The following is a 72,089-nucleotide window of genomic DNA, read 5'->3' as shown; positions in this document are numbered from 1 at the left end:
GTATTGGTGCTCCACCATATGAGTTGTTGTATGGACAGAGATGTCGCACCATAGTCTGTTGGGGTGAGATCGGTCACTGGGTAATGGGACGGACAGAGGTTGTTCTTTAGACTATAGAGAGGATTCAGCAGATCAGACAATGGCTGAAGACCGCTCAGAGTTGACAGAAGAGTTACGCTAACAAATGTCGATCTGAGTTGGAGTTCCAGGTGGGCGACATGGTACTCATGCAGGTCTCACCCTGGAAGGGTGTGATTCGTTTTAGGAAGAGGGGGAAATTGGGTCCCTGATACATCGGGCCATTCAGGATCATTGCCAGGGTTGTCAAGGTGATGTATAGTATGGACCTCCCAAAGGAGCTCAATCAGATTCACTGCACTTTTCAAGTTTCGCAGTTGCAAAAGTACATACTGGATGAGGAGGCGGTAGTGTCGTTAGATGATATTCAGGTCGATGAGCATCTAAATTACGTGGAGAGACCAGTGGCCGTTCTTTAGAGGAAGGTAAAGGTTTTAAATTATGTCAAGTCACCGCTCCCAACTCCAGATCAAGAGTAGGGTATCGCGTCTCGTGCGGCTTCAACTGCTGTGACGCATAGGCTATCATCCGTCCTCTCTACATGAGGATCGCTCCCAGTCCTGTGATGGATGCATCATGAAATACTACAAAATTCTCAACTCCCGGAGCCTCACAAAGTCACTGTTTGAGGGTCTCAAACGCCCTCTGTTGCTCGGGGCCCCACCGGAAATCCACCCCCTTCCTCGTCAGACGAGTGATGGGTACTGCAATCTTTGAGAAATCATGTATGAATCTCCGGTAGTACCCAGCCAATCACAAGAAGCTCTTGATATCTGAGGGAGATTTTGGAACCTCCCACTGCATAACCGCCTCGATTTTGGCCGGATCGACCAAAATCTCCTCCTAGTTAACGAGATGTCCAAGGAACTAAACTTCTCGTAACCAAAACTCACACTTCGAGAACTTGGCATACAGCCATTCCCGCCTCAAGACTCCCAATAGCTCCCGAAGATGCTCCTCATGTTGCTCTTGATGGGTTTTGGTCATAAGACATCCTATGTGCTCATACAAACCCTAATGCTTGGATCTAGGTTTCTCTATTGTACATACTTTGAATCCAAGACTATAAACCCTAATTCTAGCATATGGAAATCAGAATTCACATGTAAATAGGTTTAAGAACATACCTTGATTGTTATATAGCAATAACAATCCAATTCCTCCTTGAATTGACCTTGGAAAGCTGAGAGTCACAAGTGTCACTCCTCTAATGGCTTACAAACACCATAAGCAAGTGGAGAAGGTATATAGAGAGAGGAGGGAGGTTAGAATTCGTCCTTAGGACCTCTTGGGAAGGGGTGGACGAATTCCTATGCCTTAGGGGGTTTATATAGGTGTTAAGATTAGGGTTTTAGTCCTTATCCTTATCTAGTTGCTTGTCCACCAAGCAACCATAAGATAAGTCCTAGAAATCCTTATCCTAGTCGAATTCTAAGTGATTATCACTTCAAATTCGTTCACCATACTTATAAGATAATTCTTACCTTATTTTGTAACTATCACATAATTACAATTCAGCCCCTCTAGTTTAATTAATTACACTTGATCACAAAATTAATTCTCAATTAATTATTGACCAATATTAATTAAACAAATATGATTTCTCCTTTAATATATTATCCTTATAACATATTAATAAATCATATTATCCTCTCTTTCTATTTATTTCTCCAATCAAGTTGCTTTGGTGAAGGCAACCCAAAAGGACCATGCACTATCGGGTCAAGTACATACCAAAATAGTTATGGACTTAGACACTAATCCAATAGTCTCCCACTTGGATAAGTCTAATAACTATTCTGCGTATGACTTCGGATCCCGATCTGCAATCGTAGCTTTCCAAAGCCGCTGTCAACTCTGATCATATCAAATACGCGTGTCCTTAGATAAGGGATCATATATTCCTCCATTCTAGATATCATATGATATATGATTTCAAATCATTCTCTTTGTACTACTTCTCGATTTCTGATTTATGACGACAGACTAATTGAACAAATCAAATTAGCCCTAGCCCGGCCGAGCATTTACGTTTGTCATCACTAAACCATCGAGGGGCCCAAAGATATCACTTTTATCCTACTTTGGATAAAAGGAACGGATAAACTTTGATACAATGCTTGCTTGTACTCACGCACCGAATCACACACAACAATATGTTTTATAACACCAAGTTACTGGTGCGTTTACATATTATCAATGTGCAACCGATTCGCAAGATACAACTCACACATCTCGGTTTCAAGAATATAAGATGTTATCGTCTCACCAATCACTCGTGATACAATCCATGGAGTGATCCAAGTGAGCGTGGGTCTAATCCAATGCTCAAATCACATTCATAAGCACTCATGAACGTTGCAACAAACATTTGCTTATGTCTAATACTTTTCTAGACATTCCACACACCAATTCACGACAGTCTTCATTCATATCTACTTCCAACATATGAACGACTGTGGCCCGTTTGAATAATTCGATTATTCTTAATAACCTCAATTATTCTGGAAGTCAAAACATGCAAATGTGAAACACAAGAATAATACTAATCCCATATGGCCTCAAACCTTTGAGTATTGATAATACACCTTTTATTTATCACCATATCGATTACTCATTATTTGTCGTTTCGGGTAATCAACTTCTTACTTGAATTCCAACACTTGTCCCATGCTCCTGGCATGCACACAATGTTTACCTATGGTTCTTACTTTGTGAAATAGATCACATTGAACACATTTCCAATCCTTCTCATTTCACAACTCCAAATCCATTTTCCATAAGTTAAAGAATATCAAATTCTTGTTACTTATAGAATATGCTAGATTCTAACATTCTATGTAACTTATCCTTTCGTAATGTCACTGCACCAAAGTCACAAAGACTATTGCCAATGATATTACAAAGTCCTCTATTGGAGATTGTTACAAGACAATTCCATAGACGTGATGTCTCTCACTCAAAGTACATTCTTTGAACATCCTTTTGCATAGAAGTTTCTAATCTAATCATAGATTTCTCAATATTCAATTCCCAATATGGACACACTTCCATATGTTCCTTATGACAACTCAATCTTATCTATTCGTAATGATGTCGATATAGTCCATCCAATATGGAAACATTTCCATATTTTCCAATACTATACTTCCAACTACTCACAAGCGACCAATCATCGTCGAACTTGGATTGTCCTTTGATAGTTGTTTAATTATTTTAGTCAAAACCAATTCTAGTCCCTTTTCCCTCTAAATGCGCTCGACATTTGGAAAATTTTAGAATGGTCAAACATTAAAGCATTTGCAATCGATCCTATACCCGAAGCGTATGGGACACGACGCATAATGTTTTATTTGCTACGTTCTCAAAATTCGAATTGTGAAGAGGGATGCCGTAATCATAATCGAAATTTTAAGAACACACTTTGTACCTTTGACTAAATTTTATTAACATTTCTCAACCTAAACCTTTAGATTTGAAATGAAGCATAATATTCTCTCCCTTAATTATAGCAAAACAACTCTTCAACTATTGCGACTTTGCAAAGTATGACTCTTGTTTTCTATAATTAATATTGCTAACCTTGCAATACTTTCCTTAATAATCATACAATCATAACTTTTATGCTCCCACTATCATGATGATTATTATAAAACATAACACTTATGCTCCCACTAGCTTCGACATGTATTCATAAACATCTTAACTTTCAGAAAACAATACTTATTGAATTTCTTAAGTTCATGTTTCTAATACTTAGTGCTTTGATAATCCTTTATCAATGCTTCTTGAACTTATACACCTTTGCCTTCGATAGTTCATATGTGTGTCTAAACAATTAAGACTAATTGCCAAACCTCACAATTCAAATTATGGAAAGGGATGTCGTAACCATGATTGAATTTGAGAATGCAATTTTACAATCACTATCTTCTTAAAATCTCTCTTAGTGAAAGCATTTCTTCACAATCATTTTCATGAAGGAGGAAATCTTATGTCACTTAGATTTGAGCGGTGTATGTGTTCCTATCCATGTGAATTTGTTAAAACCAAAGTTTATGACAAATTCAAACTCATATGGACCGAGCTTTCTTAATCTTGATTTCTTGCCTTATGGTAGCACAGCTGCCCACCATGTCTTCCAAGTAGTTAAGCGGCTCACCTTTTCTTATCAATGTACCTTTCATTGATTAAGGTGCTTTGCCTTTTATGCGTTCAAAATGAGAACTCATAGAACTCTCATGCATAATTAACTCGATTGGATTGGCACAGAATCAAAATAATGTCAACACGATAGGTTGTAAACCTCAACTCGTGTGCTAGTGATGATCGATAAGGTTTATTTGATTTGTTCTTGAAACCTTTCAAGACAATTAAGACTCCCGCTGACTCCTTGACATATAAGGTTCTCTTGTCAATAACCATTTCTTGACAAACGAATATTCAAGAGTTAGTGTAGCTTTTATCAAAACTCTTCATAAATTGGTCCTAGTTGGTCTTTGTCTTATCCAAGACATCACAACTTTCCACATTTAATGAAAGTTACAAACCTTCTTAATACCTTCACTCAATGTCACAATCTTAACTTTAAGACTTGTTATTGGAACGCAGTATGATTGACTTCTTGATTTGACCATTTCTTCAATCTTTGATTCCTCTTCTTGGACATACAATTGTACCAAGACTCACTTAGAGGATCAATTGAGATATGGTTCTCAATCATTAAGACTTATCATAAAGCATAAAAGGTACTCTCCCTTCTTCTTAGAATGGAGAAACTTTTATCTTTCTGCCTACTTGATTCTTGTTATTCGTTCTACTATTGATTTAAACCTTTTCAATCAATTCAGAATTACACTTAATCTTATAAGTATAATCATATTTACTAAACCTTTAGTAAATCATGACGAATATCTCGTTACTCTTATGGTGGACTTTGATCACACAACTTTGTGTACTCGATCTCCTAGTCCTTCACTTGACACTTTGTCAATGAATTAGTCTAATTTCCAAATACGAAATTTCTCATTCATCGTGCATCCACGTTGCATGATTCCAAGTTTCTGTCCAATTGAAACTTGGGCGATGAGAAACTCTCCCTATTTGGTAATTTCTCGACTTTCCATAAATAACTTAATAAGAACCAAATCCATTATTGCTAATAATAGAAACATTTTAACATCAATTTTTCATACACGCCATTGCAAGGATAAATAAATAAAATTTAAAATCAAAAATTTATTTTATTGCGGAAAAATTTGTCCTTACAATGCAACTCATTGAAAAACTTATGCTAATACATCTTTCTTAGCAATCTAATTCTAACTCTAAGTAGTAGCTCAAAAATCTAATCTTCGAGAAATGCGATCGAAATCCATTCCTTCACGGTTAGATTCTGCTCACTTCTTCCTTTAAGCTTCCTTTCTTTTCTTCGATCCTACAAAACATCAACTGTAATCTTATTACATTATGTATTAAGAATCTAGAATAGAAGCTTAAAAGAGTTAGTAAATGGATTTTACCTATATTAGAGCCATACGTTTCGACTCTCCCATCTCTTAAATCTCTTAGGTAAATGTGGCAGCTTCGTCTCCAATGCCCCTTCTCTTGGCAATAAAAGCAAAATGACTCTTTCGGAACAACACCTGGAACTACTTTAGACATCGCCTTTCTCTTATGATCAAACTTTTCGATCATTGCATGTCTTTCATTGCCATTGTCTATATCCATAGAGGTCTTGAAGGCAGATTCACCAATCAATTTTGCTTTTCTATTGCGCCAAATCATTGCAGATTCAGCAGCAATAAGCATATAGGTGAGATCTATAAGGGTCACGTCGTAGTTCATCATATAGTACTCTCTTACGAACTCACTATATGAGTTGGGAAGTGACTGAAGAACCCAATCAACAGCCATTTCCTCTCAAACAACGGATCCCAACATTCTTAACTTATCAATGTGTGACTTCATCCCTAGGACGTGTGCACACACGGAGTTTCCTTCTTTATGTTTACTTGCCAAAAGGGCTTGAGTGATCTTGAACTTTTCAAGCCTGTGAATTTGTGGGTTAGGGAGAAAAATAGGAGGAGGAGGAGGAAGTGAAGCATGATTTCTCGTTCCTCGATTGAATCGTGGAATATCATCTTCATGTGGAATGCTTGTTCCACGGGATTTGGGAAAACCATAGTTGTCGAACTTTGACATCTACAATACGGGAGAAAACGAATTCAAGTTAGTTGATAGATTGAGTCCTTGGTAGATCACTCAAATGAAATTCCAAGGCTAGGACCCAACACAATACGCTACAACCTAGAAAAGGGATGTCGTAATCTAGTTGCAGAATATTTGAAGGTAAGTGAATGACGATTCACTAATTTCCACCATGAAAAACGAAAAAGAAATTTAAGTTTTAAATCTATGAAAACTCCTAGATCCTTTGAGATACATTGAACTTTCAATGGCATGTTTATATCTCGATATGCCCCTCTTGTTTGTGACTGGGATGCCGAGGATCACAAAGCGGGTGTGAATAACCATGCAAACTTACATGGTGCCCTCACATGTTACAGTCACCTATTCGATGTGCCGGTAAACCACACACGCTCCACCGAACTATGACAAACATTGAGTCACCCTTTGCTACCTTTGCTTAGACCCATTTAGTGTGCCGGTAAACCACACACGCTCCACTAACGTCTTCGCAAGGGCACAAAGTGTAATTTCATGGAATTGCATCAATTCACTTTTGCCTAAGTAACTAAGATTGGGAATTTTATGAAAACATTTAGTTTCTTTTATACTTCATTATACTTATAAAGGAAGGTTTCGTCCTATCCTACCCGTTCGGCTAACGACTCTCCACTAGTCAAGAGTGCGGTGGGTAAGAGTGGATACCCATTCAATCGTCATTTTATAGGCAATTTCCTTAAACACCCCTTATAGACCAGCTTCGTGAATGAGGCCTACTAACGGTAAGACTGACTTTTAGTTATACATATATATAATGTTAGACTTTTAATGTTATACATAGTATAGGGTGTATTTTATAACTTTTAAAATACTATGTGGTTAACTTTAACAATTACACTTTTAATTCTATTAAATGGTTAACCTAAACTTTTATGGATTTATTAAACCTCTTTTAATTATACACCTTAATTAATTAATAAAACCATAAGGGTGTGATTTGAACTTTTTCAAAACAATACTAGAGTTTTAGAATTTAACATTTCTAATTAAACTTTTAATCAACCTTTAAATTCCAAAACTTGAGGGTAAGTTTTGAAACATTTCAAACCAAAGGGTTTAGAATTTAAATATGCATCAAAATTAAACTATTTAATTAAAATTTAGATTCCAAAACTTGAGGGCAAGTTTTGAAACCTTTTTCAGAACATTAGGGTTTCAACTATTTAAATTTCAAAACAACAAAACTTTTGGGGTTCAAATTTAAACTATAAAACCTAAAGGGCCAAATATGAAACTTTTCACAACAACAAGGATCAAATAACAAATAATTCAAATTAACATTTAATCACATAATTATCCATATTTGATGATTTCTTGCAAAATAATTTATCAATTTACTTAAAATAATTAATCAATTATCATATAAGGAAACAATTATCCTATTAATTGATAAATATCTTCAATTAGATTAAAATTATAGTCAAATATATCATATAATCGGATTAATATTAATCTAACATGATAAGGTAATTATCCCAATGCAAAAACAGCAAGAAATCCCGAGATAAGCACTGTCTGACGCACCGACTCGCCGAGTCACCCTCTGGAACTCGCCGAGTAAGGCTGACTCGCCGAGTCCAAGAGTGACTCGCCGAGTCAGATCGAACAGTGAGGCCAAAACACGATTTTCAGTTACATCAAGCATCAATACAATAGAAACCAATCATGGCTCTGATACCACTGATGGGTTTTGGTCATAAGACATCCTATGTGCTCATACAAACCCTAATGCTTGGATCTAGGTTTCTCTATTGTACATGCTTTGAATCCAAGACTATAAACCCTAATTCTAGCATATGGAAATCAGAATTCACATGTAAATAGGTTTAAGAACATACCTTGATTGTTATATAGCAATAACAATCCAATTCCTCCTTGAATTGACCTTGGAAAGCTGAGAGTCACAAGTGTCACTCCTCTAATGGCTTACAAACACCATAAGCAAGTGGAGAAGGTATATAGAGAGAGGAGGGAGGTTAGAATTCGTCCTTAGGACCTCTTGGGAAGGGGTGGACGAATTCCTATGCCTTAGGGGGTTTATATAGGTGTTAAGATTAGGGTTTTAGTCCTTATCCTTATCTAGTTGCTTGTCCACCAAGCAACCATAAGATAAGTCCTAGAAATCCTTATCCTAGTCGAATTCTAAGTGATTATCACTTCAAATTCGTTCACCATACTTATAAGATAATTCTTACCTTATTTTGTAACTATCACATAATTACAATTCAGCCCCTCTAGTTTAATTAATTACACTTGATCACAAAATTAATTCTCAATTAATTATTGACCAATATTAATTAAACAAATATGATTTCTCCTTTAATATATTATCCTTATAACATATTAATAAATCATATTATCCTCTCTTTCTATTTATTTCTCCAATCAAGTTGCTTTGGTGAAGGCAACCCAAAAGGACCATGCACTATCGGGTCAAGTACATACCAAAATAGTTATGGACTTAGACACTAATCCAACAGCTCTCTGGTCTTGGAATACACCAAGATATACCTATGTATACGATGACCGAACGATCAAGCATCGGTCTGCAGACCCGATTCATCAGGTCCATAAACACCGATGGCGCATTGGTGAGCCCAAACGACATTACCACGAACTCATAATGTTCATAACAAGTCCGGAACGTGGTCTTCTCCACGTCTTTATCCCTAGCCCTGACCTAATGGTACCCCGACCTCAGGTCTATCTTGGAGAACCAAGATGCTCTCTGCAACTGATAGGAAAGATCATCTATCCTCGGGAGTGGATAACGGTTCTTCACTGTCAACTTGTTCAACTCCTGGTAGTCAATGCACATCCAGTGTCAACCATCAGTCTTCCTAACAAAGAGAATCGACGCTTCCTATGGCGAACTGCTCAGACGAATGAATTGCTTGCCTAGCAGTTCTTGCAGCTATGATGACAACTCCTGCATCTTTGTTGGTGTCAACCGGTACGGCACCTTGGCGATTGGGGCCACACCTGGCACTAGGTCGATCCTAAACTCGACCTGCCTCTCCAGAGGTACTCTAGGTAACTCTTCCGGGAACAGGTCAGCGAACTCCTTGACTACTAGAACCTCTAAAACCGTGGTCTGATCCCTGACCCGCGTATCCACCACATACGCTAGATAACTCGCACACTCGTGTTGAATGTACTAATGAGCCCTGGAAGCTAAACAAAACCCTAATCCCAATCTGGTGCCCTCATCGTAGACAATCAGTTCTCCCCCACTTGGGGTTCGAACTACCACTCGCTGACCCTCGCAGTCGATCATGGCACCGAAGCGACTAAGCCAATCCATACCCACGATCACACATACATCCCCCATGGGAATCAGAATCAAGTATATTGGGAAAAATACCTTGAAGATCTCCAACACGCAACCCTCATAGACGGAAGAAGCAGAAATTTCGTGTTCGTTGGCGATAGAGACTCGCAACGGACACTCTAGCTCTCCTACTGGAAAACCAAACTCCCTACTAAGTGACTGAGAGACAAACGACCGACTCGGCCCCAAGTCAAACAATACCAAAGAAGGTAATGAGTTTACTAAAAATGTACCTAATCATAAGTACAAACATACAAGCATAAAGCAGATATAATTAGTAAGATAAGGGATAGAAGCATACCAGCAACCACAACTGGTGCTGCTCTAGCCTCCTCTGTTGTAGCTGGATGGCACGTCCCTGATCCATCGGAGGCGCTGCTCTACCCTGACTCCCATCAGTAATCCTCAGTGTAGTCGTAGTTAGAGCCTGCTTCGGCCTGGTAACGATTTGTGGACAGTTGGTCTTCACGTGACCAACCTGATTGCAGTGGTAGCAGATCCTTATATCCTGAATTCGGGCTCTCTGGCGACAATTTGCGGCATGTACTGCTCGATCTACAAACCCCCGAGAGACCCTTCCCACACTTACCACAAGTGCAGCCATGTTGTCCTCCTGACCTGGAATCAACGGTCTTAAAACGCTTTGGTGTCGGCTGTGACTGCGTGGGGTCTGCCTCTACTCTCTCAGCTGTAACTCAATCTCAAGCTCCCGCCACCTAGCGGCCTCCTGTAACTCCAACAAAGTATCACATCGTTGGGCCGCAATAAACTGACGGATGTCAGTCTTGAGCATGCTCAGATAACGTGTCATCTGAGCCTGCTCAGAAGCAAACTCTGGGCAGAACATCACCCTTTCCATGAACATACGGGTAATCTCTATCACCGTCTCTGTACACTGTCTCAAATCCAAAAACTCTTGAGCTAACCGCTCCCGCTCGACCCGTGGAATGTAGAGAGCATGGAACATATCCTTGAACTACTCCCAAGTAATCGCAGCTCTCTGATCATCAGTATAGTATCCAGTCATCAACCTCCACCAGTCCTTTACCCCGGACCTAAGCAGGTTCAGAGCACATTTGACCTTCTATTCAGCAGGACATAAGCACGTGAAGAAACATCCCTCCACGTCGGACAACCACCTCATGGCTCTAATCGGGTCCTGTATCCCATCAAAAGTGTGGGATTTGTGTTATCGAAGTCCCGGTACCGAAAAGCCCAGCTAGCTCCTCCCTCTGCCGCCCTTACAGTTGTTGTAGTTGTTGCGATAGCCGTCTCAGCAATGGCTACATAGCGCTCGTCAAAGTACTCAACCATGGCACTCTTAATAGACCCAAACATCTCCGACAGTTGTGCCTGGAACAGAGTAGCAACCTCATCATGCAGGATCTCTCGAATCCTAGCGTCCAGCTCATCCGACCTCATCTGCCCAACAACCTCGGGCACCGTCGGTCCCTCCGGACCACCATCTCCTGATCTTGATCCGGATCCAGTCACAAAGCGTCTCGTAACCACCATACTGAAAATACATCAAGAATATATCAGATAATCCGCATCAATAACGGGGGAACCAACTCCTAACTAAACCCTAGGGGTTGTTACTTCCTTGCTACGCGTATGGGTCTTGTGCTTTCAGTAGCACGGGCCCATACTACATTCCACACCTAGCCAAATTTGTCTCAAGTATCATCACAATGCCGTAACAATATTCATAAACATGGTGAGAGCTCAACCATCACTCCTAGAAGAAGGATAAATATCTCATAATTGGCCTACCGACCTTGCACAACCCACCCATGAAACTTCCACCAACCCTGCAGCACTCTTGTATGCTAGCCATACATAACGGTGGACCCTATAAACTTTCGAATACCTGATCCTACCCTAAGCCCTTCATCAAACAAGTACTGGAAATAAGGCCAAACCAAACATTCTTAGGCTATAAGATCTTAATTATGTATGGTCGTGATGCATACACTAAGCAACTACGGTAATGATGTCAATTTCATATAAGGAAAAACCCTAAGCTATCAGGCATCATACAATCAGGCAATTTTATCATGCAATTCTTGAAGATCCCTAGCCTAGTACTAGCATGTTGTTCTAACATATCACAAAATCAAATAATTCGTAAGGTATTTTGGGGTCTACTTACTGGCTCCGGCTGATCGTACACTTGCATTCTCTTTTAGTATTTTGAAAATCATTTGAAAAAAATCATTTTAAAATCTTGTCCTTAGTTTGAGACTAGAGACACACGAGTGTTTCCTCTAACACACTCAAACCAAGGCTCTAATATCAACTTGTAACACCCATAAAAATCATGTCAAATTTAAACTTTTTAATAAATTCAAAACCAATAATTATTACAAAATTTGTTTTCCAAATAGCTTAGTGTCAGAGTATCCCAGAATCAAGTCAAGAAAACATAAGGAAGTGTATGATCACGCCTTCGCCTTCCCGCGATCATCAGAAGTACCTAAAACAAAATCAACAACTATAAGCCCGAAGCTTAGTGAGTTTCCCTAAAATACCAACGTCATACAATCATAATTGTATCACATAAACAAACAACATGCATAATAATCCATCAGCCTGATTGGACCGCCTCGTAGGGCCATCAGTCTATCTGGACAGTTCTCTGAGCCATTGGCATGTCTGGACCGCCTCTCAGGGCCTTCAGCATATCTGGACCGCTCGTTGGGCCTTCGGCCTGACTAGTATGTCCTCCCGGGTCTACAGTCTATCCGATCCACCCAGGAAATGTTGGCCTTTAGCACAAAGCAGGTCCACCTCAACCCAACCCCCAAATCAAACAATCATGTGCACATAAATATCATACGCTAGTATATATAACAGTCAAACCGATCTAGGGATGTCAAAAACCCCTGCGGGATCCCGATACCCCGTTTATTTTCATGACCGGGGTTGGGAGTCGGTATTTCCGTCTTGTACTCCCGTGGGGGCCCTGGTTGTACATTTATGTAAATATATATATATATATATATATATATATATATATATATATATATATATATATATATATATATATATATATATATATATATATATATATATATAATATAAAATACATATACAAAATAGATTTTCTAATTTTAGGTTTAGTGTAGGTTTCACTTTCCCGTTTCCATTTAATGAATGTTGAAGATGTAGCGAGTTGATCATATATTTTTGGACATGTAAGTATTTTATATTTGTAATGTTGGATTTTTCGTATTTTATATTTGTAAGATTGTTGGAATTGTCGTTTTGTAATGTTGGATTTTTAATTTTTTAGGTTCTAAAAGATTAGGTTTTAGGCTTTTAAAGTTATTAAAAAAAGTTGTTTTTAGCCTAAAACAAAGCAGTTTTTTAGCAAAAAAATCAAATTTTAAGCCTATAAACCGGGGAAACCAGGGGAACGGGGGCGGGACCGAGGGCGATGGAGGTAATCGGGGGCAGGACCGGGGGCTATGTAAATGGGGGATTCGGGGGCAAGGGCAACAACTGATTTCGGGGGCAAGGCGGGGGCAGCTATTTCTGCTCCCGTTTGGTCCCATTGACATCCCTAAACCGATCTAGCAGATCACTAATCATAGCAACATCCTATAACTAGGATACAGACCTAATCGGTCACTAACATAGCATTATCTTGTATACCAAGATACCGACCTACCATGTCACTAAGCATATCACCATCCTAACTACTAGGATACAAATCAATAAGCATATCATACAATAAACCCGAATACAAATCCGAAAAGGGTCGGCATTGGTGCCTTCGACCCTGTTAGTATATAAAGAGGACAACTCACCTCACAAGTAGCTCGGGATGATAATGTCAACTCCTCCAAATACAGCTCCAACTCAAACACCTACATCCACCATAGATCCACTTCCATAAATTCCCAAATCACTAAAATACCCCCAGAAGTCAAACCGGTTAACTCTTGGTCAAATTCAAAATCAACAGTCATGGTCAACAGTCCATGTTGACCTAACTCGTCGAGTGTAGCCCAATGACTCGTCGAGTTCTTCCAAAACTCGAGAACTCGTGAAAACCCTAGTTGACACGCTGAGTTTCCAGGCAACTAGTCAAGTCCATGCGATATCCAAATGTTGGGAAAAACCCTAACTAACTCGTCAAGTCTTCTCACTGAGTCGCCAAGTCCATGCAGAACAAATACAAGCAATATTCATTCGACTCGTCGAGTTGGCCATGCAACTCTTCGAGTCCCTTCGGTCCATTTCTCATCCAGACGTTTTTAAGCTACCCCAAAGCTCCAGATTGCAGATCTAACCTCCTAGGGCATGGTTTCAACGTAAAGTTGCAAACTTTACGCACATACAAGGTCCTACGTGCCAAAACCAAGCTAAGGGAGAGGTTTAAGCCAAGGAGAAAGGCCAAAGCTTGCTAAATTTGATAACTTTATAACTATAAGGACTTAGAGGAGTCCAGATCTGAAGTTACAACTTCAGATCATGCCCAATACCCGAAATGATCCACAAATATGCTAAAAATGGCCCTAAACCTATGCATGAAGAGATCTAGCTAGAGAGAAGTCAAGGTAACGACTTGTTACCTTCAAGATGATGTCAAGATGAAGTAGAAACATATCCACAAGCTCATCCTTGCTTCAAGCTCCTTAGATTTCAAGTTCTCTTTACAAGATCCACCTTCCAAGCTTCTTAACACACAAAAATGGAGAGTAGGCGAGATTAGGGTTTTCTAAGCTCAAGGGGGCAGCAAGGGAGGTTAATGACCCTTTAAATATGGTGCAAAACCCTAGAAATTAGGGTTTCATTTTCCAGCTCCTACTCGTCGAGTTGGGGTCCTCCAACTCGTCGAGTAGACCTCATAAATCAAGTGACCTGATCCACTTCTACACGACGAGTTGGGGGCATCCAACTCGTCGAGTAGGTCTAAGAATATGACTATAAGCTTTAAATTTTTATACCTGGGAGTCGGGGTGTTACAATTAGATATCCTAATTTGTTGTATGTTTTTATGCGGAGAAATCTGGTTACTGGTTAGGTGATCAGACTAGTAGATCTATAGGACTACATGTGTTTGCTGTTATTGATTAATAGTGTTATGTATCGATATGTTAAGTTTACTGGGTTAAGGCGTATCAGCTGATACTGAAGGCCAAGACACCCAGGGCGATCCGGATAAACTGAAGGCCCGCGAGGCGGTCCAGTCAGGCCGAAGGCCCAGAGAGCGATCCAAATATGCTGAAGACCCGGTGAAGCGGTACAGTCATGTTAAAGGCTTTGTAAGCATGTTGTTGTTTGTTATGTAATGAGGTAGTACTTTGGAGAAACTCACTAAGCATTGGCTTACAGTTTTAGTTTTTTTTCATGTACTTCTGGGGACCGTAACAAGAAGAAGACGTGATCGTGCACATCTTTCAGTTATATATTATTTGGATTTTTGGGACACTTTTATTCGTTTATATAAAATAATAATAAAATCCCTTTTTTCTGACTCGTTTGGGGCCTTTGAGGATATTTAATTCCTCAGGACCGACCATATGAGGAAGACATAAAAATAGTATTATGGAAGACAACATGATTGTGTATTTGTGTTAATTTTAGTAGATAACTCAAAAAAATACGAAACTTCAAAAGTACAAAATTATAAAAATTAAAAATTAAAATTAAGGAACTAAATAATAGTTGGTCGTTTAAAACAATATTAACTCAATCAAAATTCTAGAATGATGATTCTGACCAACATTTCACCACTTTCTCCTTTGATCAACTTTAAAGGCAATAATTCGTTTGAGGTTATTGGTTATTTCAACGAAAGAAACTAAAATAGTCAACAAGAATGGTCATATTATTCTAGAAAGTTGTTGTCAGCAAACGTACTTAAACTCCAGGGGTCAAAATGGATTTATGTAAGACTTTAGGGATCCAATATAAAGAATAGGAAAAAAAAACTTTTCCAATAATAAATAAATTAATAATATAATATGGATTTATGTACGGATCAATTCCTTAGCAAAAGTAAATATAATAATAATAATAATAATAATAATAATAATAATAATAAAATAATATTGTTAGAACTCAAAATTGTCCGTTAATTCAGAGGTCTTGGCTTGGGACAGCAGGCATCGATGAAATTATTAATTAATTTATTAAATTTATTAACCTTCAGAATCTAAATTCTCTTGTGAATAACGACCAGAAAAAACGTTGCCCCTACGTGACGAATGTCACATAGTAATGATCAAAATATAAAGAATCAATTTCTTATATCATAATCACAATTTATTGTTGGACTTAAGTTTCAATTTTGTTTTAGTGTTAATATCTTATCAAAGTCATAATTTTTTAATCGAGACAAATTACATTTCATGCTATTGTTTTTTTAAAGATAAAAATATTTTTAGTCCTTAATTTTTTTGTCATAAAAAGTTCCTTAAAGTTTTTTAAAATCCAATCCTACATCTAGGTATGAATAAAAACCAAACCAGAAACTTAAAAACCGACAAAGTTGAAACTGAAATCCAACAAACACCGACGGAGTGAGTTTGAATTTTTATAAAAATCGATATTAGCGGTTCGGTTCAGTTTTGCATTATAAACTCACCCAGTAAAATCGAAAAGACCAACAAAGCTGACCCATATTATATATTATTTAATATTTATTATATTTTAAATATTATTTTAATTTATTATATATATTTTATGTTTAAGAAATTTGAACGATGTTACTACGTTTAATTTATGTTTTGTTTCGATTCAAAATTGAAGTTATTTTAGTACTCTTATACCCTTGTGTAGTTATCTTAGTATATTACAATTACCATTTTTAAAATGTACTTTCAATAAGTTTGAACCTGAAAAATCCAAAAAATCAGAAAACCATGAATAAACCCAAACAGAATAACCGACCCATGTCGAAACCGAACACATATGGGTTATGAAATAGAAAAACTGACTTTCTATGGTTTGCTTTGGTTTTACTCAAAAACTAACTCATGTGCATCCATACCTACATCTAGGGTGGTTTCACCGGTAAACGTAATTTATCATCTCAAATTGACATGTTGGTAAACCACACACACTCCATTAACAATGATAATGTTTGATCTGTCCACCACTCAAATTATTATCTCAAGTTGACGTGTTGGTAAACCACACCTGCTCCATCAAAAATGATAATTTTTTATTTGTCCATCACTCAATTTTATAGTCCTAAATTAATGTGTTGGTTAACTACGTACACTCTACTAACGACTCACATTTTGTCCTAAAGTAATTAGAGTTGGGATTTATAAAAGGTTATGTTACTTTATAGTATCATACTTTAAGAGGTTATGTCCTATCAAACTTGTTCGACTAACGACGGAGTCTAAACGAAAGTTGTAGAGTACATTTCCGCCTTCGCGTGGATTTAAAGAACGTCAAAAACGGAGCTCGTATGAGAAAGATACGAATTTTTGAAGTTGGCACTCGATTTTGCAAGACCCGATGCGAGTTAGTTAACGTGGCTCGATCTGAGCCGTCCGATGAAGCCCAGCCTCGCATCCGATGATCGCCACGTCGCTCCTTCGCTACGCCCCGCGTCCGAGATTGCGTACGCCCAGCGTTCCTCGGTCTTATCCGGGTCCTGTCTGAGTGCGAGCCAGCTGTGCGAAGCTGGCAACCTTATCCGGGACTACGCCCAGCATAGTTGCTAAACGTGCAGCTTAGTCCGAAGCCCCCAGCCCCTATAAATAGATGCGAAGATGGCCAGATTTATCACACCAAAATTGTTTCTCTCTCTCTCTCTCTAAGGGTTTTAACCCTCCCCTAAGCCTAGGTGATCCCCTAGCACCCGAAGGAAGCCCCGAGGCTCCCGGAGTCCCGAGAAAAAGAGACTTTCGGTTCGGAAACACTGCTCCGAGCAAAGCCCGGTTTTCTTTAAAATCCGCTGTAAGTGAGTTACGCTTACGCAATTTTTAATATAGCTTTCGAATAATTATAGTAATGTTATTAGGTCCTTAAAATAATTATTTGGGCTATTATTATGAGTTATATAGTGTTTTTTAACGCTTATGTAATAATAATAATAGCTAGACTATTAAATTAGTCTCGGTGAATATTAAACTAAACCCTAGCGGTAATGATACTAGGTTTTGTCGAGGAAATTTGTTTTAAGAGTTACGAAGTATTGTCCGAGGACCGAGTCACCACTGTATCAGGTGAGTGCATAATTATTTTCATCTTACACATAGATATGAAGTATTTTATATAAACTACGTGCTATGTGTGCATATTATCTGAATACTTGTTGTCTATGCTGGATGAACGTTTTTATACATGTTTTGAATGATTTAAACTGTATGCGTATCTTATATATACAAATATGTTGGGTATGACATGGGTAGATGAATGATGAGAGATAAAAGATGATGTGAGTAAACATTGGCAGCTATAGACTTAGTGCCTAATAAACAACATCGACAGCTATGAACTTAGTGCCTATTGGACAAACACTGGTAGCTATGGACTTAGTACCTATTAGGAATTGGTAGCTATGGACTTAGTACCTACTAGATAAACACTGGTAGCTATGGATTTAGTACCCATTAGGAATTGGTAGCTATGGACTTAGTACCTATTAGATAAACATTGGTAGCTATGGATTTAGTACCCGATGAATAAACTATAGCAGCTATGGAATTAGTGCTTTACGAATGAGTATTAACAGTTATGGATTTAGTGTCAGTCCTATAACCCTAGAAGCAAGGGACCTCGGAATAAACGAATGTAGGATAGATGACTCTTAGGATATATCCTTAAGAGTAAAGAAGATAATGGGGATGGGTAATTGGGTTGATTGCTTGATTGTTTAAACATAATAATTATATTATTGTGGGTTGAAAACCCTATGTACTCACCAGGTTTCCCAACCTGACCCACTCAGTTTATTTATATCACATGTGTTGATATGAAGTCACATTTCACTGAGAGATTAAGGAGTTATAGATCACTAGTGATAATGAATGTAAGTTTTGTTTATGCTTATGTTTCTGTTGTAACGCCCGTAGATCCGGGCTAGTCAATTAGAGACGTTAAGCGTCAAAAATGACTTTTTGATGGAATATTATTTTGAAGGAATAATCTTAACTAAGTTATAGTATATGTTACAAGGATTCCGTACATATAAAGAATGCCAAAATCCGAGTTATAACGAAGAAGTTATGACCTATCGAAGTTTCGCGACAGAACCGGCATGACGCTGAATGACGTAAAAAGTGAATTTATGTTAGAGTGATATTTAGCCTTAGCGATCTAAACGAAAGTCGTAGATTTCGTTAAACCATGAGCGTGCATAAAAAGAACGCCCAAATCTGACTTTGTATGAGGAAGTTATGATTTTTCGAAGTTTCGACTTAGCGGTATGCAGCCCGAATACTCGATTTGAGACCGAGCGGTTTTTAGCCGAAACAATCTAAATGAGAATCGAAGATCTCATTAATTTTAGTAAAACGATAAAAAGATAGACGAAAACGGACGTCGGATGAAGAAGTTATGATTTTATAACGGAGTTTTCTTGTCCCGGCCTACTAAAAATAAATAATAAAAATAAAGTCAAAATTAGCCGACGGAGTCTAAACGAAAGCTGTAGAGCGTAGTCTCACCTACGCGGGGATATAAAGAACGTCGAAAACAGAGTTCGTATGAGGAAGATATGAATTTTTGAAGTTTATTAAATATTTTCGATATTTAATTTAAATATAAATTCGATATTATCCGGAAGGGGGGAGTCAGCGTTCTTATCCCCATTACGCCCAGCGTAATTTAGAATTACGCCCAACGTAATTTAGAATTACGCCCAACGTAATTCGGGTTTCCAACCCCCTATAAAAGGGTGTCGAGGGCAGCCGAGTTCTTTGCTCATTTCTTCCATTTCTCTCGCGTTTTTGCATCGTTTTTCGTGCAAGAATTATCCCGAAGCCCCGGTATCATTCCCGAGCCCCGAAGATCCCGAGAAGTGAAATTCCCGAGCCGAAGCTCTGCCCGCGAGGAATCCGGTTTTTTGTGAAGATCTTCTAGATCTACCGAAGAATACTACTTCTATAAGTGGTAGTGTTGTCCGATCATCTTCTAATCAAGTGAGTGTGTAGTTACTTTCTTCTAACACATAAATATTAAGTATTTGCTATGAAATACGAGCTATGTGTATAATATAAAGTTGTTTATATGTGTGGGTGTATAGTCCCTTTCATAAACACGGGTATAATACAAGTATTGTTTGAATGTATTAAGTATATGTTTGGGTGAGCGTGTGGTCACTTTCTTCTAAACACATAAATATTAAGTATTTGCTATAAAATACGAGCTATGTGTATAATATAAAGTTGTTTATGTGTGTAGTTACTTTCTTCTAAACACATAAATATTAAGTATTTGCTATGAAATATGTGTTATGTGTATAATATAAAGATGTTTATATGTGTGAGTGTGTGGTCACTTTCTTCTAACACATAAATATAAAGTATTTGTTATGAAATACGTGCTATGTGTTTATATATTGTTTGTTTATTTGAGATATTGGTGGAATGGATGAACTATATAGGTTTTAATAAGTTAAACTGTATATGTAATTTATATCTACAAATATGTTGGGCAGGACATGGGTAGATGAGATCCGTGAGTATGGATCAGATCAAGATGTTAGTTTTAGATCTGTTACTATGGATTAGACCAAGAGGGTAGTTTTAGATCCGTGAATATGGATCAGGTAAAGAGATAAACTTGTTATTAGTCCGGGAGTATGGATTAAGACTAAGTTAATTGTCCCTAGTCCGGGAGTATGGATTGGGCACAGTTATAGATCCGGGAGTATGGATCAGATATGGATTAAGACTAAGTTAATTGTCCCTAGTCTGGGAGTATGGATTGGGCACAGTTATAGATCCGGGAGTATGGATCAAATCAGGATTAAGGTATAGTTAATTGCCCCTATTTCGGGAGTATGGAATAGGTACAATTATTGATCCGGGAGTATGGATCAGATCAGGAGGTTAGTTTTAGATCCGTGAGTATGGATCAGGTAGTTTTAGATCTGTAAGTATGGATCAGGGGAAAAGGTTAGTTTTAGATCCGTGAGTATGGATCAGGTTAAAAGGTTAGTTTTAGATCCGTAAGTATGGATCAGGGGAAAAGGTTAGTTTTAGATCCGTGAGTATGGATCAGGTTAAAAAGGTTAGTTTTAGATCCGTGAGTATGGATCGGGTGAAGAGGATAGTTTTAGATCCGTGAATAGGGATCAGGTAAAGAGGTAAATTTTAGATATGAGAGTTTAGATCGTGTCGTTGTGAGGATTGATGGGGTGGGATAAGAGTTGCCTTTATATGGTGAAATTGTACAAGTTTGAATGTTCTATATTTATAAATATATGATATAATATTGTGGGATGAAAACCCTATATGCTCACCAGGCTCCCAAACCTGAACCACTCAGTTTTCTTTGTATCACAGGTATCGATACAAAGACATATTTCACAGAGAGATTTAAAGGAGATATAAATCATTAGTGTGATAGAATGTAAGTTCTGTTTATGCTTATATGTCTGTATCGGAACATGACATCCCGAGGTTTTATTATTAAATGAAAATACATTCTCTTGGAGAAATGTTTTGATAAGTTATTATCATATCTTGTTTTAGGAACAAATTCCGCAACCGTTTTCTTTAAAAGATTACTCTGATTTTATAAAACAAAGCATAAACAAATCGGTCTTTTCTAGCCGTGAAAATGGGGATGTCACATCTGTATTGACAATGACATCCCAAATGCTTTAAAATGAATAAAAATACATTTCTTCATAAATGATTTGATAAAGTATTTATCATGTTTTACTGGGAACAAATTCCGCAACATTTTTATTAAAAGAGGTACTCTGATTTTTATAAAGCATAAACAAAATCGGTCTTTTTTGGCCGTGAAAATGGGGATGTCACAGTTGGTATCAGAGCATTAATTTAAGCGAACTAGGAATATGGATTTATTTCTAGACTTAAACTTAGAATGCTAAGTGATGATTGTGAGGAGTGTGTCTAATAGATTTAGGTAATACACCTGAATAGACACAAGCACTAGCTTATTTTTGGAATGATGCCTAAATTGCTTTTACGTGCTAAATGATTTGTTATGCTTTATGCTATAGTTTGATCGGATCTATGGTCTGTTGCCGACCGGATCTGGAAACCTTATGTGTTTAGGATTCTAAACGTACGAATACGATATTAGAACTAGCATATAAACGTTTCGGTGAGATAAGGATGATTTAAAACGTCAATCCTAAATTAAGATCTAGATTCACCTTATTCGGTGTATAGATCAAAATGGCAAGAACCCGCAGTGGAGCTAGGAATACAAATGAGAATAGGAATCAACCCCCGGTGATTCAGCAAATACCTGTTGTAGTAGAAGATGTACCCGAGCCAATCACCATGGTTGGAGTACAAGCCATGATTCGGGCTATGTTAGCTGAACAAAGGGAAGAAATGAGGCGGATGTTGAATAGGGACGAACCTACTATGCCCATTGAGCAACCCGAGCTGATTCCCAAGCAATCGGAGGAAGAGAACTACAGCCGCCAAGTGAGTCAAGTGGGGACTCAAGGTGAACGAAGGGATGGCCCGGAGAGGAGAAACGAAAAGGATGGGCGAATGTACAAGAATTTATTGGGTGCGAAACCACCGAGTCTCTCAGGAAGCCCAAAGCCGGTTGAGATTACGGATTGGATCTCTGAGATGGAGATGGTGTTTGAGAGCTACAGTTGTAGCGAGAAACAGAAGACTGTCTCTGCAGTAAGACAGCTGAAAACTGGAGTCTTGAGCTGGTGGAAGCTATTAGCAGATACGATGCCATGAGGAGAAGCCCTAAGGATGTCAGGGGAAGAGTTCTTGGAACTATTGAAAATGCAGTCTTGCTCAGATGTAGATATGATAGACCTAAACAACGAGTTTCAGAACCTGAAGAAAGGGAAGATGAGTGTTGATGAGTATGCCACCGCATTCACCGAGAGGATGAAGCTATTTCCCAACTTGGTTCCTACTGAACTCTCCAAGATTGATAGGTTTGCTAACGGATTGCCCATTGACTTTGGCCCAATGGTCAAAATGGCAACTACCTTGAAAACAGCTGTTAGGGCAGATGAGAACGTAGAGACCCAGATAAGAGAAAAAGGTCTAGAAAAAGATAAGGCAGGAGAGAAACGGAAGTTTGAAGGATCTTCAAGATCCAACAAGGAGAGAAAATTCTCAAAGCTTGGAGGAGGATAAGGAGGTGAAGAAAGACGGTGTGATAAATGCAAGAAGAAGCATTGTGGGAAGTGCAACGAATAAGTGACTTGTTACAAGTGTGCAAGGACTGGTCACTATTCCAAGGATTGTACACATCATGATAAGGTATGCTACGGATGTGGAGGCAAGGGGCACCTGTCTAGAAATTGCCCAAAGAAAAACGAAGCAGCAAGGCCAAACACACCACCAAGGCCAAGGGCATTCCACATGATCCTCGACGAAGTGGAAAACAATGCGAGGAACCAAGGATGAGGAATCCATACCCAAAGATCGAGTTATGAGGTAACCAAAGAGATAGAATCATATGATATAGCCTATTAGAGGCATAGTCTAGGGTGAACTTGAACACATATGTAATAGTTTCAAGAAATAATAAAGCCTTCGTTTTGTTATCTGATGTGTTAAAATGTTATGTGATTTTCTTGCATGATGACTTGGAAACCTGTGAGACAATACTTGGGACGAGTATGAGTAGGTGTGAAAGGTAGTAGATGCATATACTACTGGAAGCACAGGACTCACGCTTGGATCAGGGAAAGTCACAAGGTTACCAAGAAGCCAATAATTGATTCTGTTATATTCAAATATGTCGTTACCATCATTTCGGTAATGACTAAGAAGATGACTGTTATTCCAACCCGAGTGGTCATATCGAATTGAGTCCGACTACGATGAGTATGTTACATGGTTCAGAGAACCAAGTTCGATGTATCACCGACTTAAGCCGGAAGAATTAATCAAAGCGATCAGTAGAAGTATCGCGATGGTTGCTAGAAATGCTACCTTTTAAGATGTTATTAGAACATGAAAGAAGGTATAGTCTGTTCTGGAATTTGACTCTAAAGGACCCGAGTCCAAGTAATGCATCATACGATGAGAGGTTATTAGAACATGACCCATCGGTCTATTATGATAACCGAAGGAAGAAACTTATCTCAAGTTTGTTAAAGAAGGAATCTCCAATAAATATCGAGATCGTGACATGAAGATCATGATTGAAAGTCAACATGAATTAGAGAGCGGGTCCAAGATCGGGCACCGCCTGCAGTCAGGAAGTCTTAGAGTTAGATACTCATTCGAAGAAACATCAAAGTTACGATTATTACTTAGGATGAAGAGATAACATATGGAGTCATCATGTGAGCCCTGTTTCGTTGATGATTCCGGGACGTAATCATCCTAATGGGGAGATAATTGTAACGCCCGTAGAACCGGGCTAGTCAATTTAGAGGTAAAAAGTTTCGAAAATGACTTTTCGGAAAAAGATTATTTAGAATAAATAATCTTAACCAAGTTGTAGTATATGTTACAAAGTTTCCATACATATAAAAAACGCTGAAATCCAAGTTATAACGAAGAAGTTATGACCCGTCGAAGTTTCGCGGCGGGACCGGCACAATACCGGGAAGCGTAAATAGTGAATTTATGATAGAGCGAGTTTTAGCCTTAGAAATCTAAACAAAAGTCATAGAATACGTTAAACCGAGAGCGTCCATAAAAAGAGCGTCCAAATCTGACTTCATATGACGAAGTTATGATTTTTCGAAGTTTCAGCTTAGCGGTGTACAACCCAAAGTTTGAATATTAGATCGAGCGGTTTTTAGCCAACACAACCTAAACGAGAATCGAAAATCTCGTTAATAGCAGCATAACGATAAAAAGACAGACAAAAACGGACGTCGGATGAAGAAGTTATGGATTTTTAACAGACCAATCATGTCCCGGCCTGTTAAAAATATAAAATTTAAAATAAACTCAAAATTAGCCGACGGAGTCTAGACGAAAGTTGTAGAGTACATTTCCGCCTTCACGTGGATATAAAGAACGTCAAAATAGAGCTCGTATGAGAAAGATACGAATTTTTGAAGTTGGCACTCGATTTTGCGAGACCCGATGCGAGTTAGTTAATGTGGCTCGATCTGAGCCGTCCGATGAAGCCCAGCCTCGCATCCGATGATCGCCACGTCGCTCCTTCGCTACGCCCCGCATCCGAGATTGGGTACGCCCAGCATTCCTCAGTCTTATCCGGGTCCTGTCCGAGTGCGAGTCAGCTGTGCGAAGCTGGCAACCTTATCCGGGACTACGCCCAACGTAGCTGCTGAACGCACAGCGTAGTCCGAAGCCCCCAGCCCCTATAAATAGATGCGAAGATGGTCGGATTTATCACACCAAAATCATCTCTCTCTCTCTCTCTCTCTCTAAGGGTTTTAACCCTCCCCTAAGCCTAGGTGATCCCCTAGCACCCGAAGGAAGCCCCGAGGCTCCCGGAGTCCCGAGAAAAAGAGACTTTCGGTTCGGAAACACTGCTCCGAGCAAAGCCCGGTTTTCTTTAAAATCCGCTGTAAGTGAGTTACGCTTACGCAATTTTTAATATAGCTTTCGAATAATTATAGTAATGTTATTAGGTCCTTAAAATAATTATTTGGGCTATTATTATGAGTTATATAGTGTTTTTTAACGCTTATGTAATAATAATAATAGCTAGACTATTAAATTAGTCTCGGTGAATATTAAACTAAACCCTAGCGGTAATGATACTAGGTTTTGTCGAGGAAAATTGTTTTAAGAGTTACGAAGTACTGTCCGAGAACCGAGTCACCACCGTATCAGGTGAGTGCATAGTTACTTTCATCTTACACATAGATATGAAGTATTTTATATAAACTACGTGCTATGTGTGCATATTATCTGAATACCTGCTGTCTATGCAGGGTGAATGTTTTTTTACATGTTTTAAATGATTTAAACTGTATACATATTTTATATATACGAATATGTTGGGTATGACATGGGTAGATGAATGATGAGAGATAAAAGATGATGTGAGTAAACATTAGCAGCTATAGACTTAGTGCCTTATAAACAACATCGGCAGCTATGGACTTAGTGCCTATTGGACAAACACTGGTAGCTATGGACATAGTATATGTTAGGAATTGGTAGCTATGGACTTAGTACCTACTAGATAAACACTGGTAGCTATGGACTTAGTACCTGTTAGGAATTGGTAGCTATGGACTTAGTACCTATTAGATAAACACCGATAGTTATGGATTTAGTATCCGATGAATAAACTATAGCAGCTATGGAATTAGTGTTTTACGAACGAGCATTGGCAACTATGGATTTAGTGTCAGTCCTATAACCCTGGAAGCAAGGGACCTCGGAATAAACGAATGCAAGATAGATGACTCTTAGGATAGATCTTTAAGAGTAAAGAAGATAATGGGGATGGGTAATTAGGTTGATTGTTTGATTGTTTAAACATAATAATTATATTATTGTGGGTTGAAAACCCTATGTACACACCAGGTTTCCCAACCTGACCCACTCATTTTATTTATATCACAAGTGTTGATATGAAGTCACATTTCACTAAGAGATTAAGGAGATATAAATCACTAGTGATAATAAATGTAAGTTCTGTTTATGCTTATGTTTATGTATTGACAATGACATCCCAAATGTTTTAAAATGAATAAAAATACCTTTCTTCATAAATGATTTGATAACGTATTTATCATGTTTTACTAGGAACAAATTCCGCAACATTTTTATTAAAAGAGGTACTCTGATTTTTATAAAGCATAAACAAAATCGGTCTTTTCTGGCCGTGAAAATGAGGATGTCACAGGATAACCTTGGAAACCCTAATTTGGAATAAAATAACAATATACTTAAACAAGGTAGTTATCCAGTTTCATTATATTAGGGAGGCTTCCAAAATGCCCCATAAGGGCATCTCCAACCCACCCCCAAACTCCATTTTTCCCCCATTTCTTCCCCCATTCTTCTCCAACCCTACCCCATTTTCACTTCCATTTTTGGAGATATGAATAGTATTCCCCCATATATATGGGGGAATACTATTCATATCTCCAAAAATGGAGGTGAAGTTTGGTTGTCAATTTTAGTCCCTTTCATTTTTATTTTATACATTTCTAGTTTATTTTATCTACTAATAATAATTTAAATACAATATTTAATATTTATAATATAATGTTATATACTAATTTATATTAATTAATCATAAATATAGAGTTTAATTAGTAGAGGGGTGTATTTGACAATATATATATAAGTTATAAAAATGGAATATTCCAAGAATATACTTTCTTGGGTAAAAAATGGAGTAGGGTTAGAGATGAAACACTGTTTACTCCATTTTTTACTCCATTTATGGGGAAAAAATGGAGATGGGTTGGAGATGGTCTAAGGGAATTCCAAAACCGTCCACAAGGGAAGGTTCTAGAACCCTTCCTTTGTTTAACTTTTGAACATTGTCAGCTGTAGTCCTCGCATCTTAATTAATTCCTATTAACTTTTGATTAATTCAAAATTAATAATTATAATTTCCAGTTAGTATATTAATCATATAAAAAACTAATAAATTATTTATTTTAATTTCTAATTAATTTAGTATTCACATAATAAACTAACAAATTATCATCTCTCTCCAAATGCAATTCTTCTCAGGTTTTAGATCTGAAGGCAACCCAAAAATGACTTTGCTTCTAATTCAAGAATATATTGATTTAGTTGTTGTCGTAGACACCCTAATCCAACGTTTGGTCCCTTCCATAAATGCTCTTGGAGTTTGAGGAACTCCAGAGCCTGTTGTGGTTCTCAAATGGTCTTTAGGATTAAGAGAATGAGAAAAGATTCATGTTTGGGACTATCTTGTGTTCTTGAGCAAGTTTTATACATATAAGGACTTCATGGACTTAGGGTTGTAGATCTTGCTTTGGGGTGAGGTCCTAATGGATAAAGTTGGAAACTTTATCAATTAAGTCAATGAGAAGGATTAGACCTGAAGTTTTGAGCCTTTATCTATAAGGATTAAGCTCTTAATGAAGAATCGTAGATTCTATCAGTGACCACGACATGGCCAAGGAATGACCACGACGTGGTAGAGTCCAAATTCGCGATTGTTTTGTTCGGACATGCCAATGATGTATCCCAAGAGGGTCCATGACGTGGCGATGTCCTTCTTGTCGTCCATTTTTTCCTATCATGCCCACGACGTGGCCAAGAAGTATCCATGTCGTCGTGGTTGTTGACTTGGTTGACTGTTGACTTTTGTTGATCATTAAATGTTGACTTTTTGACAGTTTTCCTTTGGTTCAAACTTGGAGGATTTGGGTTGTTGATTAAGGATTCATCTCTTTTGGTGTCAATCGGTTGACATGATTCATCAGTACAAGGTAAGTGCCATTGTGTACTTCTTTAGTTCTTCAATTCAGGTGAGTTTTCTCACTATGTCATGTATCCCGTTATATATCATTTGCATGGTAAGATAGAGGTATTGTTAGAGTACAAGTATTCTAGTTGTCTATGATCACTTCTTGCTATGCATGTGCCGTTTAGGACACTTGTTGTCTTGGTATGTTAGACCGATAAGGTCTTGCCTGTTGATCATATGATATTGTTAGGAGTTATGTTTGGTTAGGGTAACTGGGGAAGGCTAATCATCAAGTTTATGTATGATTGATCATCGAAGGACTTAATTGAGAAGTGGTCAATGACAGGGTAACTGTGGAAGGTCAGATATCAGGATTATGTATGATTAACCAGCGAATGACTTAATTGAGAAATGGTCAATGGCAGGGTAACTAGAGAAGGCTAGTTGCCATGGATATGTAATATGCTAGTATATGTTATGTGTTTATGTTACATAATTATGTGGCAATGATAGCATTGGTTTTATGTATTTAAGTTGGATAGCCTGAGAACTCTTGGTCTAATGCCTTATTACGATGTTCTTGTCTGATTGTTCGCTCTCAAGTGGACCATCAGTTCGACTGTCTATCTGATCCTTGACTACATATGACTTTATGTAATATATGAAAGACCAGGATCTGGCCCCTAGAAATTGCATGAAAGACAATATAAGGACCATTCCACTTGTATGAAAGACCATGGGAGGACCATTGCAACCGTACGTAAGACTGTGGGAGGACCACAACATCTACACGTTCAGTACTGATACGTATGTTGATAGGTCGGCACTAGAGTCGAGGACTTTATGTGGATGCATTGTATGTATGGTGGAATATATGGTATAATAGAAAACTCACTAAGTTTTATGCTTACAGTTGTGGATCAAACATTTTAGAGGTCGTTCGTGAAAAAAGCTCGGCAAGACTGTACACACGCATCAAAGATATTCGTTTCTGCGGTTTTGTAAATTTACTCTGATAATGTATGATTTTCAATCAAAAAATGTTATTCAATGGTTTTTGAAACAAATGTTTAATTGGTTAATATACTTTAAAAATAAAAAATCTCTTTGTAATTTTTGGGACGTTATATATATATATATATATATATATATATATTCAATAGAGAACCATTATTAACCATGGAACCAATGAACCAATCTTTTTTTTCAACTTTTAGAGTTTGTTTTTTCAATAAAAAAATAAAAATATAGAAATTAATAACTTTTTATCCTTTTTTCCAATGATATCAAATTCGATAAAAAAATTATTTTTTTCATCAAATTCACAATGTGAATCTGAATTCACACAATGAATCTAAAACATATCTAATTTATTTTTTAGCATTCACAGTGTGAAGTTATGAATTTAAATATTTTTAGTTTTTTTTTTCGATAAAGAATAAGCTCTAAAATTTTAAAAAAAAATATATTTGGTTCCTTGGAGAACCATTAATAATGATTCTCTATTGAACTTATATATATATATATATATATATATATATATATATATATATATATATATATATATATATATATATATATGGGTAAAGTGAATATATCTAACAACCTTATATAAGCTTAGGTACCTAACCACATTATACTACATTGTTTTGCATTATATTTTCATTGTAATCGTATAAGGTTCTTAAACTTCAACCCTTAACTTGATTTACTTCCAAGATTTTCAGACATTCACCACTATATTCCTTTTACATCATTTGATTTGTAACGGTAGTATATGAAGCCCACCAGGGGGTCTCCGATAGAAAGACGTCATTTGAAAGAAGATAATGGTGAAAGTCCAAAGATTTTGGAAGCAATCAAGTTACGAGGTTGAATTTTAAGAACTTTGGGTGATTACAATGTAAATATGATACAAAATTACGTAGTATGATGTGGTTAGGTACCTAAGCTTTTATAAGGTTGTTAGGTATTTTCACTTTACCCTATATATATATATATATATATATATATATATATATATATATATATATATATATATAGAGAGAGAGAGAGAGAGAGAGAGAGTGTAACAGCCCGAAATCTCAGGTATTGTTAATTATGTTTTTAGGGTGAGTTGAGAGGGGACTCGGCGAGTTGGAGCCTAGACTCGCCGAGTAGGATCGCAGACCTAGTCGCGGGTCCGCGACTGGACTCGACGAGTCCAGATATGGACTCGGCGAGTCGACGCTGTTCAGCAGAAACCCTAACCGTGCGGTTTTGGATCGTATATAATGCTCTTATGTGCCGTCATTGTTCGTTTTTAGTCGATTGAAAGGAACCCTAAACGGTTGTGGGCATCTAGAGCAAGATTGGAGGATATTAGGGCTTGAAGAGGTTGTGGGGCAAAGAGGAGAAAGGTTTTGGCTAAAGGAACAGCAAAGGATTCGAGTTCTGCGGTTTGGAAACACAGAGAGGGCATATTCCAGGTAATATTTCGGATTCCCTTCTGTTGTTTGTTGTGTTTATGAAGTTAGGGTTTACGAAACCCATTTAGTGATTAGATGGGTTATTATGTTATTACCCAAACGTTTATACCCCAGTAATGAGATGTTTAGAAGTCCAGAAAGTCCCATGGTTGTATATCTCGGGACCACACGTAATTCAGGAAGCAATTGCTCGTCTGCATGGCATGGACTCGCCGAGTTGTTCTTCAGACTCGGCGAGTGGAGTCGGGGTGGCCCCGCGATTCCTTCAAGGGTAACTCGTCGGGTCGAGGAGGGTACTCGACGAGTAGATAAGGAATCTCAGAAAGTTGGAGGACGTCTAGACTCGCCGAGTCGCCATGGTACTCGTCGAGTCCGGTCGAGCTGACCGTTGACCGTGGACCAGAGTTGACCTAAGTCTGACTTCTTAGGGATAGTCACCCTTAGAAGTTATAAGTGTTAATGAGATATGTGATGTTATAGGAAGGTTGTAGCTCGTCGGATTGTGCACGAGTGATTTCAGGAGTTGCTAGCTTTCAGCATTTACGAGGTGAGTCTTCTCACTATACTGTACCCGGAAGGGTTTGACTGTGTGACCGGAAGGTCGGATATGTTATGTGATATGTATGCTATATGTGGTAAGTTAATTGTTATGTGTGCTTATGTATGATATGTGGGCCGGAAGGCAATATGTTATGGGCCGGAAGGCGATTATGTTATGAGGACCGGAAGGTCAGGGCCTGGAAAGGCGTATGTGCGTAAGTGTATATTGGGGAACTCACTAAGCATTTATGCTTACAGTTGTTGTGCATGTATTTCAGGTACTAGCGAGGACCGTGGGAAGGCGCCGGCATGATCGATACACACTGAAGATTGTCTTTATGATCTTGGGATTTTGAATAATTGTATTTGACAGAATAATTAATCTATTTATGCCTTGTTTAAAATGGAAACAATTATGTTTTTAAAATGAAAAATTTGAGCTGTTACAATTGGTATCAGAGCCTTGGTTTGAGGGATTCGGGTGCACCTTAGGGGGTAACTGAACTCAAACCGAGGATTTGAGGAAGCTTTTCAAATAAAGGCATAAACTTTTGTAAATGGTTTTGTGGTAAGCAAGAAAGAAGCAGTGTGTACGATCAGTCAGCGCCCGAACGGTAAAGATCCCCAAAATACCTTACAATATTATATGATATGAATTGTTATGCATGCTAGAAGACTAGGTATTCATGATAGGACTAGAGTGGCCTAATTTGTGATGCCTTAGTCTAGGGAAGTTGCCTATATGAGATGCTTTGCTAGTATGCGGGTAGATAGAGCGTATCAGAAGTAGAGTACTCACTATCCGGAGTTTGGGGAGGAGGACTTGGGATGAACATTGATGCGGTGTGGTCGGTAGTATTGGGCCCGTACTACCGAGGACACCGGGTCAGTGGGAGGCCCAAGTAAGAATCCCTGGATATCTGGGACTGAGTAGGGTTGCGTATCGAGTACGATTATACTCGATAGAATCTCTGATAGTTTTATGTTGTATTTCAGAGATATCATGGTTAGACCGCGTCACGGAGCAAGTACGAGCGGTGTGAGTGACGAGGATATTCGTCAGATGATCCACGAGGAGGTGGCGGCGGCGATCCGGGCCGAGATCCCGGAGATGTTTGGGTCTATCAAGACCACCCTGATGGAGACGTTCGACGAGCGGTACGCCGCATTGACTGAGGCTGCAACCGCTGCAGCTACCGCAGCTGTGGCCGCTGCTAGGCCACAGGGGGGTGATTCATTGCTGTTCCGAGAGTTCAGCAACACGAAGCCACCAGAGTTCGATGGGACACAGGATCCGATTGCTGCGATGAGGTGGATCGCAGATATAGAGGGGTGCTTCTACACTTGTTCATGCCCGGAGCACCTGAGGGTACGGTTCGCTTTGAACCAGCTCCGTCTGGGAGCAAAGGACTGGTGGAAGTTCGTGACGGCGAACTTCACTTTGGCAGAGACTGCGGCAGTGACATGGGAGGGGTTCACTACCATGTTCAGGGAGGAGTATGTTCCCCCGGTGGAGCGGGAACGATTAGTTCAGGAGTTCTTAACCCTCAAGCAGGGTACTGATTCGGTGGCGGCGATCATGCGGAAGTTCCATGAGAGGGCGATGTTTTGCCCCGAGCTGGTGGCCACAGAGCAGGCTCGGATGAGCCGGTACTTGGGTGTTCTGAGGAGGGAGATCCGGGAGTTTGTGTCAAACTCCACTTACCATACTTTTACTGAGCTTCAGGCGAATGCCAGGAAGCGTGAGATCGAGTTAGAGACTCAGGCCAGGGAGGAGGCCGAGTCTCAGCAGGCAGACCGGCGGCCGGCTCAGTCTCAACCGGCAGCCAAGCGGATCAAGTCCGCCGATTCGAGGACGGGAGGTTCGAAGAACCGCACTTGCGTAAAGTGCGGCAAGGGTCACGATGGGGCGTGTCGAGCCGGTGCCTGCTACAAGTGCGGCAAGGAGGGGCACATTGCTAGGGAGTGCCCCAAGGGGTTTATGGTTTGCTTCCATTGCAACCAGACCGGCCATCGGAAGGCCGAATGTCCGCAGCTTCGTCAGGGATCTGCACCTGTTGCCAGGACTACTGAGACTCGACCGGTGAAGGTCGAGGCCCCGAGGGCTCGTGGGAGAGCCTTTCAGCTGACTGCGGAGGAGGTCCGCGCTGCGCCCGATGTTGTGGCAGGTATGTTGTAATTTGTGTAATTATTTTAATGTCGATATGTTATGCTTATGTTATTATGCGCGTAGGTACTTTCCTTGTGAACTCTGTGCCTGCCTTAGTGTTATTTGACTCGGGTGCGAGTAGGTCCTTTGTGTCCTTAGCCTTTAGTCAGCAGATCGGCGTTAGTCGTGAGTCGTTGAGTCGACCTTTGCGAGTTTCTATAGCTGACGAGAAAGTGATTCGTGCTACGGAGGTTCTTCGGGGATGTGTACTAGAGATTTTCGGGGTTGAATTCCCGATTGACCTGATTCCTATTGCGATGGGGGATGTCTGTGTTATCGTGGGCATGGACTGGTTGAGCCGATTCGGCGCTGTCATCGACTGCGAGCGTCAGTTGGTGACCATAAGAGACCATAGTGGGGGAGTTCTTTCGGTATACGGTGAGGGTACCCGTTCAGGATCAGCTTTTTGTTCGGCCGCTAGGGCGAGGCAGTGTCTACAGCAGGGCTGTAGGGGTTTTGTGGCGTATGTGACGGATACGCGGGAGGTTTCCGAGAGACCGAAGTCAGTTAAGGAGGTCCCTGTGGTGCGTGAGTTTTCAGATGTTTTTCCCGAGGAACTGCCGGGAGTACCTCCTGTGAGGCAAGTAGAGTTTGGTATCGATCTGGTTCCGGGGGCCGCGCTTATTGCTAAAGTGCCCTATCGTCTTGCACCTCCAGAGATGCAAGAGTTGTCCTCGCAACTCCAGGAGTTGCTGGGAAAGGGATTCATTCGGCCGAGCAGCTCGCCATGGGGAGCACCCATTCTGTTCGTCAAGAAGAAGGATGGTTCACACCGGATGTGCATTGATTACCGGGAGTTGAACAAGCTAACGGTCAAGAACCGTTACCCGTTGCCTAGGATCGATGATTTATTCGATCAGTTGCAGGGAGCATCTTGGTTTTCCAAGATCGATCTGAGATCAGGATACCATCAGGTGAAGGTACGGGAAGAGGATGTCCAGAAGACAGCGTTTAGGACGCGATATGGGCATTATGAGTTTGTGGTGATGCCTTTTGGACTCACCAATGCCCCGGCTGTGTTCATGGATCTCATGAACAGGGTATGCAGGCCGATGTTGGATCGGTCAGTGATTGTATTTATCGACGACATTCTGGTGTATTCGAGATCTAGAGAGCAGCATGAGGAGCATTTGAGGGAGGTCCTTGAGGTATTGAGGTCGGAGAAGCTTTATGCAAAGTTCTCCAAATGTGACTTCTGGTTGCGGGAGGTCCAGTTTCTAGGACATGTGGTTAATCAGAAAGGGATATTAGTCGATCCGGCCAAGGTTGAGGCGGTGATGAGTTGGGAAGTGCCGAAGTCACCCTCTGAGATCAGGAGTTTCCTTGGGTTGGCAGGATATTATCGGAGATTTATCAAGGATTTTTCCAAGATCGCAGTGCCACTCACCAGATTGACCCGGAAGGGTGTTGCATTCTCATGGGGACCCGGGCAGCAGACCTCCTTTGAGACACTTCGCCAGAGATTGTGCGAAGCCCCGGTATTAGCTCTCCCAGAAGGGATGGAAGATTTCGTGGTATATTGCGACGCATCGATTTCGGGATTGGGTGCAGTGTTGATGCAGAGGGGTCATGTGATAGCTTATGCGTCGAGGCAGCTGAAGCCTCATGAGACGAGATATCCCACACATGATTTAGAGTTGGGGGCAGTAGTGTTCGCTCTCAAAATTTGGCGTCACTACTTGTATGGGGTTCGATGTACGATATACACGGACCATAAGAGTCTGAAGTATTTGATGGATCAACCCAACCTAAATATGCGTCAGAGGAGGTGGTTGGATGTGGTCAAGGATTATGATTGTGAGATCCTGTACCACCCAGGCAAGGCTAATGTGGTAGCCGATGCATTGAGCCGCAGGGCGGAGAACACTCCATTGCGAGATGTATGCTTGAGACTGACTGTGATGACTCCAGTATTGGACGCTATTCGTGGAGCCCAGGCAGAGGCTGTGCGACCAGAAATGCGGAGGAAAGAGCGGGTTGTGGGGTTAATCTCAGAGTTTGTCAAGGATAGTCGAGGCCTTATGACGTTTCAGGGTCGGATTTGGGTACCGTTCGTGGGCGGTACGCGTATTACGTTGATGGAAGAGGCTCATAGATCGAAATTCTCGATCCATCCCGGTGCTACAAAGATGTATTTGGATTTAAGGAAGGAATATTGGTGGCCCTGTATGAAGAGGGACGTAGCATGGTTCGTTGAGAGGTGCTTGACCTGCCGTAGGGTTAAGGCCGAACACCAGAGACCGCATGGCAAGTTGCAGCCATTGGAGATCCCCGAGTGGAAGTGGGAACAGATCACTATGGATTTTATCACCAAATTGCCAAGGACTGCTAAGGGAGTTGACGCAATTTGGGTGATTGTGGATAGGTTGACGAAGAGTGCACACTTCCTTGCCATCAGTGAGAGTTCTTCAGCGGAAAAGTTGGCGGAGATATACGTGAAAGAGGTGGTGTCTCGGCACGGGGTGCCGATCTCGATTGTGTCAGACCGCGATGTGCGCTTCACTTCCAGGTTCTGGAAGAAATTCCATGAGGAGCTGGGTACTAAATTGCATTTTAGTACCGCATACCATCCCCAGACAGACGGTCAGAGCGAGCGGACGATTCAGACGCTGGAGGACATGCTCCGAGCGTGTGTGTTAGACTTCGGGGGTAGTTGGGATGCGTATTTACCATTGGCAGAGTTCTCCTACAACAACAGCCATCATTCGAGCATTGGTATGCCACCTTTCGAGCTGTTGTATGGTAGGAGGTGTCGGACCCCCATTTGCTGGGGAGAGGTGGGACAGAGAGTGATGGGCAGCACGGAGATCGTGCTCCAGACGACAGAGCAGATTCAGCGAGTGAGGCAAAGGTTATTGACTGCCCAGAGCCGACAGAAGAGTTATGCAGACAGGCGCCGATCCGAGCTTGAATTTCAGGTCGGCGACTTCGTTCTCCTGAAAGTCTCTCCTTGGAAAGGAGTGATTCGGTTCAGGAAGAGAGGCAAGTTGGGGCCCCGGTATATTGGGCCATTTCGTGTGATTGCAAGGATAGGTCGGGTAGCCTATCGGTTGGAGTTACCAGCGGAGTTGGGTCAGATCCATGACACTTTTCATGTGTCGCAGTTGAGGAAGTGCATAGCCGATGAGTCGGCAGTGGTTCCATTGGAGGATATTCAGGTGGATGCGAGCCTGAATTACGCGGAGAGACCTGTGGCGATCAGGGATCGGAAGATCAAGGTTCTGAGGAACAAGGAAGTACCTCTGGTTTTGGTTCAATGGCAACACCGTAGGGGATCAGAAATGACTTGGGAGCCAGAACGTGAGATGCGGGAGCAGCATCCGGAACTATTTGCAGAATGAGACTTCGAGGGCGAAGTCTAACCCAAGTGGGGGAGAGTTGTAACAGCCCGAAATCTCAGGTATTGTTAATTATGTTTTTGGGGTGAGTTGAGAGGGGACTCGGCGAGTTGGAGCCTAGACTCGCCGAGTAGGATCGCAGACCTAGTCGCGGGTCCGCGACTGGACTCGACGAGTCCAGATATGGACTCGGCGAGTCGACGCTGTTCAGCAGAAACCCTAACCGTGCGGTTTTGGATCGTATATAATGCTCTTATGTGCCGTCATTGTTCGTTTTTAGTCGATTGAAAGGAACCCTAAACGGTTGTGGGCATCTAGAGCAAGATTGGAGGATATTAGGGCTTGAAGAGGTTGTGGGGCAAAGAGGAGAAAGGTTTTGGCTAAAGGAACAGCAAAGGATTCGAGTTCTGCGGTTTGGAAACACAGAGAGGGCATATTCCAGGTAATATTTCGGATTCCCTTCTGTTGTTTGTTGTGTTTATGAAGTTAGGGTTTACGAAACCCATTTAGTGATTAGATGGGTTATTATGTTATTACCCAAACGTTTATACCCCAGTAATGAGATGTTTAGAAGTCCAGAAAGTCCCATGGTTGTATATCTCGGGACCACACGTAATTCAGGAAGCAGTTGCTCGTCTGCATGGCATGGACTCGCCGAGTTGTTCTTCAGACTCGGCGAGTGGAGTCGGGGTGGCCCCGCGATTCCTTCAAGGGTAACTCGTCGGGTCGAGGAGGGTACTCGACGAGTAGATAAGGAATCTCAGAAAGTTGGAGGACGTCTAGACTCGCCGAGTCGCCATGGTACTCGCCGAGTCCGGTCGAGCTGACCGTTGACCGTGGACCAGAGTTGACCTAAGTCTGACTTCTTAGGGATAGTCACCCTTAGAAGTTATAAGTGTTAATGAGATATGTGATGTTATAGGAAGGTTGTAGCTCGTCGGATTGTGCACGAGTGATTTCAGGAGTTGCTAGCTTTCAGCATTTACGAGGTGAGTCTTCTCACTATACTGTACCCGGAAGGGTTTGACTGTGTGACCGGAAGGTCGGATATGTTATGTGATATGTATGCTATATGTGGTAAGTTAATTGTTATGTGTGCTTATGTATGATATGTGGGCCGGAAGGCAATATGTTATGGGCCGGAAGGCGATTATGTTATGAGGACCGGAAGGTCAGGGCCTGGAAAGGCGTATGTGCGTAAGTGTATATTGGGGAACTCACTAAGCATTTATGCTTACAGTTGTTGTGCATGTATTTCAGGTACTAGCGAGGACCGTGGGAAGGCGCCGGCATGATCGATACACACTGAAGATTGTCTTTATGATCTTGGGATTTTGAATAATTGTATTTGACAGAATAATTAATCTATTTATGCCTTGTTTAAAATGGAAACAATTATGTTTTTAAAATGAAAAATTTGTTTGAAAAATTTGAGCTGTTACAGAGAGAGAGAGAGAGAGAGAGAGAGAGAGTTAGGTTCAAATGTTTTCACTATCTATTGTGTGCCTGTATGATTGATTTTGGACCATTCATTTTAATTATTTTAAGAAAGTAATCAATGCATATTAAATGTTGAAGATGTAATTAATACCTATTATATTTTCAACATGTAATATGCATTAATTACTTTCTTAAAATAACTAAAATGATTGGTTCATAATCAGTCATGCATGCACACAATAGATAGTAAAAACAAAATAACCTATATATATATATATATATATATATATATATATATATATATATATATAAACCACTAAAAGTTAACATATTTCTAACATTACACTCCTAATAATTATTTGTAGAAAAATGCATCATTAGAATTAAGTTAAAGATATAATGTGTCAATCAGCCTATTAATTACGGATCATTAATATAAATAGGGATGTTATTTTTAGAAAGAAAGAAATGTAGAGACATATAAGATCTTTTTAACTACTTTCTACTTTTGAGTTCTTCTTTTATGTGTTCGCATACACAAACATATAACAAAGGAATTAAATCCCTTCAGATTAATCTTTGTTACTTCTTTATGATTTTTTTTTTTATAAATTTTTTCCAAATTATTGGTTATATTTTAAAAAATACACAAAATTAGCAAATATTCATCAAACTTTAAGTTAATTAAATTATATCTACTATTTTCTTTAAACATGGTCCAAAAACACTACCCTTCCTTCATCTCTTTTCTTCCACGTGTGCTGAACACCAACTCCGACGGCGGCGCAACCATCGCCACCACCATCAACAACGGCACCACTAGCACCAACATCTTCCATCTAGTGCTCTTTTTAAATTTGTTTAGAGCTTCTTCTTCCTCTTGTCGATGACACGCCACTGCCAGCACCTTTGCATCTGGACATCCATTGTCACCGCCGCCACGCCCTACCATCATCGTTGCCTTCCTCGTTCTTGTATCCTACTATCGATAAACCACAATCTCCATATCTACGAGCTTCAGCTCCATATCTACGATTTCCACCTGTAGATCTATGATTTCTGCCTCCCGATCTAGGAGATTTGACGATAATGAAGGTTGTTTGTTCAACTAATCTCATGATCGAGGAAGTATCGGTGAGATCTGACATTTTGTGGTCAATGCTCGTGATTCTAGATCCAAGTTCCTTCAGATTTGGTTTCGTGTTTTTTAAGTCTCAAATCTTCAAATTTGTTATCTAGTCAAAATATGAGATTCAACGAGATTGAAAGATGTTTGTTCAATAGATCTCAAGATCGAGGAAGTTCCAGCGAGATCTGACATTTTGTGGTTCATGCTCGTGATTCTAGATCCAAGTTCCTTCATGTATGGTTTTGTGTTCTTCAAGTCTCAGATCTTCAAAGTTGTTATCTAGTAAAAATATGTTTGTTCATCCTCTCCACATCCAGATCTATAATCTACATGTCGCTACCAACCACTGCCGACAACCACCACCATAATTGTTAACTGTTATCATCTTTTATCACATTGTGTGGTGCACACAAGGTGTTTGCTAAAATACTTCAACAAAATCAGGTATCTCTTTAAGATGTGAATATTATGAATGTTAGTCTTGAACTGTTTTATTAAACCGTGAATGGTTTTATTAAACCATGAATGGGAGTTTGGAAATACTCTATTAAATTGGAAATTTGTGGTGCACATTAGGAATTTGATGACATGGTTCTACAAATCAAGTATATTGTTGTGAATATTATGAATAAGAGTCATGAACTACTTTATTAAACTCTAAATGAAAGTCTTGAATTTTAAGTTTTAAGTTGAGAATATGGAACTAAATGTATAATTTTTATGTATTAAAGTGTGAATTTTTTGTATTAAGCTGTGAATCTTTTATATTAAACAATAAATTGATTATATTAAGATGATAATTGATTGTATTAAGATGAACATTTTTTATAAAAAATTTATTTTCTTCTGAAATATTAGATGAAATAAGCATTATACATAAATATGAATTTCTATAATTTTGAATAAAATATATAAAATTTAAAGTGTGAATATTGTGTAATTTAAACTTTAAAATAAGCACTAACCATATCTTAAGGTATAAATATCAGTTTTAAGTTGAGAATATGGTCGTGAATGTATAGTTTTTGTGTATTAAACTGCGAATTTTATGTATTAAACTGTAAATTAACTGTATTAAGCTATGAATTGATTTTACTAAGCTTTGAATTTTTACTAGAATGATTTATGTATGAATGTTTTTATTAATTTTCTTATGAATATATTTATTTTTTGTGTTGTCCAAATATGTAAGAATGTATAAGTTTTTATAATTGTTTTGATTTAAATTATAAATTAGTCGATTAATAGCTTTATTAAACTCTGAATATAGTATTTAAGATGTCAATGCATGATTTATTATATACAGATCTGATTTGGAATGTATGATGGTTGCAACGGTAAAACAGGTGGTTGGTGGTAAAACAGGTGGTTGGTGGTATTGGTAGAGTTTAGGTTTCACTTCTCTGAATCTTTGAATTAGTGTAAAATAGATTATATTAAGTTGTTAATTTTATGTATTAAATTGTGTCTTATATATATATATATATATATATATATATATATATATATATATATATATATATATATATATATATATATATATATATATATATATATATATATCAGTGTTGTTAAATCGGCCCAAGCGGCCGCCTAGGCGGCCTCTTACTGTCTACGATTAATGCTAGTCGATCGAGTTAGGCGGAGTCGGTCCTAGGCGGTCTAAACCAGTAAAAAAAGTCAGACAGTTAAAATTTTCAAAAAAAATATATTTGATTAGTCAATTATGATATTGGGTGACTAAATTATGATGATTAATGACTAAAAATGTTATAAAGCTCCTCAATTAATCTAAAATTATTACAATGATTTAAATATTTAGACGTCTGAATATGCCAAAGTTTTATGCTTAATTACTTATTTTGTTAGGATATATGTAATATTTAATTTTTTTTAAAATAAGTAATATTACAATTAAGGGTCTCCGTCTAGCGCTGATTAATCTTCACCTATACCGATTAGTCCATTAAACTCAGCCGACCGACTGACCACCGCCTAGCGACTTTTAAAATTACCATATATATATATATATATATATATATATATATATATATATATATATATATATATATATATATATATATATATATATATATATATATATATATATATATATATATAATGTGACTTTATACCATTTACCTAAAATATATAATGAATAGAATTTGTGATTTTAGAAGTGACTCGACATATTTACCTTTACAATATAAACGAGGGAAACGGAATAAAACATCTGAAATCTAAAGAAGGATTACTTTTTGCCAAATCAAAAACTATACCAATCTCACAAGGACTCAAGCAGTTTACACTAATGATTATTGTGATTTATGTTTTCTATTTTATCATAGAAAGTTAGGCGTTTACCCTTGAATAATTCTTGATGGACGAAGAACTCAAGAAAGTATATGTTATTGTTAGGTGGGCGGTGAAATGTCAATTGTGGTTTAAGAACTGCCAGCTTAGTCCAAATGTCATTATCAAAATTAGTTATTCAGTCAGGTCAAAATTTGGGAAAAATCCACGTAATTGTCATGTTTGTGTTCTTTTTACCGATTAGATCGGAGGGTGTGGGTGAGGAGTTTTGTGGAAAGCTCCCCTCACAATTTTTTTTTTAAATATATTTCATATGTATATTATACTCATTTTGTAAGGAATTAAAAACCATGAATTTTGATATATTTTTTTAGTAGGTATATAATTTTATAAATATAAAAATGATAAAAATTAAAAAAATAATAAAAAAATGAGGAGAGAGAGTGCGGCACCCCTCCCCCCACCTCTTTCTCGCGAGTTGCTTCCTCACCCATGGTACGGTGCTCCAATGAGAGGGAAGTCTTCCCGCTCCATATCCTCCGACCTTAGAAATTAAAGGAAATCTCTAGTTTCATGCTAGTTTGCTTTGTATATTGTACCTAATAAAAAAATCAAATTAAAGGAAATACATATTTTCAAAAAAACAAAACAATTATTTTAATTTAATATAAAATGTAATAATAAATCATTTAAATGGCATCTAATAAATGTAACGTTTAGAATTGTATAGAATATTTTAATTTTACAAATGTCATTTACAAATTAATAAAAATTAGCAAATTGCTCACGAGTAGCAACGGGACAATGCGTTTTATAGGTTAAATTTTGTAAACTTATTAATAAAAGTTAGATGTATTTGCATTTATTGCTAGATAAAGATACAAGATTGGTATTGCTAGCTAACTTCAATTTATACCATCGAATGAAAACATATATATGTGATTGAACTGATACGTAGGAATCGTATATAAAAATAGTCACAAAAAGTACACAAAATATACGTCGAAATGTAAATAAAATCTAATTTCTATCAACACGTACATAAAAATAAGTAAGTAATATTTTTTTAAGCTATCGAAAACGAAATTCAAATAATAAAAATTGTATTATATGTGATCTGACTCATACGTAGGAAACGTATATAAAAATAAGAACGAAAACGGAAAAAAATTACGTCAAAACGTAGACGTGCTCCAATTTCTACCGATACGTACATAAAAAACATTGTTTTCTAATATTAACGAACGAAAGTTGTAAATTTATGTTGAAATGTTGACCACTTTCAATTTATACCAATATATACATATTTCGGAGGAATAGAGGAGGTGAAAATGATATTTTAAATAGTTAAAGTGGAGGAGGTCAAAGTAATATTTTAAAAAGTATAGAGGTAAAAATGTCTTTTTATAAACTATTTTAAAAAAATATACAGGTGGAAAGTGTCGTTTATGAAAGTTGGGAAAACTGGAGGGTCAAAGTGACATTTTAAAAAATATATTGGTAAAAAGCATGGTATGTCTTAAGGACTCAAATGCCCACGAGGAGCCGGGTAAAAGGCATTTAGGCCCCATCGTGTAACGAATTAAATTATATATACTAAAGTTTTTTTTAAAACAACGATAAACTTTATAGCAATAAATATAGCAAAATTATAGTATTTTAGTGACCATCAAATGCTTGTTTAAACTTCATCACTACAAGTTCATTAGTTTCAACTTTCAATATTCAAGTTACAATAAACATAATCTGATAATCTAATAATGAGATATTCTGATTTCTCATAAACAATTAAACTATAGACATAATCTGATAATCTAATTTCAATTTCTGATAATCTATTATAAGTTGATTCAACACTTATTCAGATTTCAGAATTTCAACATTAACTATAATCTGATAAAGTGATAATGATTCAAAATGTTGATTTCAGAATTCTAATAATCTTTTCATTCTAAGTGTTCGGCATTCAATTCTGATACAACATTCTTGCAAGTATTAAACCTTGAATTTCTAATAACATAAATACATAATCAGATAATCTATTAATCTGATAAGTGAAAATGTGGAACAAAAAGAAAACTAGAAATCTGATAAGTGGAAGTATTCAACATTCAATTTCTAAATTCTAATAACATAAATTCATGAATGATTGATAACCTGATTAGCAAGACTAAAAAAGTGGACGATCGTCATATGATCGATTGATTTCCATAATCGAGTAATCGACCCGACGACCCTCGTTGAATGATTGCTTTTGTTGCCTTTATGTGTGGACTACAATTGATCGACTAAAGAAGTTGGTAATGACTATCCTTTATATTTGGGTCTGATTCTTGAATATAGTATAAAAAAAGTAGACCCCTAAAAATGGGTCATGTGCATATGCTCACTTTGTCCCTATGTATAACGGGGTCTTCTAAAAAATATCATTTTATAAAATATTTTAAGAAATTAGGTGTAGCAAGTGTTGTTTATGAAAGTTGGAAAAATGAAGAGGTCAAAATAACATTTTAAAAAGTATAGGGGTGAAAAATGTTATTTATAAAATATAAAGATTTTAAGTGCAATTTATGACACTTAAGGCCTTAAGGGTTCCAATCATCACGTACGCCAACGTTGCAAATCCTTATTCTAATAAATGAATAGTTTTAATCTCTTTTTGACAAATGTCATTCTAATACAACTCCTCATTAATATTACGTCATATGTCATGTAAATATATTAGGCAACTCATTTCAAAAGTCAAATTTATATTTTCTAATTATATGTTAAATTGGAAGTTATAATAACTTCAAAATTTTGATATATCTCTTAATTAATAATTTATTTAAAATAACTTATTTAAAATAATTGATTAATAATTATAAATTTTTATTATAAAAGTTTATTTAATTTTATAACCATGATTCTCACGGGTTATAAACTAGTTAATACTATAATAATATCATAGCTTTACTCTTGGAAAAAATATGCATCTATACTTTATATAAGAATTTTGTCAATTCATTACTTATAAAATTTATATGTTAGTTGATATCTGTTTGAGTTTTAAAAAAAAAAATCAATTATATATATATATATATATATATATATATATATATATATATATATATATATATATATATATATATATATATATATATATATATATATATATATATATATATATATATATATATATATATCATTTCAGTTTGATAATTTATATGTCCGTTTATAGGGTTCTTTACATTCATCATTGTTGTGATCATGATTAATATTTTGAATTAGACAAATATACATGTGTTGTGGAGATTACATTATATAAAAACAAATGTATAAATAAGTTATGTTCAAAATGATTATTTTATTTGTATTAACTGTAAAATAATAGTTGTTACAGTAAATTGATTATCACCTTATATAATAACTTTTATTAGGGCTTACATGTTAATAAAATTATATATAAATATTAATTTTATGTTATTTTTAGTTATTCTTATGTGCAATTAATTTAAATTTATTTTATTGATCATTTTTTTATTTTGATCACGATGTTTATTTGAAATATTAATAATTGTTTGTAAAATTGTGAAGTTTCAAATAAATATCAATTCAAATTTATATTTAAATATTTAAACTTTTTTTTAGCTATTTTAAAAAAGAATGTTTGACTACTTTTAATTTTATTTTATATTTTGATTTGGGTTTTAGATTTAATATCTTATTTAAATTAACAAATTAAATATATTTTATTGATAAATTAAAAGCTTTACAATTAATATAATAATATTTTACATTTAATAACATACTTAAATTAATAAATTTAATATATCAGATGGAAAGTTGAAGGGTTAGAAAGTTTCATATAAATATGAAAAGAAAAATGATTTATGTGTAGTATAGTATAGACATTTTCAGATCAAATACCAATAACACATGACATATATTAACTTGAGGTAGATGATTAAGTTCATGGAAAAAAACAAACCATAATTTTGAAAATGTTTGAAAGGTACCCAAAGAAAATACAAACCATGGGACCAATTTTGTAATTTTGTCTTTTGGATTCACATTTCATCTTCAACTTCAATCTCTTCTAAAGAATTGTAAGGTGGCCTCTTATTTGAACCATTAAAAATCAACCTCCTAATGAAACCATTAAAAGGTAACATCATAATGGTTCAACATTAAAAATATTCGTTAACCTATAAAATATGTCTTTAATTGAATAAGATGGGCAATCCCTCTAAATGATTCATGCATTACAACCCATGTGAAGCATTCTTTTTCCCTACCGTCCTTTCTTTCCTTTTCATTATTTTTCTGGTAACCTACGAGAGGGAGAGAAAAGAGCCACCGACGACATCCTTTCTTTCATTCCATAAGAGTTTTTAAAGCATCTTATATTAGTAATTTATAATTAGGGATATATGTAGAAAAGCACAACTAGTTATACATGTATATGTAGAAAAACGCTTATATTATTTTTTATGTTCAGAAAAAACTCGTATATTATTATTTACGTTTCAAATAAAACCAAATTACAGATTTCAGAAAAAATGACCAGCTAAAAATATGATATGATATGCATATCTCATATATTTTCTTGATTGTATGTGAAAAGATGTCAAAACGTACAGTTATTTCGATTACTTTTGTTCGATTGTGTTCTCCATATGGAATTATACATTGATTTTTCCCTTATTAATTAATTGTTTTTTATCATAATTAACATCAATGACGCATTAAAAAACAAAAATGTAAGCAACATTAGATTTGTAATAGACAACTTCTCTTAAAAACACGTATTTTGGCCATTTCCGAATAGCAACTATTAATATAAAGGTTTTTTAAACATAAAAATAATATAAGAGTTTTTTCTATATATACATGTATAATTAATTGCGTTTTTCTATATACATCACTAATAATAAATTATCTCATCTAGGATGTTTAAAAACTTTTACCAATGGTTAAATGAATTAGATTTTTCAAATTAAATAGCACTTACTAATTAAGGACAAGTAAAAATGTTTCTTACACTTTAAACTAGTAATCGGTCATAACTCAACCTTTTTACAAATTATATTTAGAGAGATATCTATCTACTTAAGATATTTACAATAATCTAAACTACCTTCCAATCTATTTTTCATCTTAATAAAATCTATGGTTCATTACATATTTCTTCGCAACAAATCAGGTAATGAGTATCTACTTCTACTAACCTAACAAAACTCAATTTCAAAAAAAAAAAAAAAAAAAAAAAAATTGTCGGTTGGTTCGTAAAATGTTTCCGAAGGAATTACAATTGAAATTGAAAAGGAGTTTGTTAGGAATTTGAATCTATTTCATATATTGCATATATTGTTTGGTTGTTAGAAAAAAGAAACGGGAATCAACTCTAGATTTTGTTTGGTTCGCAACAAACTGAAATAGAATCAATGTAAAATGACAAAATTATCTTTTTTATCTGTTCTACTTAATTTTATCTTGTTTTCTAACTTATATGTAAAGACACATTATATAAATTATAAAAATAGTAAAAAATTGGTGGCGGTGGGGGCGATGATAGTGGCGACGGTTGTGGTAGTGGTGACGGTGGCGATGATGGTAGCAGCGGTGGTGGTGGCGGCGACGACGGTGGCGGTGGTGGCGGGTGATAATAGTTGTGGTGATGATGATGGCGGCGGCGGTGGGTGATGGCAGTGGTGGTGGCGGTAGCAGTGGTGGTGATGATGGTGGGTAGTGGCGGTGGTGGTGGTGGTGGTGGCAGCGGCGATGGTGGTGATAGCGTCGGTGGCGGTGATAGTAGTGGTGATGGGTAATGTTAGTGGTAGTAGCGGCGGTGGTTGTGATGGGTGGCAGCAGCAATGGTGATGGTGGTTTTAGCGACGACGTTCAGTGATGGTGGTGACATTGGTCATAGTTGTGGTGGTGGTGGTGGCAAATTAACGTTTGTGTAGGGTTAATACTGATGAAGTGTTTAGTAAGGGCAAATTGGTAATCCATCACTTTCCATCTTACCAAGGAATTAATTCCTTCAACAATTTGATAGAAACAACGTTCTTTCTTTTGAAGGAAAATTTTTCATTAGGAATCATTTTTCCCAAAGTTGAACCAAACACATGAATCTCAGGAAATTGGAATCCTTATCCCCCAAATTTCATTACTTTTCTACCAACCAAATAATGTATATTAGTTAAAAAAATGAAGGAGACAAGAACATAGGAGGATTAAAAGCTTCAATGATTTACTATATGTGACTATGAACAATAGAGGAAGATCATAGGATTTTTTTATGATGCAATTTTATGTGTTTTCTCATCTTATTCAACGCAATCGGAAGCTAATAAATGGCAAATATCATTCTAAAAACATTGAGACTTCTACCCACTAAATCAACTACAGCCAACATGCTTTTACCAAATCAAACATACAAGAAAAAGACTAAAATGCCCTTTAAAGAAATGCATGTGACTTTGATCCAGTGTTTAAAAACTGGTTTGAACCGGCTGGTCGAATCGATTGGCCCGAGAATCAGAGAGGGAAGATGTTCAACTAACATTGGTTTTATGTCTATTTTTGAACAAGAATGAATCAGTCGATTTTTACAAAAACCGATTGAATCGGTTAAACTCGTTAAATTAAATAAAAACAAAAATAGAAATGAATGATTTTCATAACAAATTTAACTTTTTTTTACATCGATTTAAATTTCTTTGAATATAAACACATGGTATAAAGTCTTTTAATATGTTTGTATTTATCTAAAACTATATTTTATTTTTGTATTATATTTTATTTTATTTATGACGTATTTAGATTAATGTAAAATTTAAAGTTATATATTTTTAATGTACTTGGATTGATCTTCAATTTGTAAACTTTTAGATATCTATTTGTGTAGAAAAATTTTAAAAAAAAAATTAAAGATTACCGGATAAACCAATCACTATAACAGTTCCATTAAAAAACCGATTTTTAAAACGTTCATTTGATCAATCTTGGATTAAGTCCAACAAAAACAACTCTTATAAAACAATTAGTTCTTAAAAACAGGAATCATTTAAAGTACATTTATGTAAATACAAGTTATTAGCGTATATTATATCAATAACACCAAATAAATAGTAAACATTTCTTATTAAATTTTCATATTTATATATTTATTTAAAAAAAAAAAGCTATAAGGAAATTAAAATCATAAAGTTACAACAAACAAATACACAGATTATTGAATAAAGAATTGTAAAAATACTACAACCAACCAAAGCATTTATGTTAAATAATTATTTCCCAAAATTCTACAGCCATAAAAAATAGTTTACATTTTCATTTATTTTGTCACAGTTATTTTAAATTAATTTTTTTTAAAATTTTATTTTTTTTATTTCATTAAATTTCACATAATATTTAAATATAATATTTATAATAAATTGATATCATTTTCATTAAAAAACTTACATTCTTATTTCTAAATTCAATAATTATTAGTTTTTTTATTTATCTAAATTATTTGTTTAAATTTAAAAATAAAAATAAAAAAAACACTTCAATTTTAATAATTCAATATTTTTCTTATAAGCTCAAACTTTTTAAATATTTAAACATTCATATTTTTTTTAAACAAACCCACATAGTACATAAATCTCACATAATAACTAACACCTATAACCATTCTCAATAAAATCACCTCAATCCCAAGCATACTCATAACACCAAAAAAATCCATAAAACTTAACAAAATAATGACTGCATCAATATATATTCCAAGTTAAGTAAACAAAAGATATATCCGGATCAAGCTTATTGTAAGCAACAAGATGATCAATGTCATTAATATGATTAATCCCTTGAATCTAAATAATGTTGAATCTAAAGACCATTTAATTGAAGTAAGTACTATACATGTGCCATGTCATCAAACTATCAGCTTCCTCGTTAAAATGGCCAACATTGTCAATGTCATCTGAGATGTAAATCAGATACGCAGTATTAAACAAACAAACGAAATGTTCTCATCTAATCCTCTTGTACTTTACGACTTTTCACTGCATAACAAATTTTTACTGATTAGCAACTCCATGATAATTCAACTGTGAATTACGGCAAACAAACATAAATACATACCAGGACTAAATACTTTGATACATTGTTTTATGGATTTCACTGATGTCACTGAATTAGCCCCTGCATCAATCAAGAAATCTCTTATATATGGAAAAGACATAAATAGCCCTATACAATTTGTCCATTACAGTCCAGTCGATTAGATTACCTGGCAAATTCATGTCTTGCTCGGACATGATTTGGGTCAATGTAGAAGACATTCCTGACACAAGTTCATGGTCACCTGTCATGCCATCAACCATTGTTTCCGGTGATCTGAAAATTTCCATTCAAAATTACAGAATTAGTTAATACAGTTCAAATTTTCGAAAAGGGTCAAAGTTGATGATATAAGTTTTGAGAGTTATACCCTGAAAGAGACTCCGGTGAGGATCCAGACCCGTTATCCGGTTGACATAAGTAATCGAAATCACCCAACAATTCGGTCAAATTAAAGTCAACTCCTAAACAATCTAAATTCGGCAAATCAAAATCAAAAGCGTCGTCTTCCGAAGGCGATCCTGTGTTTTCATCGGAGGTTAACATCCCGGAGTTCATTTCGGATATCTCTGATCCATCAAAATCCAACCTTCCTTTAACATGATCGCGTGTGCCGAATCTTTTTGAACTTGGTTTCATTGGTGATGAAATGCAATGATTCCTCTCGATTGAATAGTAAGAAACTTGCTTTGAAGGGCTTACTTGGATTGTCTCGGAAGTGATAACGGTTCGATTGCTGGATGTGAATTTTTGGGGTGTTAGGGTTTTTTTGGTGCTTGAGAGTGGAGTCTGATTATTGGGTGGAGAAATGGATTTGTCGATTGGTGATGGGGAGGGTGTTTGAGGACCAGGAGAATGACTCGTTGGGTTGAATAGACATTTGGCAACGCTAGAACCTTGAGCAGGTGAATGTCTAATCGGTGGGGAAACATGAGAAATCGATGGAACCGGAGTAATTTGTAACGATTGTTCTTGATTATTAGGTGATGCGATCGGTTGCAAAATTGATTTAGTAGTACCTGAAGAATAATACACTAATTATCAAATTTTGATTATCACAAACATAGAGAACCTGAAAGGATCGATATAGATTATAGATTGATTTACCTGATGAATTGAGCTGACCGCGTTTTCGCTTTGAAGCTGCCGGAGCACCACATACGTCTCTCGAATTCGTTCTTCTCTTTAAACTTGGTTGGCTTGTTGATGGTGTTGAGAAATTTGTGGGTTCAGATAAGGAGTTTGGAAGTCGGGATGTTGACATCATGACTGGAGTATTGTAGACCGGAAAATTTGCTGAAAAAAAAACAATAAATTACATTCGATTTGTGATTTCAAATCTATTTGATCCACAACTATCAGAAAATAATGTATTTATCACTAATTAACATCTCATGATCTGAAACCATTGCAAGTTTAGGAAGAATACACCAATATGAGGTCGTATCTTAGCAATTTTACTATTCGATCTTATGAACATAAAAACTTGTTACATTGTCTTGCTAATATTTCAACAGCGTCATTGGTGTAAGATCTAATTAGGTTAAGATGGATTAGGGATATTTACCTGCAGGAGAGGCCATAGAAGTCCCCGCCGGCAAAGTGGGCATAACTGCCGGAGGCGGCAGAGGAGGTGCTGCAGAAGCAGAAGCTCCACCGCCATTATAAACATTCATAACATCCTGCATTCCTCGCAACAACGTTTGCACCCGGAACTTCTCCTGTTCAAATCGACTCTTTTCATGACTTAAAATCACCTTCTCTTCTTTTAAACTTATATACTCCTCCAACATATCCCCTAAACTCATCAAACTCTTCGGCGCCTACACAAAATTGTCGATCTCAAAATTCAAACCAATAAAACGGAAACTAAAACGGAAATCAAAAATTACAAAAAAAGAGAAGATGAAAAGGGTGAAATTGTACATCGTTAACTGGTGATTTCGCGAGAAGATGTGGAGCCTCAGATCGAAAAGTGGATCGAGTTCGAACGAGGTTGTTATCAGAGAGATATCTATCGACGATGAACGCAACTTGAATTGGGGTTATCTTTCCTTTGCCGATTGCAGTCTCTGACCTTTTGGATCTCGTTTGCTTCCCCATTTCGCTGTTGATCGTTCAACTGAAAAATGAAGAGATTTGAGATGGGAACTATTGAAGGGGGAATTGGGAAGCATATAGATGAAGGGGGCGGGAGTGTTTAAAATTTTCAGAGCGCGTATTGTTTTTAGCGGGCGTTTTTCTTTTATCAAACGGGAGGGAGGGAGGGAGGGAACTTGCGGTGAAAATATTTGTTAAAGAGTGATTTACGCAGTTAGTACTTAAACTATTTAATTATTTACAACAATGGTCCCCGATCTAAACATTTTGCAAATTTGTTAAGAATTAGAGTATTTTGCATATTTGGTAAAAGTAATAATGTTTTACATATTCGGCACTAATTAACTAACCGTTGGAGTTTTAAATGTGTAAAACATAAAATTTAGGAAGTAACAATTAATGAAAATAACCATTGTATTTTGATTTTAATACTTTTGAATTCTTCTTCTTTTGACAATTTACCGTTAAATTTAATCTATTTATAATAATAGTTTTGCCTTTTTTTTCATATAAATCTAATATCATTTAAGTGTTATAAATAACAAATAACATATTTGAATTACTTATTTATAAAAGTTTTAAATCAATCAAACTTTGATTTTAAGAAACAACCTCTCGAATAGTATATTCAAATTTCAATATCAGGTTAGGTGTGTTGAATATCATATATACTCATATTTTAATATAGTTTTACATATTCAATCATTCAATTCTATAACAATATACATCCTTTTTTTCACTTTTTTATAGTAAAGTATTTTTTTATGTCATTTTTAGTCATTATAATTAACCGATATTGCACTAACCATAACCATTAACCAACTAAAACTAATAATAGCCGATACCTAATGGCTAGCGAAATACATTTACCATTTATAATGATTATAGTTCAGTTATGGGCAATAATAGAATCACCCTCCCACATACTGACATACACACATTTTCGTGTACATTTATTTAGTAAATCAAATTTCAAGAGCGATAGATATGTAAAAGCTTTTAAGTTTTAACAAATCATCTTTGTTGTTCATAGAAACGTAAAGCCATAACGTTCCTTAAAGGAAAACCCAAATAGGATGAACCGAGAGATTCTTCTCTCAAGGCATGTCAACGAACCAAACGGGACGGAGTTTGCCTCCCCTGCACCCACGAAATTCCTCCGTTCCCCCACCCTCGAATAGATGATGCAGGCACTCAAAAATAACTTTCATGATGTTGGGTTTGAGGTAATTAACTCTTGTTGTTTAATTTATCTTCCATTTGCCAAATGTTTTGTCAATTGAGTTAGTTTTGTTGTTAAATGTGATGGTAATTGTTAGTTTGGATGAATGTTTGATGTTTTAGAATCACTATAGATTTTGCTTCAAAAATTCATTGGGTCCATAAGATTTTGCCCAAAATTGAATCTAAACCAACTGAATACCACATTTGTGATTTGATGGCATGTATTTGTTGTTGTTGTTTAAGAGAAATCTAAGATGAAGAACGAGAAGATTCCAACCAAACCAAATCCTCTATATCATGAATTTGTGTTTTTGATTGCATATTGAAAAGGAAACTCTTGTTGTTTAATTTATCTTCCATTTGCCAAATGTTTTGTCAATTGAGTTAGTTTTGTTGTTAAATGTGATGGTAATTGTTAGTTTGGATGAATGTTTGATGTTTTAGAATCACTATAGATTTTGCTTCAAAAATTCATTGGGTCCATAAGATTTTGCCCAAAATTGAATCTAAACCAACTGAATACCACATTTGTGATTTGATGGCATGTATTTGTTGTTGTTGTTTAAGAGAAATCTAAGATGAAGAACGAGAAGATTCCAACCAAACCAAATCCTCTATATCATGAATTTGTGTTTTTGATTGCATATTGAAAAGGAAACTCCACAATTTTATAAGAGAAGAATGTGAAGGAGTTGGAGGATTCATTGGACGAATAATTGGAAATACATTACAACTTCTCCTTCCTCATTCTCATGTTTTCCAATTGTAGTATTTCCTTGAATCAAGTATCATATTCCTTCTTGTGCTTCAATCATGTTTGGAGTATATAACTTTAGACATTTTCAATCCAAATGACCCATTCCGCTTTTAAGCAAAATATAACCCAAATTGATCCATTTTACGTAAACGATTTGAAATTGTTACCTCTAAACAAATGACATAAAATTTTATTGTGAAGATATGTAGAAAAAAAAACAAATTAACAAACCCATACCAATATCCACAGTTGACATGGAAGCAATATTTCAAGAAGTGATGGAAAAGCAAGAAGCTGCAAAGTTCAGATAAAGCGTTTGAAGAACAACAAGAATTAGAGACGACAGATAAAAAGTTATTTTCACTTTCACTTTCAGATAAAAAAGTATCTAAGAGTCGATCCATATAACCTTCAGAGCCTGTTTTTGGATCGATTGTTAGAGCTGTTTCGAGACCATTTTTTGGACTTTTCAGACCGGTGGGAGTGGATGCCGTTTGGGGCCGCAGTTTTGTCACTTCAGTCGCGCACACCGCCCCCTGACCGCGGTCTCCTACGGTTTAGGCCGTGGTGCGGCCCTTCAAAGTCGTGCAATCTTATTGGTTGGGGGAGAAAACGTCAAATATTCCACCGTTGAATTTTTTTCTTTTTCTTTTTCCTTTCTTTCATATAAATAAACATACATTTTATATTTTTTTCAAACAAAACAGACTTTTCTCTCTCTAATTTATTAAAAAAAAATCACCAATGTTTTTTTTTTTTTTTTTTTGTAGTGCAATGTAATGTTTTTTGATTTTTCAATTAAATGTTTTTTTAATTTTCATGTAATGAAAAACTATGTTTTTTTATTAGAAAAGAAGTTTTATTAAATTAAAAAAGTTAAACAAAAAAAAAATGTGGCACCACTCCCTTGGTAAATAATGACGTGACGTACATGTGACGGTGAAGAAAATGCGGTTTCGGTAGCACCACTCCCTCCAGCCTCAGGAACCATAAAAAGTTAGATAAAAAAAAGGATTGGTATGCATTGTTTTTTGCCTTTCCGTATCTTTTTACTTAATGAATAATGAAAACAACATTTAATATAGAAATAACAACTTAATATAGCAAGCAAGTCATGGAAAGGACCCTTTTTTAAATCGTTCCTTAACTGTTGGTTTTACTCCCAATTGGTAAGTAAGTTCTCGAATCGTATTTTACCTATTGGTCTTACTTTATGGCCTAACTTTACATGTTTGGACGTATTTACCCTTGCCACTACTATCACGTAGGCCGTAGCATCTTAGCATGTAATGCCATGATGAGGCATAAGGGTTAAAAATGTAATTTACTGCCAATTCATCTATTTGCAAGTTTAACAAAACCATTACCTTAAACCTTGGATATTTAAGGTGTTGTTTTTTACTTAATACAATAAGATTGATTTAAAAGAAACGAAGCTTTCCTATTAAGTTCTAACTTTTTATAAATTTTCTCCAATTTGTTTTTTCTTTCCATTTCATTAATAGTTCCATTATTTCCCCAATTGGGAAAAAAACGACTATAACTAATTTTTCCCTGCTGTTTCAAATGGATGTATCATGTATGATCTATATTTTTCTATAAGTTATGAACCAAAAATCTGTTATGGTAAAACATCGGTCAAAATCATAGGCCAATCAAGAACCTGAAAGGGACCCACAAGTTGTATCCATCCAATCAAAATTCAACTTTCATCTGTCAAACTTGTATGTACGAATTCTTATCTTGAAGGTATATATAAAGTGGCAATAAATCATCTTATGATGAGTTGCAAGCATGACTGTGGTAGAGGTAGGTGAACCGTTGTAGTGTAGATTATATATTGATTATGAAGTTTATTGGGCTAAATGTATTGATGTTGTTAATGTCATTCTTGGTCTGAAGTGCTTTTGATATTAGTGTCATTAGTTAGCTTGATGAAAATGGAATATGCTGCTATTTGAGACTTAATGATTAAACACTTAGATTATTTATTATTTGAACACTGAGGAATGAATTTTCTAACTTTGTTTAGCGGACAACTTGGAGCAATCTTATTGTGATTACATTGAGAGTTTGAGACCTTGGACTTGGTTTATTTAATTATTTATCAGGAAGTGACAAATAATTGAGGAATTGTGGTTACGGAATTTAATGATAGAAAATATTGAAGAATGTCTATTTAAGGTTTATCTCTATTAGCTCATTGATGATCGATTTTGATTATCATGTTTTTATTGTGAAGGAATCATATTATTAAAACATATTTTGATGAGATTCATATTATCATGTTATTATTGTAAAGAATAAAATGAGGCTATTGTGCATATCGAGGAAATTGACTAGTGTTTATGTTAGTTGCATTAAAAAACAGAGTCTTTGATTTTGTTCAACTTTATATTCCATTTCACCATTTTATATTTCATTTCAAATGGATTCTGGTCATGTCAACTTCAAAAAACATGTTCAAGCCAAATACGGTTTATGTAGGTGAGTGTAGTGTGGTTTTGGTTAAAACCGCATACATCATTTTTTAGCTTGTTAAAAACGAATGTTTGAGTATTTATGTTTGGTGAGGTTTGCAATTTTAGTTGCAAATCGGTTTCAATGTGTTTCGGTTCATTTTATACACCGCTATAGGTATGGTGCGGTTTTTTACATTGGGGCGATGTTAAAATCGCAAAACCAATGAACTATAGTAATATATCTTTGAACTTACAATAAAACAAATACAAATATAAAACGACTTTGTGGCTAAAATGCTAGAAAATATCGAAACCATAACTAAAACATATTTGAGACGACTTAAATTAATATTTTCTTGGCCAAATAGACATTTCGTAAGTCTTGAAACTAATCACGAATAAATATTTTCATTATTCCAAACTTAATTAAACAAATCATATAAAAGGTAATATGTTATAAGTATTAAATATGTAATATAGATTTTTTCGGTGCAGTGATGTATATAATGTAAAAACTGAACCGCCCCGCAAATACTTAGGGTCTGTTTGGTTGGATAGAAATGAACGATTAGGGAATTGAATGAATCAAGTAATGAAATGGACAATGTAACGGAATGATTCGTTATCATTCCGTTGTCATGTTTGGTTGTTGTATTGGAATGGAATGAGTTATTAATCTATGTTGTTTGGTAGGTAAGAAATAACAGATGAATGGAATAAAATAATTGGCAATGACAAAAATATCCTCCTAACACAAAATACATATATGTTTATATCTTTTACACATTATCCAACCAAACTATATATTTTTTGTCATATTAAATTGATATTGAATGAAAACAAAATTTCATCACATTAACATATATAAGTTATACAAATATCAACCTTCTAAAAACAAACAATTCAACAAGCATATAAAGGACTTCATTTATAATTGTCATTCCACTTTTCTAATTACATCTCGAGACTATAAGCACTTCATTTAAAATTGTCATTCCACAAGCATGGGCCATATGAGCATAGTATAGTATCTTTGCCTTAAGAGGATCACCAAAGCCAAGCTTTTTCACCCATGCATGTGTGTGTCTCATCAACATTTTGAGTCTTGCGTACATGCATAAAGCAGAGTATCAGTGTTAGAAACGTCATTAACCTTTTAGTTGTATCTTCAACCAATTTATTATTTTTTTCAAGTAAAAGGACTAAATCAATCACAAATTGAGTAAAACAGCTATACATCATCCTTCAATCCCAAAAGGAATTCATAGTAACCACCTAATAGGCAGTAAAACTCTATCAGAAATCAATGGATGGAAAAGTCTTTTTTACTGAACTTGATTATGTTGTAGTAATTTGAATGGACCGATGATTTTGTTTGGATCTGGATGATACTGATGATGTTTTTGAGATTTTTATGAATTGAAAATAAAATCGATGGATGGCAAAATCGTCACTTATCACTCCGTGTAAGAAAGGAATGAAAAAAAAAAAAAAAAAAAAAAAAAAAAAAAGTTGGGTTCCCGTGGAATAGAAAACCCGCTCCTTGGAGGAATGTCATTCCTTCTTGAATGAATCATTCTTTTCCCGTTGCCAACCAAATAAATGTTTTTTCATTCCATCGTATTAACTGACTCCATTCCTTCCACGATTACAGCCTACCAAACGTAGCAATAGTTTTTACAAAATAGAAAACCACACCTTCAATAATCTGTTTGTTTGTAGTTTTCTCCTCTTTTGAGTTTGGAGTTTGGTTTTTACTTCTCCCAAGGTTATGGGGAGTGGCAGGACAACACCTTAGTAATTTGCATTCTTGGCACATACCACCCATTGGCCTCAATATGGGTGTTCGAGAACTCTTGGTAAATCCTTACATAGTTACATATGAGAGAGAAACACTATATCCCATATTTGCTCCAACCAATCACCTACTACTTTCTACGGCTTTTTGTTTTTTGTTTTTTTTTAATCTCAATTCTACCAACCAAAAAAAAAAGTCACTTTTGTATTATAACGGAAAAATAACTCTTGAGGTTAATTAATTTTTGCGTTTGTACTCATTTGATCATTTTTTTTTTTTTTGTATTCAATATACCATCGAACTTGTTGTTGGTGTTTACCATAGCCCTTTTGACCGACTTTTGACCTGTGATAGTCAGCCAAAGGGTTATGGTGAACACAAACAACAAGTTCGATGATATATTGAGTACAAAAAAAAGGAAAGGGACCAAATGAGAACAAACGCAACAGTTGGTTACCCTCCTGATTCATTTTCTTTTTACTCATTTACAGCAAATCTCACGTCATCTCCTACTGAAATTAATGACTATGAGATTTATTATTGCTTCTCTTCAAAACATAACTCACGAAATGACATCATTCATGCTTTGTAATGCACTTGAATATTTATTAGGGGAATCTTGACCAAACAGACGCATTTCATGACTACATTTACATTTGCAATCAAATGATTTATCGTATCATAGATTCTAGACAAGCCTACAAACGAGTGGAATCACAAGTGCTGTGATTTTTTAGTTTACTTAGCTTTAAGATCGAACTCATGGGATAAGATACAACATCAATATGTACAATATCATGTTGCTTTTGTAGACACATCACCATAATATTGTACATATTGATGTTGTATCTTATCCCATGAGTTCGATCTTAAAGCTAAATAAACTCAAAAATCACAGCACTTGTGAATCCACTCATTTGTAGACTTGTCTAGAATCCATGATACGATAAATCATTTGATTGGAAATGTAAATGTAGTTATGAAGTGCGCCTGCTTAGTCAAGATTCCCCTAATAAATATTCAAGTACATTACAAAGTTGTACATGTATGAAGAATGTCCTTTCGTAGGTTATGTTTTGAAGATAAGCAAAAATGAATCTCATAAAGTCATTAATATAAGTAGGAGATGATGTGAGATTTATTGTAAATGAGTAAAGGGAAAATGAATCAGGAAGGTAACCAACTGTTGCATTTGTTCTCATTTGGTCCCTTTCCTTTTTTTGTACTCAATATATCATCGAACTTGTTGTTTGTGTTCACCATAACCCTTTGACTGGCCATTACAGGTCAAAAGCCGGTCAAAAAGGCTATGGTAAACACCAACAACAAGTTCGATGGAATATTGAATACAAAAAAAGGGACCAAATGAGTACAAACGCAAAAGTTAATTACTCTCAAGAGTCATTTTCCCTATTATAATGCCCCAACCATATATTATACCTAACACTTTGAATTTTAGTATAACACAATAGTGTTGAATAAAAAACAATATACCTAACATATTCGTTTTGGTGTTAAATATAGTGTAATGGATTGAATAAAAAACAATATACCTAAAATATTTTTTTATAGATATACTCTAAAAAATAATGTGAAGGGTTGGAGATGGTCTAGCAAAAGTTTTGTATAGTGTGACAAAGATGATGTAACACCTACATTGAGGCAAAAAAGATGTGACAAAAATAACATCATTCTTTCTAGTTAATAGAATATACTAAATTCGGTTAAAGCTCATTAAAACCACCGATAAGAAAAAAATTGAAATTGAAAATTACAAATAGTTATGAAACATCTAATATTTATAAAAATTTATTAAATTAATGATTATAATAATTTTTATTTAGATTTAATAATAAGTGTAGTAATCACTTTATACATATTAAATAGTGTACTAAAATGCAATATACGGTCATATAATAATGTATTAATGAAAGTAAATAAATTCTCTTTTAGTGAGTTATACCATTTTTATACATAATATCTTTATTTGTGTGCATGAGAAGAATTTGTAGATTAAATTGGAAGATATGAATGGCAAAATCGACTTTTAACATTGAATGGAATATGCATGTAAAATATCCACGTGACATGAGTCTTTTATTAAGTTAAGTTTATTCGTAATTAGTCGGTGTGTGATATTTTATATTATTTTCTATTTCTCAAGTATTTATCATGATTAATAACTTAATATCATTGGATGTCCCAGTGGATTTATATGTCTGGTTCATAAAATAATTTTGAAAATGTAAGACTTATAAAATAACTGGAAATTTAAAAAAATTGAAATATATGATATGTTGGTTGGTAGAAAATTAAATGGTATTTAATTTAATTATTTATTTATATAAAAAATATTTTTAATTCATATAAAAATATACATTGTAATGGTTTACATACATAACCCTCATACATATACCAAAACACACGTTAGTCTCTATTTTCAAAAATTAACTCGGATCATCCATCGTTTGCTTAAAACTTGCACGCTTCGTCCCTGATACGTGGTTTTGTTGCAAATGTAGTCCATACTAGATCTAAAATGACCATAATGCTCTTTGTGTATTTCTTTTCCATTTAATTTAATGATATTATTATTAATAATAATTTTAAAAAAATGGTAAGCCTATCCTCCCTACCCACCTCACCCCATTTGTCCCTTCCCAACTCTTCATATTCCTCCCACCACCTAGCACGACCACCAAACAATGGAGCCGCACCACCATCGGAAAATGGAGAACCGTCGAATATCTTTACCGGGTTGTAACATTGTGACAACCCGGAATTTCAATTTTGTACAATTAATCAATTCAATCAATATTCAACTTGTTTCGTCGATTTCTAGTGTTATTCAAGGGGTCATTTAAGTGTTCTAAGCTTCTATATATAACCAAGGTTGAGTTTAGGAATGAGTCGAAGTGTTGAATAGTGAAAAATTGGGCCATACACACCTCTTGGAGGAGTGTACGGCCGTACACACGGGTGTGTGGCGGCACACCCACTCCCTTGGCAGCACACTCACTTTTGGGCAACACCTTTACCCCTATATAAGGGTAGCCCCCTTCCTTTCATTCCTTTAACACCTTGGCAGCACACAACATCATTTCCTCTCAAGTTTCTCCAACTTTGAACCTTCCAAAGCTTAAAAAACGTGAGTAATCCATCCCTTAGCTTGTTATACTTGAAGAACCTCTTGATCTAGGCCTTGAATCATGAAAGTCCCGTCATGTTCTTCATCTTGTTGAAGGAGTGCGACCACACACTCGTGTGTGCAGCAGCACACTCCTGTGTGCGGCCACACACTCATGTGTGCGACAACACACTCATTTGTGCGACCATACACACACATCATAGGACCACAAACCCATTTCTAAGACCCTAAACTTGTACTACAACCAAGTATGGGCCTAGGACACTTCATGGATGCAACTATGGACCTTGAAAACACCTTTAAAGTGGTCATACACCTTACTCATGCAATCCTTTGAGGTCCTAACACTTAGTGCAAGTAGTCCCAAGTTCTTAGAATGGTTCTTCGTCACATCTAGTGGTGAAATACCATCATTTGACTCCTTTATGTGTCATTACTTGTTGATTAGGATCAAATCGTGTTCAAGGCTTCACTTGAACATCCCGCATTCCATATCGATCCTTCATTCAAATCACCCGAGGTGAGTTCATACCCCTACATTTTTCCGTATTTTTAATGTTTTCAGGGGGAGATACAAGCTAAACATAAATGTTTTCAAAACTCATGAAATTCTCACACTTTAACCCTTTTGTACTGTGTTGAGCATAAGGGCCGTTTTTCACTGAAATTTCATAGTTTTCCGGATTCGCTATTCACTACGTTACTCATGCAAACTATAATCGGTATAGTTTGGGATTTTTCTAAACATAACAAGTATAGAAACTTTCACTACTAAGCGTATGCACAAAGAAAAGGAATAGTTTACAGTTTGCACCACTACTCTATCACGTTTTTCATAACTGTAATTATCTCTACGAATGGTATACATTCGGATTTTCACTACGGTAGAACGCTACTACACTACATGTAAACTAGATTGTATGATACTGTGAGGCACTACTTCACTACTGTACCCTTAGGTGTACAGGGATAAATCCTATCATAGTATAACCAGAGTCTCCTGGAGGGAGAGCGTGAGATTTGTGAATAGATCTATCCGGGACTGACAATCCCACACGCTAGCTACAGTTGGGCAGGCATGCCCAGGGTGACAAATGTCATTTAACTCGATGCCTGAAGAACGTTGGAAATGTCTCTAGTCATATCAAGTATGGTTATACGACTCACATTATGTATAAATCACCTTTAGTTTACAATCTGACACTCTTCAATGGTTTTATTTATACTAAATAGAACTAAAACACACTACGTGTATTGGCCAAAGCTAAGGTTTTCAAACAGAACCAATTATGCAATGGCTTCACATACAAAATACTTATACTTCATGATTAGCTTTAGCTAGTCACATGAGGTAGTATTTACGCATATCACTACAGTTTTCAATAACGAACATTCATGGTTTTATATGGAATCGATAACGCTAGATTTTCACTAAAGAGAATATCGGATTTTCTTGGAAACATACAGATATTCATGGTTTACTATAAAACCGATAACACTACATTTTCACTAAAGAAAATATCAGATTTTCTTGGAAACATACAGATATTCATGGTTTACTACAGAACTGATAACACTATATTTTCACTAAAGAAAATATCATATTTTCTTGGAAAAATACAGATATTCATGGTTTACTACAGAACTGATAACACTATATTTTCACTAAAGAAAATATCAGATTTTCTTGGAAAAATACAGATATTCATGGTTTACTATAGAACTGGTAACACTACATTTTCATTAAAGAAAATATCGAATTTTCTTAAAAATATACAAACATTTATGCTAGCTCATCAACAAGTTTCATTACAAACTACTGCTTATGAACTCACCAGCTTTATGCTGATATTTTTAAACTGCTTGTATTCTCAGGACATCAATAGATAGGTACCTGCTGGGTTTTTGAGGATTTGGAGCAATAAGAGTTTAATGTTTATATTCTATATATTCTGTATGATGAAATCCAAACAAGTTTAAGACAATTTCCAACTTGATGTAAACATTTTTATTTAAGTATTCAATGCAATGGTTGTGTTGCTATGATTGCTATTATACATTGGTTGTGATGTTATACATGACGTCCTCCACCCTAGAACATTTCCGCCATTCTGGTTTTGGGGCGTGATAAACATCCATAAAATTCATTAAAAAATTAAACTTTTTAAGACAACCCATAAATCAACATTATTTACAAAATAGTTTTCAAGACATGTTTAATATCAGAGTATTCTCAAAATCATAAAAACCAAACACGAGGATGTGCACGATCACACCTTCACCTTCCCGCGATCCTCTGAGGTACCGGAAACACAATCCAAAACTGTAAGCCCAAAGCTTAGTTAGTTCCCCCAAAATACAAACACACAACAAATAACACATAAACAATAACAACATGCAATGGGTACACAACTAACAAACTGGATTACCCTTGAGCCCACAACATAAGGCATACTTGCCCTTGGCCCACAGCTTATGTCTGGCTTGCTCCCCGACCAAATCAGTTCTCGGACTGAATACCACTAAGCCCTCAGTATGAGTCTGGCATGTCATTCCCTCCCTCATCTCATATCTGGAATGCTCATGAGCCCTCAGTATGAGTCTGACATGCCCTCACCGACCCTCATCTCATACATTCCTTGCTCCAGGGTTTGTTGGCTACCGCACAAAGCAGTACAACCTCAACCCAACCCACATAATATCTCGATATATAACAAATAATAACATACACAGATAATCAAACAGTATCACATGTAGTCTTACAGATGTACCATATCAGCACATCAAAAACTAGCATGCATATCTATTCCATACTCAACATACCAACGAATATCAGGTTATCAAACCTATGGGCAGGCCTTGGTGCCTTTGACCTAGAAGTATAGTGAGGAAGACTCACCTCACACTACTGAATCACACTGAAAGTCTTCGGCTGTTGGCTCACTAAAATCCTCGCATTATCACATCAAGATAAACACCCAATTAATAATTGGATTACAAACCTTAGCTATTAGTACCTGATTAGGGAAAAGGCCACTTTAACCTTTACCTAGTTTGGGCTAAGACCGAGGCCCAAATCTTATTCCAAAAGGCCCAAAACTGAGTAATCACTCAAGGCCCATAATCGGCCTAATTTTCCAAAATGGACCCAAACTCCTACTTGGGCCTTACCCTAGAGTTTATCCCTTCACTTAGCCCAAAACACTAATACTCAGATGGTTTGATAAGATCCCAAGCATCTAAGCCTAAACGGTGGCCCAAACTTGAAGCCCAAAATTGCAAAACCCAACAAACTAAGTACGCGGGGTGTACCCAGGTGTACGCTTAGCATACTCCGCCTTAACCAATAAACACATTGCTGACCACCTATGCCCAGCTTATGCCATGGTATGCCCAACGTACGTAGTGACCATGCAAATTTTGAATAAGGGCTTAATTCATTCAATCTAAACGTCCAAAATCCAAATCCAAGTCCAAGAAGGTTCTCTTAACCATACAGTTTCCAACTTTATGGTTTTGCACGCATAATTAAGACCCAAAACCAACCTCCTGGTTTATCTTAACCACTAAAGACCTATACACTTTGCATGAAAGCACTAAGCGAGTCAAGGAAGCATTTTTATGACTCAACACAACTCAAATCTTCTGAAAATACAACTCATTTGATCTTAGAGTAGCATTTACTCATTAAATCCAAGAAAAGGGACAAAACTCATAAAACTCCATATGGCTAGATCTCTAAGAAATACAAGTAAAGTTCAAGGCTTTATACCTTCTGGAGCTCCCCAAAGAGACGAATATCTCAAATCTACAAGGTTGAATCTCACACCAAAGCTTCTCAAAGAATCCTTTCTTCTTTCTTCAACACCAAGAATACACACACACTTAAGCTCAACACACACAAGGTCTAGGGCTTGAAAGATCGACTCAAGGAGGGTAGAGGCTGAAAGGATGAAGGAAATGGGATTATAAGGGGGATTATATAGGGCTCAACCCTAAAAATCAGGGGTTTCAACATTTGATGAGTACGCCTCGCGTACGTGAACATACGCCCAACGTATTAGGGTGCGCCCTAGTACGCTAAGTGTACACATGTACGCATGGCGTACTCCCGTTCCTTCCAAATTACGGTTTTTCCATTAAGGCTTTTCATGGCTACTTCCTTCTAATACAGGGACCAAAATAACATGAACTAAAATTATAAGGATGAATTTAAAATTCTGCTTTCTCTCCTTTTGTCTTCTACACCTGGATCTACCCCGCTATAAAATCTATACGACCACCGCCAAGAAGTCGAAATCCGCTCACTGCTATCGATGGTGAATACAACATGTTTCTCTCCCTTTTTCTCTTTCAATTGTATCCATCATAGGCCTAGCATATCCATCCGAAATTTCCTTCAGATACCTTCACTATAAAAAACCCCAAAATTCTTGTCAACCGCAAACCCTAATCCCAAATCCAAATCCATTTTGAACTTTCGTTTGTAAAGATTGCCAGGAACACGTCGATTGCATCGAGAACGGAAAGGATGAGACGCATATGGTGACTGATTAGAAGGAGAAGAAGAACACGAGTTGTAACACAAAGCCTTGTCGGTGTATTCTCTTGAAGTGTTATTGATATTTATATACAACCAATTTGTAGACGACGAGGGAACGAGATATGCGACTGAAAGTGGGGGCAGAAGACGAGGACTTTACTGCAACCATCGTCAGAGAAAGAAGGGGAACAAGCTTAAGTGGTCTCATCGGAGAGTTAGGGTTTCATCGGCTAGGGTTTCGAGATCGACAAAGAAGTTGTCGACATATGTTCATATATGAGGATTGAAACATCTTCATACCATGTGATGATGGCAAGGAAGATGAATGATTTTTGGTGGTGTTCGCAATTCTGGGAATGGATCTGGTGAAACCCTTATCATCGGAAAATGGATCTGGGAACAATCTTTTGTCATAGTAAATTAATAATGTCGCAGACCTCCATCTCCATCTCTGTTTCTCTCTTTTCTCGTCGTTCTTTTTTTTTTTTTTTTTATTTGAGCATCGATTGGTGCTTTTCCGATGAAAGAAATGGTAGCAAATTGTTTATTTATGATGGCATAAGTGGTGACAATTTATTCAGGTGGTAGAGCCAGTGGTTAAGAGGTTATTGGTGGTGGCGGCGTTAGTGGTGGTATTGGTCAATGGCAATGGCGAAGGAACAATATATTTAATTAAACAATTTCTTTTAGTATACAAATAATTAATAATTAAAAAATAAATAAGAAATAAATAAGGGCAAAATTGTCTTTTTATGTTCGAAAGGGACAAAGAGTACAAAAAAAAAAAAAAACAAATGACGGACTAAGTTAATTTTTGAAAATAAGGACGAAAGTTGCGTTTTGACATATGCACGAGAAACGATTGGCGTAATTTTCCTAAAAAAATCATTATCTATTGAACTCCAATACACTGTATTTGAGTTTAATATGTTGACGAGGCATGGAACTGAAAAAAAAATCTCAAAATAAAAAAAAAAAGTTTGTTCAACAAAATTAATTATTATATTTTCTTTTAAGTACAAACTCATAATCTAAGAGTTACTTCAAGTACTTTTGTTTTTATATAATTTTATATCTTTGAAAGTTAAAAAATAACGATTGCTTTTAACTAAGATTTTTATCCAAATAAAAGATACAATAACACTATTTTGTTTTTAACGAAAAAATCGGTGTTAAAATAGGCATGCTGTACAATGTACCATAACACATGCATACCCTTGTCTTGTACCCCTCCAAGGTGGAAAAAGGAATGGTACTATTCATAAATAAAGAAATAATTTTACATAATACACAAAAATGAGAAACAACATAAAAGTAAAAGAAAGCCCATTCCTTGCGGGACAAAACAATACTTACCGGTTACTACAACGACCGTATATCGGTATCTGTCGGGGGAATCTCTTTTGCCAAATATTTTCATTTTAGTCCCTTCATAATTCTTTTTATACTTTTATAGATTTCATACTTCAAATAAATACAACAAAAAATCTAGACAAAACTACATACATGATCCATGTGGTTACAAAAAAGTTATATATTCAACCCTAACTTTTTTTTTACCCCAACCCCCACATCATTTTCCATCTCCTTCATAAACCATCCTCAACGACATCGTTGTTACTTCCTTCTTTGGTAACTCCAACACACTTCATATGCCGTTGTCCACCATTCAAATGAAACCTATATGTTTCATTGACCAACAAATCGACGACACCCGTTTGTTTTATCGACACACCATCGATAACACAATGTATCACTCTTTTGAAAACAAGCGTACATAGTCCTACAATTAAACACAAATACATACCTATGATTACACACCAACCCACACATCACAAAACTGTGAATGATTGAAATACACAAATCATGACCATATACTATCTATGAAACCTTTTCTAAACAAGACATTAAGTAAAACAGAAGCATTACGAAACAAACTCATCATTTTAGAGGGGAATCTAGTTATGTGAGTACCATATGCAAACCGTGAATCAACCAAGTAACCAAGTAAGCAAAACATTAGTACTCCCCTTTTTAAGTTAGGGGTTGACAAAATTAGTATTAGCCTTTCATTATACATGTTTTCCAAGGGGGCGTCAAATTAGTAATAACATTATTGTTTCCACCTCTTTTAAAAGGATAGCATCCATGCTCCCATATAACAAACCAAACAACAACATAATCCCTTTGTAGTGAAGGTTTCCATCATCATCAATGTTAGTCTTCAATTCTAAGAGTTTGCCAAGAGAACACCAAATGTAGTAGCAATAATATGGTTGTATTATATGGAACACAAGCACAGCTGCCTCTTATGATATACAACCCACATCAAGATCAACAAAACCACAACAATATACTTCGATGGCCATAATATTCTAGAGAATTAACTAGTACAAAATGCTGGTATGTAAGATTAGTTGCATAATGAATATATTTGAGATACATATGCAAATTAATAAAAAGAAAACAAAGATTGATGAATGACCTATTTATTAAAACAAATAATAGATAATTATATAATAAAAGTTGAAACAAGAAAAGGACAAAAAATGAAGGTAAATGGTTTTTTCAGAGATATTTAAAAGAAGAGATGAAGACAACATCATGAACCAAACCTGTAATTTTTGCCAACTATAATGATCATTCATGTAAAAATCTTAAAACTTAGACATAAGTGTAAAAGAATCAAAACCACATAGGACAAAACTACAATTTAACATTCTTGTAAAAAAAATACAACTTGAACCTAAAATGCAGAACAATACAAACCGTCTTGACCAAAAATTATAATTTATTCATTATGTAATTTTAGAATTAAAAATTACTTGCACCAAAAGTCCACAAATACAATTTCCTAAATTAAAAACTGACCAAAACTATAAATAATCTATTTTCTTTTAGAATTAAAAACTATAAAAATCAAAAATATAATTTCCTAAATTAAAAACTATAAAGGATCAAAACCATAATTAATCTATTTTTCATAATTAAAAACTATACATACCAAAAAATATATTTTTTCTAAATTAAAAACTATTAGAACCAAAATTACAATTAATCTATTTTCTATAGTTAAAAACTACAGGAATTATAATGTAAAGTTTTAAATTAAAAAATACTAGAAACAAAATCATTCTAAATTTTTGATATTTAAGATGAATATATCTTAAAGACACATATTACAAGGGTGTTTTCTTTACCCTTAGAAAAATACTAACTTGCTATTATTGCACTCGATTTTAGCTTAAAGAAAATCATTGTATTTGTAATACCAACCCATTAATGAATTTGACAAAAAAACAGTAGTTACATATTCAAACCTATATTTAAGAGTAAAGGTTTCCATAAATGGAACCCAAGAATTAGGGGGTAGATATTGCAAAGACAAGAAAAGGTAAGGGTATACTTGTAAAATACTCTCTCCCACCCCACCCCACCCTCACTCTCACTCTCACTCCCTTTACTAAGCTACCAGTCAACCACTGTACCAAAAGGAGCGACAAACAGAGACTGCAGCAGAAAAACCAGTAAAATAACACCCCACATTTAATTTTCACAACCTCCAATCTCTCTTTTCCCCATTTTTCCAAGCTTCCCTTCTTCTCAAAACCCTAAGCACCAGCACATTCATTCATGGCTTCTTCGTATTATCCCTTCTAAATCTCCAAATCACAAGCAATGGCCATCTCGAGATCCTTCGTTACCCTCTACTTCTTCACACTCTTCTTCAAATTCTTAATTGCGAACCCAGACACTTCATTTTCTCTCAACAACTTCGGCAAAAATTCAACCTTTCACTCCTTTCTCGCTCTTTATGGAGATGCGAAGGTCGTTAATGACGGTTCTTCTTTACAACTCACTGCTCCATTACCTGCCAGTGCTGGTAGAGTGATTTACAAAAAACCCATCAAGATTTACGGAGGCATCCCCAAGAAATTGGTATCAATATCTACGTACTTTTCATTTTCTATATCAAATGGGAATCATTTAGCTTTTGTTTTGTTCCCTTATGGGTATCCCATGAATTTGTTTGATTATAATTACTCGTCTGTGCCCTTGAGTGTTGAATTTGAGAATCGTACCGGGATTGATTCATCAAGATTCATGTCTGTTAAAATTATGAATGTTTCTTCTGTTAATTTGGTGATTAATGGTAGTGAAAAAATGCAAACTTGGATCGATTATGAACCAGGGTCGAAACGTTTGGAGGTTAGATTGAATAGATTTGGCAGCAATCGACCTATAGATCCTTTGCTATTTGTGCAAAACGATTTATCCAAAATCTGGCCTAAAATTGAAGGGGTTTATGTGGGGTTGAGTTCATCAAATGGGAATTCTTCAGAAACCTGCAAGATCGATTCTTGGAAGTTTAAAGCATACAGAGCTCCCGACTGGATGCATTCACAGCCATTGGATCCAACAGGAGAGATTCAAAAACACGATATGAAGGTTCCTAAAGAAAGTGATTGTGTTATGAAGATTCTTGCAGCATTGATAACTGGGATTGGTTTTGGGTGTTTAGGTACATTACTTGTGATGTTTATGTGGACTGTTTTTGGGAATAGAAGGCCGGTTATGCCTGAAGAGTTTGCAGTGAAATCTTTGCAAGAAGATGAGCACAAGAAACTGAAGATTGTTCTTGATGAAGCTTGTGCAAATGAGAATTAGGTAACTTTCTTATCTCTAGTTTAGGTGATAGTGTTACTTTTTCTTGATTTGTATATGAATGTGGTTATTGTGTTACGATGATTCACAGTTCTAATGTAGGTTTGTGTTTGTGGTTATAATGTTGTGCAATGTTAGGAACAAAATGTAGTTCGATATTGTACAATGTTATGATAATTTAGATGCGAGTTTAAGATTGGAAATGCAGTGTGACCTTATGTTATATCATATATGTTTTTTGGGGTTGCGATTGTGTTGTCTTTTTGGGTCAATTGTTGATGATATAATGTTTGTGCATTTAATTTAATTTCTCAACTTTTTTGTATATTGAGGTGAACTTGTGTTCGTTTGGTGTTAATTTTGACCAAACTGTGATTTTTGGATAAATATAAGCACTTGAAGTTTTTGCCTTTTTTTTCCTTCAAAATGAACATTTCGTACCATGACACCTTAAAAGTCTCTCTCTCTCTCTCTCTCTCTCTCTCTCTCTCTCTCTCTCTCTCTCTCTTTTCGATGATATAAAACACTGCCATTTCCACCGCCTCCCACATATCTCCTCCTCTTCCTCACATACACCTCTACCACCTCCCACTTACTTTTCCTCCCACGACCTTTGATATCCCTTACTTTCCTTCACCCATACAACTAAGGGGAAAATCCCTTCTCATATCCTTTGCATCGATTTGCTTTGTTGTGGGTAGGTATTGTTGGAGATAATGATAACTCCCACTAGTTTAAGACTACGAACCATCGTCATTGCCGATCTGCATTCTCACGAAAATATGTAGATTAAGACCTGCAAAAAGATTTTGAATGTGTGTTTATTAGCCCTTCTACCAACCATCGTCATTGCCGCTCTGCTTTCTCACGAAAATATGTAGATTAAGACATGCAAAAAGATTTTGAATGTGTGTTTATTAGCCCTTAAATTCTATAAATCTTCATCTTAATGTATTTATGAGGTTCTGGTGGTTGTTAAACATTAATCGAAAATAACTTCTTTGACATTTAATCCAAGAAGAGCTCCAAGGCCCACAATATTTCTTTGACCATTAATATCTATATTAAATCCAACCCTTTTTTCTAGTCCAATATAACTAGCCTAACATCGCAACTTAAACCCAATGTGTTTGATGTAAAACCCTGACTCTCAGGTATATTTTTAAAAGTTTTATATTCATTTTATTGAAGGAACTCAATGAGTTGGAGGCCCCAACTCGTCATGTCGAACCTAGTCAGCATGCGTGATTTATGAGTTCTACTCGACGAGTCGGAGGAGCCCCACTCGACGAGTAGATGCTATGCATGGAAACCCTAAATTTTAGGGTTTACATCCTATTTAAAGAACTTATGGGTCATTTCTAGCCTCCCTCATCGTTATTACAGCCAGAGGAAACCCTATATCGAGTCCCAAACCCCCATTGTGCGTGTGAGAGCTTGAAAGGTGTTATTTGTTGATTTTGGAAGGAAAACTGACTTGATAAGGTAAGATATTTTTTTTTGAAATGTACACATTTAGTTTCTATTTTTTTTTTCTTGTAAAATAAACCCTTATATTTTATTTTTTGTAACAATGCAATCTTTGTGACCGGCTATACTCGGTATACCGGTCATATACGAATTTTCTTTTAAGGAAAATGACTTGATAGGGTAAGATACTTTTTGAATTGTACAAATTTAGTCCTTATTCTTTTTTTTCTTGTAAAATAAA

The 72,089-nt window shown here is 36.1% G+C and overlaps 2 protein-coding genes across 2 annotated transcripts; one reads left to right on the top strand and one right to left on the bottom strand.

Annotated features, from left to right (window-relative positions):
* Positions 1-49,309: 49,309 nt before the first annotated feature.
* On the bottom strand, positions 49,310-51,902 carry LOC111882679 (uncharacterized). The gene is made up of 7 exons (XM_023879046.2): positions 51,608-51,902; positions 51,249-51,504; positions 50,789-50,977; positions 50,052-50,700; positions 49,851-49,957; positions 49,703-49,762; positions 49,310-49,623 (listed from the first exon to the last, which is right to left on the bottom strand). Exons 1-7 carry the CDS (start codon positions 51,782-51,784, stop codon positions 49,595-49,597), a joined length of 1,467 nt encoding a protein of 488 aa, XP_023734814.1. The 5' UTR covers positions 51,785-51,902; the 3' UTR covers positions 49,310-49,594.
* A 17,291-nt stretch (positions 51,903-69,193) lies between these two features.
* LOC111882739 (L-type lectin-domain containing receptor kinase VIII.2) lies at positions 69,194-70,581 on the top strand. Its single transcript, XM_023879102.3, has one exon. It carries the CDS (start codon positions 69,392-69,394, stop codon positions 70,379-70,381), a length of 990 nt encoding a protein of 329 aa, XP_023734870.1. The 5' UTR covers positions 69,194-69,391; the 3' UTR covers positions 70,382-70,581.
* Positions 70,582-72,089: the final 1,508 nt, after the last annotated feature.

This window comes from Lactuca sativa, chromosome 9, assembly GCF_002870075.4.
Source record: "Lactuca sativa cultivar Salinas chromosome 9, Lsat_Salinas_v11, whole genome shotgun sequence".
Classification (NCBI taxonomy): domain Eukaryota; kingdom Viridiplantae; phylum Streptophyta; class Magnoliopsida; order Asterales; family Asteraceae; genus Lactuca; species Lactuca sativa.
The sequence above is the reverse complement of the archived record's forward strand: the minus strand, read 5'-3'. Positions and strand labels throughout refer to the sequence as shown.

Coding starts and splice junctions, on each gene's coding strand:
- LOC111882679 (XM_023879046.2), bottom strand. CDS start 51,784: ATGGGGAAGCAAACGAGATCCAAAAGGTCAGAGACTGCAATCGGCAAA. Junction 51,505..51,607: donor CGAAATCACCAGTTAACGAT/GTACAATTTCAC, acceptor AATTTTGTGTAG/GCGCCGAAGAGTTTGATGAG. Junction 50,978..51,248: donor TTCTATGGCCTCTCCTGCAG/GTAAATATCCCT, acceptor TTTTTTTTTCAG/CAAATTTTCCGGTCTACAAT.
- LOC111882739 (XM_023879102.3), top strand. CDS start 69,392: ATGGCCATCTCGAGATCCTTCGTTACCCTCTACTTCTTCACACTCTTC.